A 59,929-nucleotide genomic window follows, 5' to 3' on the forward strand; every position below is an offset into this window, starting at 1 on the left:
CACTACCGCCATAGCTATAAGGAGCGCAACAATGAAAGCCATGATAAACATAGCCGACATTCAAGACACCCATCTCGTAGATTCCGCCCATTCATCAAAGACTAGCCCATAAGCCATAAGATGGAAGTACACACGGTATAAAAAAACCCCTCACCGGACGGAAAAAGAGAAAAGCAAATATTGCGAATACTACAAGAGCAAACCCATGACAATAGAGAGTGCGCGATCCTCAAAAAAGAAGTAGAAGACAAGCGACTGAGTGGAGACTTAACGGAAATCGTGAAGACTCTAAATCAAAGTTCGAAGCCGAACGGAAATACGGGAGAACCTGGAAGGAGGCGATTAAACAACCAATCAAAAAGGAGGAAATCTTCGCAATTGTAAGACCTAAGAATAGAGCCAGGCGTCGACTGCCAGTTAATGGTGTCGACGGCTTACCCGTCGATACTCTCAACATAAGTTTCTCATTGGTAGACCCACGAGCACCCAACTGGGACCCCACATACCCAATCATAATCTCCGCCCTCATATAACAACATCAGATCTGGCGAGCCCTGGTTGACGGAGGTAGCAACATTGACGTCCTCTACGAGCACTGTTTCGATGAACTCCCGCCATCCTGGAAGAGGATCCTAAGACCCCCAACCCAATCCACACTCGTTGGCTTCACAGGACATAATCTATGGCCGCTCGGGACCATAAACCTCCCGTTGACACTACTCATCCATGATGGAAAGGAAAGGGTAACAAGGATAGTCGAGTTCTTGGTAGTTAAACACAAATTAGAAGACGATATGATCCTAGGGCGACCTGCTCTCTTTTGGCTACAGGCCATACCATCAACAATACATGGTACAATAAAGTTCAGAACAACCAGCGGCTCAACAACAGTAAGAACCCTAAACACACAGGCAAAACCACTTCAGGCGATCGCCACTTGGGCTACCGCACACATCCCAAGAAAGTGGCGCACAACAATAACTAACACCCATACGGTCAAACGCAAAAAAACAAATATCCAGACCCAAAACAAGAGGAAAGGATGACAACCCCAAATGAATAGCCCCCCCCCCCCCTCCGGGGGGGGGGGGGGGCACAATAACAATAACATTACCACTCCAGAAACATCAAGGATTGTCAGTGCGAACACCAAGCAAGGTTGGACATCACTGAGCATACCCACACGCCTTCGTGCAATAAGGGCACAAAGCGTGGAAAAGAAGGAAACAAGGGAAAACATGCGCGAAGTCACGGAGCTTGACCGAAAACACAAACAAGGAACCGCCAGCACCAAAGCAGAGAGGATAGGTAATTGCCCCAAAAAAGAGGACGTGGACAGGAGAGTTTCTACAACCGTAAGAGTCCGCAACTGGAAGAGGCTTCCACCAGGACGGCACCTAGTCAATCACCTCACAAAAAACAGAACTAGCAATGAAAAAGTCACGCAGAAGGAGGTAAAACCGCCCAAATGTGGTAACCAGGCAACCAAAGCTGGAGAATGGAAGAAATTGAAATTGTCTTCCGAAAGACGACCATCCCAGAAACAACCAATCATGGCTCGTACACGAGCACGAACACTGGAAAGCTCGTAGGCACGAGCCGCCGAAGGACACAAACCAAGAAAGGCCAAGAAAAATAATTTGTCCCGACGACCTGGGGGCCCCAAAGCCCAAGTCAATAGTATTAACTTGAGGGGAATCAAGGGAAAGGGTCAAGTGATCAAATTCCTAATGGATAACCACGCACCAAATAGCCATTCCAAGAGCTAGACATAGAATAGCAAAAATTATCGGACTCCCGATACTTATCTATCGATGTAGATGTCTCCAAGACACCAAAAAATATGCAATGAAAAGACAATTTATAACGAACAAGTATCGACATACATTCGTACAAATGGAAAATAAAAACGGACTGATCACCCGTGCCATCCAACACAAAACCAGTGAGAAAAACACAATCATAGGCCTCAAGGGCTCATCATTTCTCCCTAATAAACATGTCGACGAGGTCTAGAGAGCTGCAACTCCAGATCACGAAAAGTAAGAGGCCTTAAAGAATCACAACCTTTCCCTCGAAATGCATAATACCTGAGCTCTTAGACCTCGAGGTGAGAATCTCGATCCTGCTCAGATGACTAGAGTCAGAGTACAACTCTCCTTAACCCGGGGCTTAGAGCAAAGCCCCAAAGCTAAGGCTTTTAGTTAGGAAGGACACCTTAACAGAACGAACCAGCCAGAGTTCGCACCTAAAGATTAGCTAAAGCCTCGACTCACAAAGACTGACCCGAAAGTGAGCCTCGACTCCCAAAGCTAAGGCTTTTAGTTAGAAATGACATCATGATTATTGGAAGAAGACCGAAAGTCTAGAAGTTGAGTCCTCGAGTCCTATGTAAAAATAATTTAGTCTTTGGACTTTCGATTGGAATTTAAAGTAAAACTTAGGCAGTATAAAATATAAATGTATAATTCTAAAATTTATATGGGGTGGGTTATAAATGGAACGAATCGGTGATAATCCATACCAGACCCTTTTAATAAAAGGGTTAGCGGGAACGGACTGTTAATGGGTAAATGGATCAAAAACTTTCGATTGGAATTTAAAATTTATAATCCTAAAATTTATATGGGGTGAGTTATAAATAGAGCAGACCGGTGATGATCCATACCTGACCCTTTTAATAAAAGGGTTAGCGGGAACGGGTCGTTAACGGGTAAATGGATCAAAAACTATGCTCCAAGTTTGGATCGGATCCGGATCAAAACTCGCTCCATTGCGAGACCTACTTGTGGCATGTGACACTGACCTTAAAATCAATGGCAAAGCTAAGATGGAGCGTCGGGAGTAACTATAATACCCCCAAAAAATTGTTTTATATATATTAAAAATATTGTTTGTAAACATGTTTCTTGTTATTGTATCCCCAACTAAAGAGATTATAACATGTTTTTTAATGTCCGATATTGGATAACTACATATATAATATATTGACAATGTTTGTACCTCCATATCAAAATTCCTAATTCCGCCACTGCTTAAAATACTTTAATTATCCGGGTTGCCATGAATGGGCTATATGCCCTAGTTGAAGACCCCCATCATAATGGGAAATGCCCGAACAAAAGTTTAATAGTGATTAATGGCATTAAGTAACACAAGTTACATGCATCAAGTGATTTCCTTTCCTTTTATTTTCTTTAGAAAAATACGCGATAGAATTCAAAATTGTTTTTGATTAGTCACATTGTAGTTCAATTTGATTAATATCAAGATTCCTCACTTTGCTACAAATGAGTGAGCAATAAATAATTAAAAAAAAAAAAAAAAAAAACTGCAAATAATGAGTGAGCAACAACTTGGTGCTCAATATGTGGGAATTGATTGATCAACCTTGAGTGCATATGCATGGATTCCACCCGCAATGTTGTATATTTTTCTAAACCCCTTCACAAACAAACATTCAATTGTACCATGTTTAGTTAGGTATTAAGAACTAAGGGTTAAATGCAAGAAATAACAACATACTTCTACTTATTTTTTGTGTATTTATATTTCTTTCTATTACAACATTACATTGTACTTTTGTTTTTTTTTTCTTATTAGGATATTATATTTTGAAAAAGCTCCCAATTTATCTATAACAAAGAAATAAGTTGTGTTTAAGACATGATTATAAAATATTGGAATGTACTTTTGCTATTTCTTGCATTTAACCCTAATTATTTATCTATTACCTATCACAAGTATGAATTTGACATTACAAAAGAGAAAAAAAAACATTTTTTTTGGTGTGTGTGTGTGTGTGTGTGTGTGAATAAGATCAGAACATTACCTGTGTTTGCAACCATTTGGCAACTTGCAATGAGCGCATTCCATGATGACACTAAAGAAACACACAACGTAAGTTGTAATCATAAATCGATAAAAAATAATATTTAAAAATGTGAATTATTTGTGTTTTTTTTTTTTCATAGAATAGAAGATACACATACCAGAACATAAGTATCCTTTTGAGGATCTAACTTTGTGGTGATTTCTGGGCCCCACGTCCCAAACTGCTGAAGTGGAAGAACTTGAAATCCTGATAAAGAGGCTCTCTCCCTTTTCAACAAAACAAACAGACCTTATTTAATTCTCTTCATCAAATTCCAATTTAATAATAAAATAAATTACAACTACTTAAGTTGCCATTTTACATCAACTTACACTTCATGTGGTTCTCGAACATCAATACATTGAGCATCTTCAAGGAAATCAGGATCTTGCAATTTTACATGAAAATCTTCAGGTTGAATGTCTACAAGTACAGATTCTTCCCTGAAATTGTATTATATTATATTATATAAAACCTCAAAATCATCTCTAAACTCTGATATACAAAAAAAAATTAATACCTCTCTGATAAAACTTGCAATAAATGCCATCCAAATTGAGTTTTACATTTAACCACTTTGTTTAATGGAGCATTAAATGCAGCTTCCTCAAACTCAGGCACCTGAAATAATATTAATACCACGTGTGTAAATCAATAAAACCAAAAAAATAAAAATAAGTTAAAGTTTATACCATTTGTCCCTTTCTAACCCAACCAAGCATACCACCTTCTTCCTTTGATGGACAAATTGAATATTCAACTGCCAAGTCACTTAAATCCTCCCCTGTTAATTGATAAAAATGATTTCTTTTTAGCTACATGAAGAGTAAATTACATATTTGGTCCCTGTGCTTTTCTTTATCAATAATCACAAGTTCATTTGGATTGATCTTGCCATTTTGTGTAAAGCATAGGGACCGAATTTGTAATTTACTCTAATATAAATATCAATAATCAAATAATTTAAAAATAAATAAAATTTGGATGAGGACCATGTGGATGCACATGAACACCATAACCTATCAAACTCAGTGGCATCCACATGGATTTTAACTGAGTGACTAAATTGGAACAAAATTAGAAAGTTTAGTGACATTGATAAAACAAATGGAAAAATTTGTTCCCAATTCATAACCTTAACCCTAATAATAAGTTAAATGATGACATAATAAAGAAAGAAAAAGTCATAACATAACCTCGTATAACTCTTTTCTGCAGCTCATACAAAATGTTTTGATCCTCCTCTTTAACAAGCAAGTGCTGCACCAATACTTCTCTACCAACATCATTACTCCCAGTGCTATATGATGCTGGAATTAAACAATATATTTCAAGTAAACCTTTTTATAAATTTGATTATAACAAAGGCACAAAGCAAGATTTGTAGGATTTTTAAACATGATTAACATCCTCCAAGCTTTACAATATACTATAAAGAAAAACAATTTGACTCAATTTGGCCACAAAATCCAATATGCGTCTCTAATTTAGCAATAGACAGAGTATCACGTTTCTAGGTTTCGACATTTGAGAGTAGACAAACTGAAATCCAGTTCATATGCTGCCTCTAGTTTTCTACAGAACCGTGTTAACAAGAAAACAGAATAATACCTGATGCTCTGGGAGCTGGATGATCCATCATGCGCAGAACCCTTTTCAAAGTTAGAGAAGATGTCGAATAATTAAGGGTTTGGGATACAAGGGCAGATGATGGAGCAAATGCGGTGGCGATTCTCCTGGCCGAAGATGAAGGTGTGAGATTAAAGATTGGAAAGAGAGAGAGTCTAACAGCGCATATGCTGATAGCTGGGGAAGCTATTGATGGTAGATTACAAGAAGCTCTCAGCATACTTTGGGGTTTTGTTTTACTTGGTAGGGTTTAGTTTTAGTTTTGATTTCTATTCTAAGGAGTTGGTGTTTGGGGAAGGGAGACTGACAAGGAAGACGACGGGATAAAAATTGGAGGAATCTAGCAAATATCGAGGAATATCACACCCGGGGTTATAACCTGACAGGGTCAAGATATAAAAATCATAAATTAAAAATTAAATTAATTTTATCCGGTTAGGAGGGTAACCAATTGTTGATTTTGTTTACGTTAGACTTTTATGTTTTTTATATGTAATATATCATCGAACTTGTTGTTTGTGTTCACATGTAACATTATGACCGATTATTATGAGTTTAGCTGGTCAAGTTGAATTTTCCGGTCAATATATAAATTTTCTGGTGAATATATGAATTTTCACGACAAAAATATGAATTTTTCGACGAATGTATGAATTTTTCGACGATTTTCAGATGTGTGTTCATCAGATTCGTTTAGAAATCATTGGTTCATCATATTTGTGTTCATTAGATTTGTGTTCATCAAATTCATTCCTCATATTTGTGTTCATTAGATTCGTTCCTCAGATTTGTGTCCAGAAATCAATTTCATATGTGTTCATCAGATTTCTGGAACGATTTCAGACAGTGGCGGACATAGAAAGTTTGAATAATGGTGACACCAAAAAAAATTTCGAACAAATCTAAAATAGTAATGACACTCATATTTCAAGACGTTGCACTTAAAAGAAAAAAAAAATACACTAACGACCTGGATCGAAGTAGCTGCCCAAGACCTCGAGCACCACATAAGTGTGCCACTGATTTCAGATGTGTGCTCATGGTTCGTTCTATGTATTCTTGGTTCGTTCTTGTTCTTGGAACAATATATAAACCCCACAAATCATAAACCAAAGCTGATGAACAACATGGAATGATTTGGAATTATTTGGAATGATTACCGACACACACACACACCAACTTGTTTTCTCAGATCCGACACACACTCCATGGATGAAATTTCTTTGAATGTCCAGATCTTGAAAATGGGTTTGAAGCTACATCCATGGCAGAAACCGGATATGGAAATCTATGTGTTCTAGGTCCGTGTTCTTGTTCTAGGAACGATTATTGAAACCCTAGAAATAAAAAACTAAAGCTGATGAACAACCACCAAATGATATATGGAACCCTTCATCTTCATTCGGGTTTAAACCTATGAATATGGAACCATTCAAGTTTAAACCCACGAATCTAGAACTCTTTAAACCCACGAATTTAGACCCCTTCAAACTCGTTGGTTTCTGGAGATGACGAAGTCGCCGAATAATTCATGTTTGGCCGAAGACTCGTCGGAGAAAATGATCGGAGAGTCGCCAAAGTTGTCAAAGTCTCATCTGCTCATCTAGCTGTCCGGCTCCAGAGCCGGAGCCTGATCCCTCACTAGTGCCTGAAGTATCAACTGGCCTAGTGCGTAGCGTCACCATACTAAAAATACACCATAACAAACATCAGAAAACTCATCATAAATCGAGGGATCACACACACTACAAGTTCCATGGATTCATCTCATCCTTCCTTATTTCCAATACGGATCCTTTGCTTTCAGTAGTACGGGCCCATACTACCTTCCACATTTATCCGTACTTTCCTCAAGAACTACTTTGACTTCACCAAGTCCCTTCTATTACTACTGCTTCACACGCTAATCTCATCCTAGGCTTGCCCTAGGGTAATCACCAATCCACTCTCCGCCATTAGCTACATAAGAAGTCCTTGCTATCTTCCCCTAACTAGCTCGAGAATACCATTACATATCACTAAGACTAGATAATTCTTCGAATGAGAGGTCCTACCCTACAACGGTTGGATTCAGACAAGAGCTATGAAATAGAACTAGACCTAACCTTCTGAAATTATTTAGTCCTCGTAATATGTAACGTAACGTATTAGTATACTAGTTAGTTAAAGATAACTAGGACTCCTAAAAGCACAAAGCAAGCAGCATTCGAGCATTGAGTAAACATAATCAAACATATTCTACTCAGGCTATCATATCACTGACTAATCAGTACTAGCATGCAGTTCATAAAGCTCATACACATATAACAGGCACATAAGGCATCCTTCCTATATCCTTAGCCCAAATCTAGCATGCAGTTCTCATACACATATAACAGGCATACAAGGCATCATTCCTAGATCCTTAGCCCTAATCTAGCATGTTATTCTCATAATCAAAACATAACAAACTTGTATTGGTAATTTGGGAGTACTTACTTGAGCTCGGTTGATTGCTTGCACCACACCTTTTTTCTTTTTTCAAAATCTTTTTTGTAAAAATGTTTTTTTCTTTAAAAATCTTATATTAAGTCCTCAGTTTGAGTTCAGACACACCAAATGGTGTGCCCGAATCCCTCAAACCAAGGCTTTGATACCAACTTGAAACAACCCAAAAATACGGTCCAAAAATTTCATTTTTAATTTATGAATAAAACCGTAGTAACGCAAATCATCTCATAAAAACATAAGTGATAGTATCTCAAAACATCATATCAAAACAATGTATCAAAATCACGTAACCAAACATCAGATTAAATCGTCCCAGACTAAACGTTGTGGTGTGTGTAATGCAGTCATCCTGAGCTCTTCCCCTTACTAGCAGAAGTACCTGAAACCAAAACTGAAAACTGTAAGCACGAAGCTTAGTGAGTCTCCTCAAGCTACCACATACCATACACATAATCACATAATCTCATATAACATACATTGGGCCCCGCCCGACATCAGACCGCATCTAGCATCGGGCCCCGCTCGGCATCGAGCAAAGCTCGGCATACGTATGAGCATATCTACTATTACACATAACATAAGTATAATCACATAATCATAGACATTTAACATTCCTCGGGCCCCACCGGACATCGTACCGAGATCCGGAAAGCATACAAAAAATCCTCGGGAACCGCCCCGGCATCGGACCATAGTCCGGAAACATACAGATACAAACACATGCAAGAAGCACAAAGACATCAAGCATACAAACATTCATCGGGTATCGCCCCGGCATTGGATCCAAACCCATAAAACATATAAACCTACATCGGGCCTCGCCCGGCATCAGAATTTAGTCCGGAACATACTAACATACATAAATGGGCCGGCATTGGTGCCTTCGACCCGTTCCTACAGGAGAAAACTCACCTCAAATGTTGGAGATGTACGTCTCTACTCCTGCAACTGGCTCTACTCACACCCTATACAGAAACAACCCCTTAGATACCATTCCTTTCTCAAGACCCCTTCACAGGTCAACATTGGTCAAGGTCAAAGTCAAAGTCAACTCTTGGTCAAAGTCAAAGTCAACACTCCGAGTTGACTTAACTCGTCGAGTCATCCCACTGGCTCGTTGAGTTCCCTCGCTACTCGTAGTCGTGATAAAGTGAGTCAAATCATCGAGTCCCTCCTCTGACTCGTCGAGTTCTACCCTATTCAGAATCGAGACAAATTGACTTAACTCGTCAAGTTTCTCTATGGACTTGACGAGTTCCTCAGTCTGTTTAGGCCATCTTAATGGATTAAGCCCCTACTCTTCAGATCTAAGCTTCATACTTCTCATATACACTGAAAATGTCCTTTTAAGGGTAAAGTTTCCAACTTTACCCATTAATACCTTTACTTAATGGGTTTAGCTCAAACCCTAACTCTTTAGGAACTAGATCTTGATCCTAAAGCCATCAATACTCTAAACCAAGGCCTATAAACTGAGATCTGGACCCTATACACTACATGAACATGTAAATCTTCCAGCTTTCCCTCCATGCATGGCCTTTTGGAGCTTAAAAGGCCAAAATGACATCTTATAGCTTGCATGGGGCTTCAATGGCCATAAAGTTTGCACCTTTATGCCATGAAATCCCTCCATGGTTCCAGATCTGATGGTATACTCACTTGGGACGTCCATATCCCAAAGATCATGCTTCTTGGACCAAAAACCCAATAAAATGATAATAAAGAGATCTAAGAAGTTACTAAGCAAGTTTGAGACTCGCTTACCAGAAAATAAAGAGAAAGAAATGGAGTCTCTGGATCTACTAGCTTCTTCTTGAATCCCCAAGCTTCTCCTTCCTTCAGAAGCTTCAACACACACAAGGTTTCACTCAAAAATGGCTTACAAGCTCACAAATGCATTAGGGTTTAATCTAGGGTTTGGGACTTGGAGGCTGGAAATGAGGCAAGCATGTGGGGATTAAGATGCTTAAATAGGGTGCAAAACCCCGAAATTAGGGTTTCATTCTGGCAGCCCTACTCTTCGAGTAGGTTACTTAAAACTTGCGTCACTTCTGGTCTCTACTCAATGAGTTTGGGGCTCCCAACTCGTCGAGTTGCTCTACAAAAATGAATAATTTATAATTTAAATGCGGTCCAGGAATCAGGCGTTACATAACCACATTATCATTAGTAGGCCGTAGAACAAGTACCCAAGTTCCGTTAGAAATAAGTGCATTATATTCATCTTTCATAGCATTTAACTAGTTAGGATCTCAAAAGGCTTGAGAATTGTGACAGCTCGAAATTTCTATTATGTACAAAATATATCAAGTCAACAGAAGTTAGAACAGTTGCAGTAAATTTTCAGACTTTTGGTATAAGTTTGAGTATTTCAGGATTTACACTTAAAGAGATATCAGGAAAGAGGATGCACTAGGGTTTTGTGCAACTCTGTTATTCCAAAGCTTCATAATATTAGAATTCAATGTCTGAATAAAAATATTTTCTGCCAAAAACCCTAGGGGTATATATATGGTTCTAAGCCATATTTATTCATTTGTTACATTTCCAACTAGAGAAAAGTCGAATTCTCTCTCAAGGATCTTCGGACTTTCGTCCCAAAACGTGAGTACCTCTATCTAGTTGTATTATAAAGCTTATTATGTGCTTAATAACCTAGAAATCATATCAAAACCACAAGATTAAAGAGTTTACGGCCCAAGAACATCTTGGATTGTAAACCCTTCTTTAAGGGGCAAAGAGTGCCCTAGTCCCTTCCTCTTGCCATGAAACTAGCTTAGACTCGTATCCTAATGTATTTAGGACTAGAAAACACCCCTAGAACACCAAGATTAAGGTGTTCACGGCCCAAGGAGTTCTTGGACCGTGAACTCCAAACAAAAGGGCTAAAGTGTGCTTTAAACTCTCCTTAAGCCTTGGACACTAGCCTAGATTCGTTCCTAGTTAAGTTAGGGGCTTGAAAACACCAAAAGCACCCTTTCTATGGAAGATTACGGCCGTAATCTCCAAGGGGTTTGGCCCCAGGGCCATGAACTCCTCAAAGGAGTTAAAGGATGCCCTAAACTCTTCCAAAGACCTTGCCATTAAGTAGAAATGCTTCTTAGGGTCTTATAGAGCCTCAAACATCAAATGGTCATGTAAGTATGAGCTTACGGCTGTAAACTCATGAGTTTACGACCGTAAACTCATTTTTTGGTGACATTAGGGCCGTGAACTCCATTAGGGAGTTTTCCTTGAACCCTACAGACACTAGCTTGTCCCTACAACACTTAGATGCAATCCTAGAGGCTAATAACACTTGATAAAGGTGTTTAGCATGTCCTAGGGTGTCTTGACTTTGTTTATTAGTTATTTAAAGACTAATTTGATACATATATGTGATATTATATGTTAACTAGGATCATAGAGTGTGTTCAAGACTTCACTTGACACCTAGCAATCCTACATCTTCAATTCATCCGTACCACTCACAACAGGTGAGTTCATACCCCTTAATCAATGTTTTAAATGTTTTTAAATGTTTTATGAGGGGATACAAGTAGAATCATGCTAGTTATTATATCAATCACATGTGATTAATAAGCAGCATTCAAATGATTTACTACTCATTAGCTGTTTTACCAAAAAGTTTTCTTCACATGATTTTCATAAAAGTTTTATATGTTTAAAACTCCTTATTAAACTGTTCATTTTACACTGTATGTTTCATTTCAAACTCATTTACAATTATGTTTCAAACAAATGTTTCTTTATACTTAAACTGTTTTATCAAACAAGTACTTTCAACCCGTTTTATAGGCTGACATCAAGTCGACCTTTTCTTATATAATAATCATGTTCAAAGGTTTTACAAAACTTATTTTATGCCTTTATATTGTCAATTGCATGTCTATATATGTATAGTTATATAAGTAATGTTTAAAGGACTTAGGAAGGCTATCCGCCTTATTTCCTTTTCACCGTTGAGATGTGGTCTGGTGGGGTACCGGGTATCCGTCCGAAGGTCGTTTAAATATTAGTTATATATCATGTGTACATATATAGTCATAAAGGTTCTTCCAGTTCATTCAATACCCTTGGGTAGCAAGGGTATACTTCCATGTTCATACGTACCAGTTATATTACTAGTAAGCTACCATATGGGTAGTTTAGGAAGATACTATTATGTTTACTTAGGGGTGGCAATTGATGACACGACACGAAAAAAATACACGACACGAAACGAAATTGGGATGAAACTGAAATTTGAATTCGTGTTCGTGTCTAGTGTAAAAAACACGATGTCGTGTCGTGTCGTGTTCGTGTTCAAAATTCGACACGAAATTGACACGATTAAGCATTTGTCTGTCATGTTTTCGTGTTTTCGTGTTTGTCGTGTTATATATGATTAAGTATTAATTAGATAAACTAATTTTTCTTTTATGTTATCATTGTCGTGTTTGTCGTTTTTTAATCGGTTCGTTTTCGTGCCAGTTAAAAAAAAACACAACATCGTATCGTGTCGTGTTCGAGTTACAGAAAACCTTGTCGTGTCGTGTCGTGTCAGACAAAAACACGACACGATGGCCCGATTTGCCACCCCTACGTTTACTAGAATGCGGAATCATACCACGAGTCAGTTCATTCATGAGTCAATACTTGCTAGATAGAGAGAACACACAATACAACTAGTACACACAGAACATTACAATACTTGCTAGATAGAGAGAACACACAATACAGCTAGTACACACAGAACATTACAATACTTGCTAGATAGAGAGAACACACAATACAGCTAGTACATACAATACATTACAATACTATACAGAGAGAACATACAGGCTAGACAGAGGGGGAACATACAATACAGCTAGCATACATTACATATACATTACTTTCAGTTATGTGAGCTATTAAACGGGTCATGGCACTACCTGCCATGACCGTTTTTGTATCCATAATCTCCTTAATTGGGGAGCGTATGAGTTTGCATATAGATCTATACTGGACTGACTATCCTACACCTTGCTGCTCGCTACAGTGGGACTTGCAAGTCTACGGGTGCCAAATGTCATTTCTTACGGCGTCTTACATCGTCGTTTTACTATTGAGTCGGTAGCAGGATACAGGCCGATCACATGTTACTTTAAATTTCATTTGGTTTAAGGTAGTAAGTACAGCAGTAGTCACTTATTATAAAACTACAGTACTTTGTTATTTCCCCATTACATTCACTTCGTGAACATTCACATGATGCACGGTAATGTAAATACTATATTTTTGGTTAATGATAGTTAGATTCGGGAAAATACACACTCTTACAATAGACACAGATAGATACTAGATGCCTTGGTAGAAGGATACTTTTAGTAGGAAACATATGGTTTTCTAGGATGTTCAAAACGTTTTCATATTTACAGTTCATATACATACAAATACTTACATTTCAAATACATACAAATACTTACATACAAATTAAGACACTAAAATACTTATGATCTCACCAGCTTTAAAGTTGATACTCTCTTTCAAAATAACTTGTATCCTCAGGTCAACAGTAGACAGGTACAGATGCAAGGTTTAGAGAAGATGGAGCTCGTTCAAGACTCATCTTTCATTTTGTTTTATACCTTAGTGTCTATTATAATTTGACAGAACACACTTGTATTAAAATTATATTATTAATACAATGGATGATGTTGTTGCTTGTTTACTACTTTTCATTGTTGTGATACTGTACATGACGTCCTCCGCCCCAGAACGTTTCCGCCGTTCATGGTTTTGGGGTGTGACAAGAATACATGCGAGGAAGAGAGGAAGTGATGTTGGTGTCAATATGAAGGTTGAGACGGTCAATAGGTTTGTGGATGCCATGTCAAGCTCGGGTTTCCATGGCATGAGTGTGAGTGGAGATAGAAGGAGTGAAGGTAGGAGGTTGAAAGGGAGGAGTCGGCTCACCGATAGAACTAGTGGGATCGATGGATGGGGTTGAGGAAGAAGCGTCGACTGCCGAGGATTCAAGTCATTAAAGTAATTTCGGGGAGCATCAATGTCAAAAAACCCATAGTCGAGAGAGTGATTTAGAGTCATAGACCCAAATGGGAAGATGGTTTCATCGAAAACGACATGACGGGAAATGATTATTTGTTTGGTGTGGAGATCAAGACAACGAAAACCTTTGTGATTTGATGGGTAGCCTAATAAAACAATTACAATACAATATAACCTAATAATAAATATACGATTACCATTGAGAAATTTATCTTAGGTTGTGGGGAGTGGTCACAGCCAAGCCACTGAAAAAGCGTTGTCAACTCAGCGTCACGTCAGCTCCACCACCAACTCACTAGACATTGTAAATGGTTATCATTCCACAATATTTTTTTATATTTAAATTAAATAAAAAAACACTCTTCTTCCTTCTTCGTTTTCTGTCAAGAGGGCATCAACCCTCTCACGTTTCTATGTGCTTTTCTTCAGCTCCAAAGTAGCAAACACCCCCCCCCCCCCCAACCGTCGCCGATTTGTCTTGTTTCTTCCTCTTTCATGATGTGCTCGTCGATCGACCACAGTCGATGTCCTCATCAATGTTCCCGTTCATCTTCTTCTCTAATCAGACGAGAAACAAAGATCCCATGCCTCTCTCCCTTCCTCGCAATTTCTCAGCCACCACCGGAGGTGCTTCCCACTTTTGCGTTCGATCCCTTCAAACGGCTACAACAAATGAAACTCGAATGTCAAACGGCTACAATAACGGTCAAAAAATGAAACTATAATGTAATTGGTCGTCATGGGCCGTCTTTACAACCACATCACAGCCAAGCCACCAGATATCAGGGCGGTGTTCACGTATGACTTGCATATCCATGTTAGCGTCACCCCTCTTCTTCTACCCCCACTCCGGATAGCCTTATTATAGCTTAGTGAAATTGAAAAGTTAACTGAAAAACTTAATTTTTGGGTCCCAATACCACAACGCACGCAAATTTTTTGACAACAATCACAAACCATAGCAAAAAAAAAAACTTAAAGTTAATTGTCTTAAATAAAAACATATTGAAATGTTTTACCTTACATTAGTCTTTTATTATGGGCTAATATCATAAAAACCCTCAAGTTTTCAGGGTTTTGTCGGTTTTGCCCAAAGTTGAATTTTATGTCCGTTTTTACCCTAACATTTTCCAAAAAAATGTTCGGTTTTACCCTTTTACCGGTGATAATAGATTACCATTATATTAACTTCGCAAAAAAAACCCTTAAGTTTACAGTTTTTTTACGTTTTTACCCTTAAGTTTATAATTTTTTAACACTTTTACCCTATGTATTTTTTTTCCATATTATATGTATTCAAGCAGAAAAATCATATTTATAAATGAAAAAAATTTAATTAAATATTGTATTTACATTTTTTACTGTTAATTCTTTATATATATATATATATATATATATATATATATATATATATATATATATGTGTGTGTGTGTGTGTGTGTGTGTGTGTGTGTGTGGTTTTTTTTTTCTTGGATAAACCATTTAAGATGTAAAAAAACAAATTAATATGTTTTTAGAACTACAAATACGTATTTTTATGTATTTAAAAATATACATATCAATAAAAAAAACTTGTTCATTCATAAACATGTTTATACAAGTATATACATATATTTTTAGAAGTGTAAATATGTATTTTGATATATGTTTTTTTTAAGTATAAATATATTTTTAGAAGTATAGATACATATTAATATATAAAAATGTAAAAATATGTATTTATACTTCTAAAAACTATATCTATAAAACATATATTCATAATTTTAAAAATATTATTTATCTTTTTAAATGGTATAACCATACAAAAACACAAATACACACAAACATATATATATATATATATATATATATATATATATATATATATATATATATATATATATATATATATATATATATATATATATATATATATATAACATTAAAAAAATATAATACAATATTTAATTAAATATTTTTTTGTATATAAATATGATTTTTTTGCATGAATATGTATATTATGAAAAAAAATATACTTAGGGTAAAAATATAAAAAAATTTATAAACTTAAGGGTAAAAACGCAAAAAAAAATAAATAATAATAAACTTAAGGGTTTTTTTTTGCGAATTAAATATAATAGTAATATGAAAAACCTGTTATCACCGGTAAAAGGGTAAAACCGAACATTTTTTCGAAAATGTTTGGGTAAAAACGAACATAAATTTCAACTTTTGGCAAAACCAACAAAACCCTAAATCGAAATTGTATACATATAATATGAGAAAAAAATCCATAGGGTAAAAGTGTTAAAACAAAGCCAAATCAAATTTATCTAAATCGAAAATCCTGCTTCACATATGTAAGACTAACAACCATATGAAAGTATTCTGATTCTTACGGACAGTTGGAGGCCTTTGTAAGGCTTTATGTTGTTTCATTATGCGAGAGCTTAACTTCTACACAAAATCTTGAAATTTGGTTAAAAGAGTCATATACCAAACCAACAGGAGGTTAAATACAAATCCCATAAAACATCAACATACAAAGTGATTGTGTCACAAAATGCACAACAATCATTACATCCTCGAATAGAAAATTACCGATTACATCACATACTAATAATATTTATAATAATACTTTATGATAAACAGATATACTAGGATACCCGCTACACCTCTGACAAAACAACTCATTTTTTGTAGTGTACTTTTTTTTCTGGACACCAAATAATAACAAAACAGAATTACAAAAAACGGAAATTCCAAAATGAGACTACAGAAGTATCTACACTCCACAAACAAAAAAACCCAAGGAATATACAAATGGAGAAATGCCAGCTCAGCATGCCAGCTCAGCGAGGGGAGGATTGTTTATACATAAAATCTTGGGAGGAAGTCCCGTAATTTAAATCGAGGTTGTGAAGTTGTTCCATAAGTTGAGAGCGCCGTTCTTTGAAGAAATCAAGGCGGGTTGTTAATTCCACCAAAGTCGAAGAGGCGGCTGATTGGTGTCTAGGATACTCAACCACCTACGAAAAAAAAAACATTTTTTTAAGTTTTACAAAAAAGCAGACATACTTTCACCATTTTACCAATTTGGTCCCTGAACAATTTTTTTTTTTTTTTTTTTTTTTTTTTTATCAATCATAAGTAAAAAGTGAAACCTCAGGTGGTCTGGATGAAGATGGAATCATGGTGGCAGAATCAACGGCTCCAAAATCATCGACAGATAGACTTGTAGAAGCCTCTGTACTTTTAGAGTCACTCAAGCTTGTGGAGTCTATCAACTGCTTTCTTGAAGGTTGCCTATTATTACCATTATTACTGTTTCCAGATGTTAATTGTTGTCCTTTGATGTTTCTCATCTCTAATGAATTTTCCTGCATCAAAAAAGATATCAACTTTAATTTCTTTCTATTATTCAAATAAAAAATCATTTTTTCAAAGCACAATGCGTTGAGAAGAAGATAGCTTCTTAGGTACCTCTGTTCTTTGTTTTCTTTCATGGTTGATATAAGCAAGTGTAGTATCAAAATCTTGTTGAAAAAATCTCCTGCCAAAAAAGACAAAATTTACATTTCATTCCAATGTTATACAAGAAAAGCAGTTATTATTAAAAGAAGAACTTACTGTGGAGGATTATGATTATGGTTATGGTTATGGGGATGTTGGAATTGGTGAGAATTATCTGAGAGAGAGCCATAGTGATGCTGGCGTTGCTGATTCAGCTGATGATGTAATTCAGCAACTTTTTGCTTCAATCTTGCCACGTCAGCTTCAGCAAGAGCAATCTCCTCAAGTTCAGCTCGTGTCTTCATTTAAAAGAAAGTGACCTTTAAAATCTTGATAATTTTATTTGATATGAAAAAGCAAGAAGATGAAGAGTAGAAGAAACCTTTGAATCCATAGGGCGGGATCCTGACACCTGTCCAGAAGACATGCTTAACCCCACTTCTAATGCAGCCCTTAAATCCCTTTCAGCTTGAAGTTGTTCCTGAAGCCTTGAAACCTGTGGAGATGGAGAGGGGTATTTAGGGAATATCATGATAAGATAAAATATTCCCAATTAAAAACAAGAAGAGAGCATACATCTTGTTCAAGTGCTAATCGACGTTCATGAAGTGCTTGTTTCCTTCTTTCAAGGCTAGCTTGAAGTATTGCATTCCCTCTAGCCTAATAATATCCATCAAATTTTAAAAAAAAAAATATATATTACCCAATCATTGCACAATATTTTGAAAACATAAAATTTAATATGAATATTAATTATTACCTCCTTTGCGATTCTTTGGCGCAAGTCGTTTTTTGTAAGCTCAAGCCTTTGAATAGCAAGTCTAGAAACATTTATAATATCCCATTCATTAATATAAAATTCAAAAAATTACTAATAACAAACTGAACTTAAGAAACCCATCTTTAAAAATGTGTTGTATTGTTTAATGTTTATAGTTTTACACCCATTGATTAAACACTAGATTGCATATGTTTCAACTTCAAACAATTAAGAAATTTCTCAATGTTGAACCTTTATATCAGTAGCATGAAAGTAAGTAAATAGAAAGCAACATATAAATATAAATGTAAAATAAACCATAGTCTTACTCTTCTTCTCCTGAAGAATCAACCGATTCCATTGATGGAGTCTTTCTTCCCTATGAAATAAAAAATAAGAAAAACAATCATCAGGCCCTTAAGACTCCAACATCCAGTTTCTTGTAAAATGTGGACATAACATAATTCTATATTATTTGTCCATTTCTTTCTATTGTACTTTCAAAAACTTTCTTCATTAGAACATTATACTTTGAAATATCTAACAAATTGCTGTGTATTTGGATAATAAACAAAATGAATGAAAGCACATTACTATTTCTGCATTTTAGTAAACCAAACAAGACTTACATTATTATTCCTTCCCCAAAATGTGGAACGCTTGGCATTACTATTACTATTACTATTAGATCCTGAAAATTTGCTAATTGGGGTCTCATTGCATGATTTGGGACCCACAAAAGGCTGAGATACTCCTTGATCTATAGCAGAAAGCATTGTTCCAACTGACCGATGAGACTCACTTCTTGACAACATGCCAGGTGTCTCCATTTCATTATGTTTCTTATTACAACCTTCAACACGTTCAGAGTCCAATAAATTAGAATTTGGTGGTGGCTTAACATTAACATTGCTTCTTGGGGATACAACATCCGATTCATCAGCTCCATATACCTATATATATATATATATATATATATATATGTTCACAAAACAAAACCTCAATCACCAATGGAATGACGAATTCCATTCCATCGTTTTCAAAACACTAATTACCTTAAAGTCATAGAGATCACTGCAAGCATAACCACTGCTTTCACTCAACTTTCCACTGAGAACACGTTCAGCATCGGTTTCTTGATCAGCTTCATTTTCTGCATCATGGTAACCATTGCTTTTGGATTCCATGTTTTCATCATCCATTGAATCTTCACTTGCACTATTGTCCATTCGAGAATCTGCTGACATTGAACATTTCAGCATAGTGTCATCCTGAAAAAACAACAATAAAGTGACCCAATAAATTAAACCTTAACAGTTACTTACAGTAAAAAAATGGTAAAAAAAAAAAAGCAACTTACATCAAAGATATTGTCATACTCCTCAAGTAGAGTTGTAATTATAGCTTGAGCATTATTAGCAGCATTTGCAGCAGCAAGAAGCTGTGCAGAATTGTCACCATTATTATTATTATTATTGTTATTATTGTTATCAAAATCATCATCCTCCAATTCACATTCACCAGCTAAAAGAGGGCGTAACAGTAATGGTGCCATACAAGCAGCAACTGCTGAAGGAGTCATTCGGTTTTCAAAAGTATGCAGAGAAACAGTGTGCATCATCTTCAAGATTCTGCAAATCAATATCAACTATCAAGTAAAAACTATAAATCAAAATCTTCTTCATTTTTTTTTTTTTTTTTTGTGAGTGTTTTGTAAAATAACAGAACAGATAATAAACAAAGAGAAAAAGGTGACCTTTGTAACAAACGTCTGTTTGGTTCAGGGAATGTTTCCAAGATTGCTGCACGCATGGCATTTACTCGAGCTTCCTTCCGGTCAATTCCTTGGTCAGCAGAGGGAAAACATTATCAGTATACAATGTTTAATACTACAACTTAATTAATTGGTACCTTATAGTAATAGCATGATAGTGAGCTTCAAAAGCATCATGCTATTCAAAAGAATAAAGATGTATGTATGTATATATATATATATATATATATATATATATATATATATATATATATATATATAGTAGAAGACTTTAATTCCAGTTCGGAAAGTTAATAATATAGCCTTAGAATCAAACATGAACAACACATCAACAACTTACAAATAAGGATAAAAAAAGGGAGATGAACTTACTATGAGCTTCCAGTAAAGCAGTGCAGCAGGATGCAGGAACAGGGGATGAGGGTAGCTCTCGAAGAACATGCTGCAGAAAAAAAAAAAAAAAAAAAAAAAAAAAAGAGTTATGAGTCAAATCATTGACCAAAGCAATGAAAAAGATCCCAGATACAACAAGAATATAACCTCCTTCTGTTTTCCCCTTTTGTCAAGATGTTTTACTGTTTCTTATCAGTGTTTGGACATATAGAAACCTACTTATCATCATCTAAATGGTACTTATATTATGTATTTGAGAAAAAGAAGAAACATTTGAGGACAAATTTGTAAAAAGTTAAGACGTAATGGGGAAACTCTTTTTTCTGTATTAAGTTGTTCTTTCTGCATCAAGTCTAAAAAAAACACTCATGTATATAGAAGAAAACACGTAATAGTAAGGTATACATAACATAATAGCATGTTTTATAATATATTGATTCATTAGCAAAGATATCCATTGCCATTGATCTTGATTTATATCAGGTATGCACCTTGACACAATCACCAACAACATGAGCATCTTCATCAGAACCAAATTCAGTCTTGCCTGAAACAAATATAGAAAAAATCTTAGGATTCTTCATTCTTAATACAGACAATTGGAGTGCAAATGCAAGACAAGTTTTCAACCTGTTTCATACTCCTGAACTCTCTTATCAACTTCCTCAACATCTGCAGCTTGTCTCAAGATTCCTTCTACTTTGGTTCCTTTAACATAAAATCATAAGGCTCAAGTTAGCACATAAAAAACTGAAACCATGAGATAGGACTTTACTACATTCAGATTTCAGAAAGAAAGCTACCATGTTTCTCAAGAAATCTAAGAGCTTTTTCAAGAAAAGATGGGCCTCCATCTATGTCTTCCAAAGCTAACAATATTGGACGCCCAACAACCAAAGATTTGATTGGTCGTTTGTCCCTCCCTATAAAAAAATATTCAAAATGAAATCAATAACTTTTGAACCTAAAAAGTTGAATTACATTGCATTTAGCCGTTTTGAGTATGCATTGTTTTCAATTCATAGAAAGAAAACAATCTCTGAAAGTGGCTATAAATGCAGTGAAAACAAAAGATTAGGGTTTACAAACATTGATGAAAGGGTCCTTCAATTGAATCAGTAGTATCATTGCGAAAGATCCCATTATTTCCCATTACAAGAGCTGCACTTGGTGCTTGAGCAAGAGCATGTTCCAAAGCTGTCTTCCATTCAAACAAATCCTCTGATGTCTCAGCCTGAAAATTTATATTCAACATTGTAATAATACAAAATCAGATTCCAAATCACATAAATAGTAAAACCCATACAAGGGAAAAGCAGATTAAAAAGTAAGAGACAAATAACAATCAATTAAAATTCATAAGGTAACGAAAATGCCAATCAAAACATGCCACATCAGCATTTGTGACAAGTCAATAAAGATACTCCTATGATATAAAAATGTATCAATGATCTGTCATGAAAAAAGATAAAAAAAAAAAAAAAAAAAAAAAAAAACCTTGAGAGTAAATGCACGTCCATCACGTCCATCAGGAAACAAAACAGTTAACAGCTTTTTGTCTTCTCTAACAACAACACTGCAAAATACAATAAATCACATTGTAAACTAATACTTCCTCAAAAACAACATTAAACACACACACACACACCAGTACCTTCCAGAATTGTTCAAGTCAATCCCCCCCAAAGTCAGATTGACTTCACCACCTCTCTGAGGAATTGCACTCTGCATAGTTACATAAGTACAAATTTAGCAATTGGAGAAGGAATTATATATTTAATGAGAGAGAAAAGAGAATAAATATTTCACAAAAGAAATAAAGTGAAGAAGATAACTCACGGGATCATTTTTAAAGAACACTAAAGAAGTGCGTGTGAGAATAAACCAACGCTTCTTCCATGATTTCCAACCTAACCCTGAGGAAGCAAAAGAGTTGTTATGTAAGGAGACAACAGAACCAAGTGAGTAAAATCAAAAAAAAAAAAAAAAAAAAAAAAAAGACAGAAGAGTAAAAGTTGCAAAAGACATAAATGCCCTCCTCATCCTCATTATTAGAACTTTATGTTTTACAGAATACAATACCAAACAACACCCAAAACTAGCTTAATTTTATGGATATGACACATGCACCCTTGTGCAACGATAATTTTATGCATACAAATACAATTCGATTCTACAAATGTTTTATACTCTTTTAATAAACTTAATAAAAGGAAATCAACCAGAAAGAACAGATAAATGGAAGCTACAATCCTTCACCATGGATTATAAGATAATTGAGTTAGTATATGAACTTTCCCACTTAGTACTACCAATTTTCACAAAATATCATTTATCCAAACAAAACTTATTGAGGGAAAAAGAAATACTACCTTAGTTAATTCATATGGGCCCCTGTTGTATCTCATGTTATGACCCATAGGGTATAGATTGTATGCCATGTTTCTTATCTACTACCACTTGTATCTTTTTCATCAAATGACTTCTTCTAAAACCGTTGTATACCTCGGCATTAATTGCTAAAGGTAGATTTGAAAATCAAACAAAAAAACGGTGTTTCTTAGGCTTAATGTGATCCAATCCGTTTTTCAATGATGAAATGGACATTTGTGCTTAGCAGCCTGTCAATGAACTTGAGTTTATCCATTGATTTTTGTCCAAATGCTATGCTTTCTAACTCCACAAACTCCCAGTTAACCTGAGTGCCTGAATCCTAAGCTTTATAAAAGCCACTATAACCTAAAATTCACTTGATACCATATTCTACAGCTCAAACAAATAGCAAGACCCCATTTGTTACTCAAGACACAACGCAGCAAAACAGTATATGATGAAAATCAATATCAAATTGTTATGGTTTTTGGTTAAAAGAAAGTTCATATGGGCTCAACCTTAAATGAATTGATAACTCATACTCAACCCTAATCCATACTTTCTTATATATCAGAGCACACCGAATTCATAGCCAGATTACAAAGATAGCAAGATTTTTGAATGACAAAGCTTTACACAGTGTTTAAACTAAATAGAAAGACGAACAGGAACTTATGATAACAATTTCAGATGAAAGGAATAATTTTTACTAACCTTTTGAAGATATGAACAACGGCCCGCTTTTAAAAACCTGTTAATAATTTCCACAGATCTTCAAAAAGTTAGAAACTTTACTACTACTACTACAATATACCCATCAATGCGTCATAGACTGACTACATCATAGAAGAGATGGGAAACATGCAGCTATAAAATGACTTTTTCTTCAGATACATACACTACATTTTCCATTTTACTCCCACATAACTTGCGGTTCCAATTGGGTTTCAAACAGATGCCATTTCACTTCACAATCCGTATGAATTTGAAAGTTTTCTTAGAAGAAATTAAGCCTACATTGAACTTTATGAAGTGGATTGGTACCGATAACAAATATTTAGGTCCCAAAATTGCGACTAAAAATCAAAACCCTTGTCAATTTGGAGTGAGGGATACAGTAGAGAAGAATGGGAATTGAATAGATTATGGAAAAGTACCGTGTTTGTAGCTCCAATTCGGGGACGCTCGAACGCCGCCAATGAAGCAGACATTCTTAAAAAACATTGATGGTAAAAGAATCAAACATTTGACAAGTGGGTATCGATAAGCATCCCGCAGAGTAGAGAGTCGAGACCCAGATCGAGGGAAAGGTCGGCAAGATCTAATCGAGTAGAAGCGTTTCAAATTGAAGAGATTGTTGATGATATTGATGATAATGATGAAGAAGAAAAACCCACAAAAAAGCAACAAACATCTGTTACCATCTTTATTTTCTCTCTCTATAAATGTAAGATTAGGTAATAGTGGTTGCTTTTCACCTACTTTTGGCTGTGTAATAAGATTTGTGTTTAAGAAATGGTTCTTGTTTGGCAAGCTTTGCTTTTGGATGAGATAGTAATTAGCAAAGGGAAAGAGAAAGCCAACTCAAGTACCAGTGGCATTTGGTTTTTTATGGGGAGCCTCTATTTCAGCCCGTGATTCCTGGGCACCCAAGAAGCCAGATAGATTTACTACTAATTTGCATTTGCAAGGAGTAAAAATGTAAATGTAAATGTAAATCATTCTACTTTTGTGTGTGTGTCTTTCTTTCATTTGTGTGTGTGTCTTTCTTTTATTTTAATAATTTTGAAAAGTTATTTAAAGCAGCCGTTGTAAAGTGGGTAAAAGTCGAATAAATGTTAAATTGGGTCCTTAATTTGGCTCATTCAATAAAATATTATTATTTTTATTTAAGTTATATTTCATATTTGAATTTGCTAGAAAAAAAAAAATAGGAAAGAGTTTGGTAAACGTTTTTTAAAGTGTTTTTAGGAGAATATAAAATATCCCTCTTTATAATTTCATCAAGAGAAAATGATTTCAAAGGTAATATAATTCAAAAAATGTACATGTCTAATCTTTAATGTTTTTTTATGTTAGATATGTCTTTATACTTGTTTTTTATACTCATGTAGCCCTTTTGACCGGCTACACCCGGTTTAGCCGGTTATATTTGAATTTATGTTTATTTTGGTGAAATATATTGTAAATGTGGCGTCCAAATGGCAACATACGTGAATAAACCATCTATTACACCCCAAAATAAGAGGATAACGGACAAGTAGGGTTCATTTAGTGAGCCTCCATCCTCCCTTACACCACACTACTTGCAACGTCCTAAAATCATGACCTAAAAATTTTATTTTTAATTTAATAAAACAGTATTCCAAAATATTATCTATACAACCCAAAAGAAAATAAAAGTATCAAAAATCATATCAATCAGAGTAATATCTCAAAAGCGGAATTCATATAGTGTGTGCGATGCAGTCATCTATAGTTATTCCCCTTGGAACCAGAAGTACCTGAAACATAAACCGAAAACCGTGTCATCGGTATTAGAGAAGTAGTGGTTCTCTCAATCATGGTATCATAACAGTAGTTTAAGTGAGTAAATACCACATATTGGTATTTAGACTTAAACCGCCAGAAGTTCAATATATGAACGGATTCATTGTAAGTATATGGATACAAACCATAGGAAAGACTTAAGTAAAGTATTAGGTAATGATAAATCCTAATATTCTAAAATACTATATTAGTCCAAATTTTCAGAACAATGGTTGAACAGGTGAGTAGCCATACACCAGATGTGGGTGGAGATCCTCATCCTGATGAAGTAAATACTCCAGTATCCCTTCGTGAGGAGCGACTTGTGGATAAACTCACTAGTGTTATTCAACAGACTCTCGAAGAACACAAAAAGAATAGTGATAAAGGTAAAGAGAAAGCCACCAAAGAATCTTCAAAAGGGGAGGTGAAATGTCCCTCATTCAAAACTTTCAAGAGTAATGGTGCTACGAAGTTTTCAGGTGTTCTTAATCCCATTGTCGTTCTTACATGGATCCAAGACACAAAAAAAGTATTTTGTATCCCTCATGTGGTTAATGAAGACAAAGCTAATTATGCTTTTGCAATGCTCATCGGAGAAGCCTTGGTCTGGTGGGAAGCAACATTTGAAGCTTTCAACGAGTATGACCAGGAAAATTTGTCTTGGGAAATGTTCAAAACTCACTTGCTAGGAAATTATTGTCCTCTAAACACGAGGAGAAGATTTGAGAAAGAATTCCTCAAGCTTAAACAGGGAGAAATGACTGTGAATGATTATGAAACACAATTCAATCAAAAAGCACGGTTTGCTGCAAAGTATATTCCAACTGGAGACGATAAAATTCAGTTATTCATGGAAGGACTACGGTATGAAATCCACGATTTCGTGGTTAATCGGGATGTTCTGTCATTTGATAAAGCGATTGAGTATGCTCGAAGGCACGAGCATGACTTAGAGATACGTGGTGCCACTCTTTCTGTTCCGAAGCATCCACGTATTGATCGAACTGTTCCTGTTTCCTCTATTCCACCAGCTCAATCTATTCGAACTGATCCTGGTAAACAAGTTCAATCTCATAATACATCCCATGGTTGCGGTAGGTCACAATCTTTTTCTCTTCAGTCACCATCATGTCAAAATTGTGGAAAGAATCATCAGGGCGAATGCAGATTAGAAAAAGGATCAGTGGTCTGTTATGGATGTGGAGAAATAGGCCACATGAAGTCCGTTTGCCCGATGAAGAAAGTTACATGCTTTGCTTGTGGTGTTACTAGCCACATGAAGTGTTTCTGCCCTACTCTTACTAGTCAAATGGCAGGAAGTCAAGCTTCCATACAACAACCAGAAAGTACTCCAACTAAAAAGGAGGAGGTGCCAAAAGCTAAAGGTCGTGCATTCCAAATTAGCACGGAGGAGGCACATGAAGACTCGAATGTTGTGACTGGTACATTTCTCATCAACTCTAGACATGCTCATATCTTATTTGATTATGGTGCCTCAAATTCTTTTTTGTCTCATGAATTTGCGCATTCCTTTCAAATTGCTTGCTATGCACTCGTGCAACTATTTCATGTAGATACTGCAGGAAGTATATCTTTATTTGCTGATAAAGTCTATAGGGATTGTGTCATAGAAATTGAAGGTTATAATTTTCTTGCTAACCTAATTCCTATCTTCTTGCCCAACTTTGATATTATTCTCAGCATGGATTGGTTGTCAAAGAACCGTGCAGAACTCTTGTGCTATGAAAAGATAGAACGCATTCCTATTGAAGGAGAGAATCCTATTTATATCTACAGTGAACAAAGAGTTAAAATCTTTAAAATAATCTATTTCCTAAAAGCTCGTAATTTTATATCAAATGGGTGTTCTACTTATTTGGCCTATACAGTTGATATCTCAAAATAGGGGAAGAAAACTGTAAAAGATGTTCTCGTTGTTAATGAATATCCTGATGTTTTCACTGATGATTTGCCTGGACTACCTCCGGATAGGCAAGTAGAATTCCGAATTGATCTTGTACCTGGTGTTGCTCTAATTTCAAAGACTCCTTATCATCTTGCGCCAGCTGAGATGAAGGAAATGATGATCCAACTACAGGAATTACTTGACAAAGGCTTTATTCGACCGAGTACCTCTCATTGGGGTGCTCCAGTACTGTTTGTCAAGAAGAAGTACGGTTCGATGCGAATGTGTATTGATTACCGTGAGCTAAATAAGGTAACTATCAAGAACAAGTACCCATTACCTCACATTGACGATTTGTTTGATCAACTTCAGGGTGTTAGCTATTTCTCGAATATTGATTTGAGATTGTAACACCCCAAGTTCAGAAGCAAGAGTTTAGGGGTGTAAAGTGTTATTAGAAAGATGGACTCGGCGATTTGGAGCTATGACTCGTCGATTCGGAGCGTGTGAAGAGCACATGATAAGTGGTCTGACTCGCCGAGTCGGTGGCTGGACTCAACGAGTCACTGCTGGAAGAGGAAAACCCTAATCTTAGGGTTTGCACCCTATTTAAAGGACTTAATGTCCTCCCCTCAGCCCCCTTACTCCCCTTTAAGATCTAGACACCCTGAAACCGTGAGTGAGAGTCCTTGGAAGACTTTTGGAGCTTAGATAAGTGATTTTGTGAAGAAATCTTGAAGATCAAGGAGCTTGGATCAAGGAGATTTGTGGAGATTCGGCTTATTATTCAGTGGGAGGTCGTTTTGGAGGTAATGAATTGTTATCCTTGGCTTTCTCCTTTATAGATCCATCTTTCATGGAGTTTTAGGGTTTGTTTGGAGATAATATGATGAGATCTTGGTGCATGAGTTAGATTTGGAGCTTAAACTCTAGATCTGAGTTCTATTTGGATCAAATATGTAGAAAGCCCTTCTAATTGCTATGCAAAAGCCATTCCCCATGAGTTAAGTTCCTTTCTAGCTTGGTTTTTTGAGTTATGGGGCATGAAGCACGTAAAGGTAGCAACTTTATGTTGCTAATGCACTCTAGGGGCTCAGATCTATTGTTTGGAGCAAAGGAGTAGATATGTATCTTTCGATTATAAGAATACCCGTATCAACTCGGCGAGTCTGGGAGATGACTCGGCGAGTTGGGTTAGGGCTTCAGGCTTTGAGTCGCATAGTGACTCGGCGAGTCGCATGGGTGAACTCGGCGAGTCATATGATGATGAGCTTGGACTCGACGAGTGGAAGAACAACTCGGAGAATCTGATGAAGATTGTCGTGGACCCGACGAGTCTGTTCTTGGACTCGGCGAGTCAGAGTGCAAAACCCCTAACCTCTTCTGGTTAGACTTAGAGCGGTGAGTTGAGTGGTGACTCAGTGAGTTGGACATGATAGGACTTGGAGATTGTGGAACTCAACGAGTCATGGGGTGACTCGGCGAGTTGAGTCGTGTTATGAGAGTTTCCTGTGTTTAGGAACTCGGCGAGTCAATGGGTTGACTCGACGAGTAGGGTCAATCGGGAAGGTGGACTTTGACCAGTTTGACCTTCAGGGGTATTATGGTAATTTTGGATATTTATGTCATTGGGTCATTGATGATTATAGGTGTTGGAGTTGGAGACAGTGCTTTGGGTTTTTGCTTTCGTGTTTCGGTTCGGCAGTTGCAAGGTGAGTTATCCTCACTATATCAATAGGGTCTAAGGCACCAAGGTCGGCCCTTTATCGGATGGGAATCCGGGTATTTGTTTGATATGTTTTTGAGTTGCTAGATCTGCACCCTGGTTTTAGGATGGTGTTATGTTAGTGACTTGGTTAAGGTCAGTATCTTGGTATGTAGGGTAATGTTATGTTAGTGACCAGTTAGGTCGGTATCCTGGTTGGGATGTTGTTATGTTGCATGATCTGATCGATTCGTTGTATAGCTGAGGATTGTTATGTGATTAACTATTTTATGTGCACATGGTTGTTTGACTAGGGTTGGGTTAAGGCGGGTCCTGCTTTGTGCTATAGGCCAACATACCCAGGGCGGACCGGATAGACCGAAGGCCCAGCGAGCGGTCCGCATAGGCTGAAGGCCCCAAGAGGGCGGTCCAGACGTGCCGAGGCTCGGAGAGTAGACCAGGCCGACTGAAGGTCCGGTGCGGGCGGACCAGTCATACTGTAGACTCGATATACATGGCTAGAATCGAAGAGTGGACCAGGTGGACTGAAGGCCCAGTGCAGGCGGACCAATCACCGTGTAGACTCGATATGCATGGTTGTTCTGTATTGTGATATGATATGAGTATGGTTATATGTGGTTGGTATTTTGGGGGTAACTCACTAAGCTTTCGGGCTTACAGTTGTAGTGTTTTGGTTTCAGGTACTTCAGGAGATCGTGGCAAGGCGAAGGCGTGATCGTACTACTCCTCATACTTTTTGATTTTGTGATTTGGTTATAGGGATACTCTGATGTTTAAACTCTTTTGAAAACAAGTTGTAACAACTTAATGGATTTTGAATGAATTAAAATGTTTTAAATTGGTGCAAATTTTTATGAGTGTTACAAGTTGGTATCAGAGCCTTGGTTTGAGTGAATTAGAGGAACATTCGTGTGAATCCAGTCTCAAATAAAGGAGGGATTTTCAAAATGGTTTTAAAAAGGTTTTCGAAATAAGTAAAGGAGGATGCCGAGGGTACGATCAGCCAGAGCCAGTAAGTAGACCCCAAAATACCATACTAGTTAATTGATTATGTGATATGTTAGAACAACATGCTAGTACTAGGCTAGGGATCTTCAGGAATTGCATGGTAGAATTGCCTGATTATGTGATGCCTACTAGCCTAGGGTTTTCCTTATATGAGATATTCAATTTTCCTTTAGGAGTGAGGATTGAGCGCTCGTCGTGTGTGTGTATATGGTTAGGGTGTTGTGGTGATACTTGAGACAAATATGGGTAGGTGTGGAAGGTAGTATGGGCCTGTACTACTGAAAGCACAGGACCCATATGCGTATCAAGGAAGTCACAACTCTGTAGGGTATCGGTTATGAGATAGTTCCCCGGGCGGGTATGTGATTTGTCTAAGGGTATTGTTGATGTATTGCAGTATGGCGATTACGAGGCATTTCGGGGCAGGATCCGGTTCGGGATCGGGATCAGGAGAGGGTGGTTAGGATGGGCCAGTACCACCCAAGGTCATTGGTCAGATGAGTACGGATGAGTTGGATGCCAGGATTCGTGAAATTCTGCATGATGAGGTTGTTGCCATGTTCCGGGCTGAGTTGTTGGAGATGTTTGGGTCGATCAAGACTACCATGGTTGAGTACTTTGATGAGCGCTATGCAGCTCTTGCGGAGACAGCTGTCGCAGCAACTACAGCGGCTATAGCAGCGGCAGGGGGAGGAACCGGTCGAGGTTTTCAATATCGGGACTTCGATAATATGAATCCCCCTACCTTTGATGGAGTTCAGGATCCTATCGTTGCTATGAGGTGGTTCTCATGCGTAGATGATTGTTTCTTCATGTGTTCATGCCTTGCAGATCAGAGGGTGAGGTGTGCTATGAACCTTTTGAGGCTAGAAGCGAAGGATTGGTGGAGGTTGACTATGGGATCTTATTCTGATGCGCAGCGGGCTGCGGTTACGTGGGATCAGTTCCAGGAAATGTTCAGTACTCATTATGTTCCACGGGTTGAGAGAGAGAGGTTGGCTCAGGAGTTCCTGGAGCTGAAGCGGGATTCATAGTCGTTGACGGAAATCACCAGGATGTTCACTGAGAGGGCGATGTTTTGCCTGGAGTTTGCTTCGAAGCAGGCTCAGATGTCCAGATATCTGAGTATGCTCAAGAGGGATATCCGACATTTTGTGTCCACACAGAGATGTGATACCTTGTTAGAGTTGCAGGAGGCCACCAGGCGGCGTGAGTTGGAGATTGAGTTGCAGTTGCGAGAGCAGAGTCAGGCCCCGGTGCAGTCGTAGCCGGCGCTGAAACGGTCCAAAACCGTTGACTCTAGGACTGGGGGTCAGAGCAGCCACACTTGTGAGAAGTGTGTGAAGAGTCATGTCGGAGTTTGCAGATCCGGTGGTGCGTGTTGCAAGTGCAGGAGAGAGGGGCATTATGCGAGGGATTGCCGTCAGTCGGCCCCGGTTCAGGATATGAGGATTTGTTATCATTGCCATCAGGTTGAGCACTTGAGGGCCAACTGTCCATAGCTTGTTGCAAGACCGGTGCAGGCTCTAGCACCGGCCAATTTGAGGATTACAGGCGGGGGTCAGGGTGGAGCGGAGCCTCCGAGGGCCCAGGGACGCGTTTTCCAACTTATAGCAGAGGAAGTCAGGGCAGAGCCAGATGCAGCTGCAGGTATGTTTCCATTTTGATATCTTGTTATTTGTGTGGTATTGTTAATCTGTCTACTTTTTTTCTGCATGATTCGTAGTATGATTGAGGATCTTAGTAATTAGGAGTGGTAGTCGGTTAGTGTCCAGGAGGATTGATGATAGAAAGATAAGATATATGATCTCGCTGCAAGGAATAGCAGCTGCGACATGAGAAGTGTTTAGTTGAGATTCGAACTTCCTTTGAGTTCGGGATGTGCGATGACGGGAAAGTTGTTCTGTGGAGGTTGCTCTCTCCAGAGGGAATCGGTTCATGGAGAAAGGGTCGATACCAAGTGGGGTCGATCGAGTCATGCCGGTTTTGCCATCGGTAGTTAGTAGTTGGTGCACTAAGTGGGGAGAATTGGAAAATTCTCAGATGAAACAGCAAGCATCCAAGGTTGGTTAGCTATTTGGATTCAGCAATGTCATTAAATGAGAGTGTGGTATGGTTAGAGCAGGTGATAGACACATGGGGCAGGGAACAGACCATGGTTCCAGGTAAGGTAGTGGATCGACATGAGGCCTGGGATTAGGCCGGGGTAAAAAAAATTCATAGAACGGATCTAGAGTTCGGAACCCCTAGAGGGCTAGAACAGACTGTATGGGAGAGATTCCCGAAAAGAATGGTTCAGGGTGATGTGCAACAGTTTTTGAGTGGTCCGGATAGACTAAAGGCCGGTGAGCGTACCAGTCAGGGCGAAGGCTCGAAGAACGGTCCAGACAGGCTGAAGGCCCAAGAAGGGCGGTCCAGACATGCTGAAGGTTCTGAGAGTGGTCCAGATAGGCTGTAGGCCTAGTAAGGCGGTCCATTCATGCTGAAGACTCTGTATGTGTTAGTAGACCTGTATGCGGGGAATGAGTGAGTATGTCGCTGTGAAATAGCAATCGATAAGATCTGGCCCCAAGTATTGATCATGATGATGGAGTTAGCTAAAGGCCGTGTATGGGCTACGTTAGCTGTGTGATCAGATTCAGAGTATATGGGAGTTAGGGAGTAGCAGTTGCTCTCCATGGGTGGTGTAAAGTGGAGTTTTAGCACCGTGGCACTTGTTGATGTGGTAAGGGTCATTGAGTAGAATTTCTTGAAGAATGGAAGGGAAATGTATGTGCCTCCGGGAAGGAGTTTTGTGTTGGAATAGTGTCTAAGGCTGCAACTATATTAGACAAGTATTTGACCCGATTGTGCATGGTCCTTTTGGGTTGCCTTCACCATAGCAACTTAGTAGGATGATTTATTATGAGAGAATAAATATTATTAATATATTATGAGAATAATATAAGGAATAATAATATTGGTATTTGATTAATATAAGTCATAAATTAATTAGTATTAATTTGGTGACTTAAAAGATTAATTAAATAAGAGGGTACAAACTGTCAATTGTTTGATAGTTACACTTTAGACTGTAAATCCTTAAGAGATAAGGATTGGACGGATTCTAGAGCTTGGGATAGCTCAAAATCGTCCAAGGCTTATCTATGGTAAGGATTTGGATTGCTTTAAGGAAAGGATTATCCAACTAGGGTTTAAGATGAAACCCTTAAGGAGTCTACAAGTATAAATAGACCCTATGGCAAAGGGAAATCGGCATCTCTTCTCAAGTAAGAAAACCCTAACCGATTTCCTCCTCCCCTCTCTCTCTCAAATCATCTTCTTTGCTTATTGGTGTTTGTAAGCCATTAGAGGAGTGACAATTGTGACTCTAGAAGCTCCAAGACAACAAGATCAAACAAGAGATTCAAAGGTAAACTTCTAGATCTGATTTTGTATTGTTTTATACCTAATTAGTCATTAGAAGTCTTGGATTCAAAGCATGTTTAATTAGAAAACCTAGATCCAAGCATTAGGGTTTTGCATGCGCACATAGGAAAGTTGTAACGACCCAAAAATCACAACTAAAAATTTCTTTAAAAACATTACTAAAATCATATTTAGAAAAAATTGTATCATAAGTCATAACATAATTTCTCGAGTATTAATTCAAAACATATTATCATTATCAGAGTCAAACTTCCCCAGGTTAACTGACTATGGTGTGTGCACTACAATCTTCCCGAGCTCCTCCTTTGAAAACTGAGTACCTGAAACCAAACTGAAAAACCGTAAGCACGAAGCTTAGTGGGCTCCCCCAATCTACCACATACCACACAAACATATAAAACACATACTGGGCCTTGCCCACTGCATTAGACCGAAGTCCGGGTTAACTGGGGCCTTGCCCCCTACATCGGACCGAAGTCCGAAGCTGACTGGGACCTCCGTCCCCTACATCGAACCGAAGTCCGAAGCTGACTGGGACCTCCGTCCCCTACATCGGACCGAAGTCCGAAGCTGACTGAACATAGCATAAACATATCCACTAGCATGAACCCACATATACTACATCAGACCGTAGCCCGGATCACATAACACATAAATCCTGTCTGAGCCACGAAGGCATCAAACATGCTAACTACTGCATCGGATCAAATATGGAAACTACTACTAGCTAAACGGGCCGGCATTGTGGCCTTAGACCCTTTCCTACTGGAAGGAAACTCACCTGAGACTGCTAAACTGATGCCGCTAATCCTCTTGACTGCTACTCGACCTCTGACTCCGAACTGCTGCTCCACTAGCTCCTCGAGCTACCAATGTCAATATAACACTTACTCCAACTGACCTCCAAAGGTCAACTAGGTCAACTCTAGACAAGGTCAAAGTCAACCTTTCAGGTCAACCCTACTCGCCGAGTCCACCTAATAACTCGCCGAGCTCATATGCTCAGGGTCTTTCTATTCGCGACTCGACTCGCCGAGTCAGTCCATGACTCGCCGGGTCAACTATTCCCGAGTCCTGACCTGTCCAACTCGATGAGTCTCCATCCGACTCACTGATTCGAGTTTCAACTCGAAGGGTTTGGGGGTTTTGCGACCTGACTCGCCGAGTCCGAAAATAGACTCGCCGAGCCCAAGGCAATCATCAACGAACTCGTCGAGTTGTTCTTCCAACTCGTCGAGTTCATGCCTAAATTCATCCGACTCGACGAGCTGTTCATCCCACTCGTCGAGTTCCTCCTCATCTTCAAGCTACTCGCCGAGTCCACTCGAAGGACTCGCCGAGTCTATTCAGTCCTTAATCCATGCAGTGGCTTTTCGAGCCAAACAGGGCTTCCAACTCATAGATCCATACTTCTAAGGCCTATCCCCCATGTAAAGTGGCAAACTTTACGTGTAGATCAAGAGATCTAGGCTTAAAACAATCCAAACTAGGGTTTAAGACAAAGAGGCTTCACTATCAACCCAAGAGCAGATGCTTTATGACTTTCTGGGCCAAGATACACTCAGATCTGAAGTAGCAACTTCAGATCTAGGCTTCTAACTCGAAATAGTTCTTAAGCATGGCATAAAATCCCCAAATCACATAGCCAAGGTTGATCTATTAAACAAAAGAGGGAAGGTAACGATTTATTACCTTTAAATGCTCAGAAATGTTCCACCAACTCTGGATCCAAGGCCCCTTCTTGCTCCACAAAGACCAACTACTCTTACAAGCTCCAAAAGCTTCACTAAGGGTAGATCTTGCTCCAAAACGATTATGGCGGCTAGGGTTTAGTGTTATGTGCTAGAGAGGTAATAAAGGAACCCTAGGGGAGAGAATGAGATGTTTAAATAAGCTCCAAGTCTCGGATTTAGGGTTTTCCTTGCTCAGACCAGACTCGCCGAGTCACCTTGGCCGACTCGCCGAGTCGGTCGCTTATACCTCAACCCGGATCCCGTTCGGACTCGTCGAGTCCCTCTTTGGACTCGCCGAGTCTCCCCCTAAAATTGGGGTTTTCTTCATTTTCTTGGCTTTCCAAACTTTGGGTGTTACAAAAGTTCTTATGGCTAAAACCCATAAGTGGTATCGGAGCCTAGATTGGTTTCTATTAAATTGTTGCTTGTTTGTTTGAATCTTGTGTGCAAAATTCGAATTTTGTGTTTCTGAGTCGTAAACTCGACGAGTCCCATGGTGGACTCGACGAGTCCCATGGTGGACTCGACGAGTTGGCCTAACTCGACGAGTCCAGTTGGGAACTCGACGAGTTCAAGCGTCAGGAAAGGCCAGATTCGGGATTTTTCCATACTTATCTTATGGAAACTTACCTTTATCATATTAGATCAATCTTAATCCGATTTTCTGATATCTATGACTATAATCTTGATCTAATTAAAGATATTTATCAACTAATAAAATATTTAATTTCCTTATGTGATAATTAATTAATTATTTTGATTAAATTGGTAATTATCTTGCAAGAAATAATTAAATAAATCAAATATAGATAATTATGGAATTAATTGTTAATTAAAATTATTTTTTATTTGATCCTCCATGTTTTAAATGTTTAAAACTTGTCCTCAAGTTTTGAAATTTATGTTTTGTGATTAAAAGTTTTAATTTAGACAATTTAAATTTCAAACCCTAGATTTTTAAAAGTTTAAAATACAACCCTATACTAATATAATATTACAAGATTAATATATATATATATATATATATATATATATATATATATATATATATATATATATATATATATATATATATATGTATAACTAAATGCTAGTCTTACCGTTAGTAGGCCTCATTCACGAAGCCGATCTAAAAGGTGGGTATAAGGTTGCGGCCTATAAAATGGCGCTTAATGGGTGTACACTCACACTCACTGCTTGCTTGATCGGTGGAGGGTCGTTAGCCGAACGGGTAGGATAGGGCAACCTCATCCTCTCATTAAAAGTATAATATGAAATACAAAGTACCTACACATTTTTTTAAAAATTTCCCAATCTTAGTTACTTTAGGAAAAGTGAATTGATGCAATCCCATGAAATTACACTTTGCACCCTTGCTAAGAAGTTAGTGGAGCGTGTGTGGTTTAGCGGCACACAAATTGGTTCTAAGCAAAGGTGGCAAAGGGTGATTCATTGTTTATCATAGTTCGATGGAGCGTGTGTGGTTTACCGGCACATCGAATAGGTGATTGTTACAATGAAGGCACCATGTGAATTTGCATGGTAATTCACACCCACTTTGTGATCCTCGGTATCCCAGTCACAAACAAGAGGGGCATATCGTGATTTAAACATGTCATTGAATAGTTTCAATGAATCTCATCCGAATCTAGGAATTCTTAATACATTTAGGACTTAAAGTTATGTTTTTATGGTGGAGAATTAGTGAATCGTCATTCACTTACCTTCATATTATTTGCATGTTGGATTACGACATCCCTTTTCTAATATGTAAATATTGTTGTTGGATCCTAACCCTAATTTTTCTTATTGGGTGATAATTAGGGATTCATATTCTAATCTATCTTTGTCCTTTCTATTTGTAGATGTCGAACGCAAACAACACTGCTGCTAGTTCTTTCACATTGATGAGCCTTTGTCAAAAGGTCACCTTCGATGGAACGAACTTTAGCGAATGGATAAGGTACATTCGCACCATTGCTCCCTATGAGGATAAGGAGTATGTCCTCGATGAGAAGCTCGAGAAAATTAACCCTGAAATCGCTACTCCGGCTGAAATGAACGCTTTTGAAACTCATGAGCGAGATGCAACGAAGGTACATTGCATCATGATAGCCACCATGAACTCCGAATTCCAAAAGTCCTATGAGGACATGTACCCGTACGAGATGCATCAAGACTTATTGGAGAGATACCACCAAAACGCGAGATAAGAGCGTTATGAGATTTTCACTAACATGATTTCCGCTAAGATGGGTCATGGAGAGTCTCTTACCGTGCACCTGCAAAAGATGCAAAGGTATGTCGACCGCCTTCGCAAGTTAAATGTTGACTTTGGGGAAGACTTGACGATCGACATGGTGCTTCAATCTTTGCCTCCGAGCTACAATCAATTTAGGATGACCTACCACATGAACAAAGAGGAGGTCACCCTAAGCAAACTCCAAGGTCTTTTGAGGGTCGCTGAGAGCAACTTCAAGGACAAGTCTGTTGCACCAACTCCCAATCCGCCTGCTGCTCCTGTCTTGGCTATTGGACAAGGAAAGGGAAAGAAGAGGAAGGCTTAGTCTAAGAACTATCGTAAGGTTAAAGCCCGAGATGGTGCCTCTTCTAGTGGGACCAAAGTTGATCCTGCTAAGCCCTGCCCTAACCCAAAGGAGGCAGAGTGCCACCACTGCCACAAGATAGGACATTGGAAGAGAAGCTGCCCAGAGTACTTGCAAGCCATCAAGGAAGGAAAGATCAAGCCATCTTTCGCAGGTATATACACAATTAAATCTAACGATTCTAATCATGCTATTTCTTGGGTTTTTGATATCGGTTGTGGTTACCACATTTTCTCTAATGTGCATGGACTAAGAAGAAGTAGGGATGTGGAGCAAGGAAGGATCAATCTAATCATGGGGAACAGAAGATTGTCGCCTGTGACCAAGATTGGAGTGTATTCTTTAGTGCTTAGGAATAGTTTATGTTTAGATTTGAACAATTGTTGCTATTCGCCAGAAATGGCTAGAAACATCATTTCATTTCATGGTTTGTTTGGACAAGGTTTTAGATTTTTTTTTTAATGAGAATGGTTCTATTTTAGCTTATCTAAATGGTGTCTTTTATTTTGAAGCTATACCATGTAATGGAATATATTAAACTATTATGATTGTTGACAACTTAGGAAATGATGTTTTAAACATAGATTCTTCCAATAGTATGGATAGAGCATCCTTGTGGCATTGTCGTCTTGGACATGTCAACAAGAAACGCATAGCCCAACTCCAAAAGGATGGAGTGTTGGAGTCATTCGACCTTAGGGAAGATGACACGTGCGAGTCTTGTTTACTTGGAAAGATGACTAAGTCACCCTTCACAAGTACGTGTGAAAGGGGTGAGGGTCTATTGGACCTAATACATACCGATGTATGTGGACCGTTTAGATTAACCACGAAGGATGGGAACCGCTTCTACGTGACTTTTACCGATGACTATAGTAGATATGGGTATATCTATTTGATCAAGCAAAAGTCAGAAACTTTTGAAAAGTTCAAAGAGTTCAAGAATGAAGTGGAGAATCAATTGGGCAGGAAAATCAAGATACTTCGATCCGATCGAGGAGGAGAGTACCTAAGTCTTGAATTCCACGATTATCTCAAGGAGTGTGGAATAGTTTCACAATTGACGCCACCTATGACACCAAAATTGAATGGTGTGGCAGAAAGGCATAATCGAACCTTATTGGATATGGTTCGCTCTATGATGAGTCATCCTTCACTATCAATCTCTTTTTGGGGGTATGCCTTAGAGACTGCCGCACATATCCTTAACCGAGTCCCTACTAAGAAGGTTGCCAAAACACCTCACGAGATGTGGACAGGGAAAGCTCCCTCGTTGGCACATATCAAGGTTTGGGGTTGCGAGGCTTTTGTAAGACGAGATACTCACGACAAGCTTGAACCTCGAAGTGAGCGATGTATTTTCATCGGCTACCCGTAGAAATCCTTTGGATATCTCTTCTATAGACTAAAGGACAATGTTGTCTTCGTTGCGAGGAGAGGAGTTTTCCGAGAGCGAGAACTCATAAGCCAAGGAGACAGTGGGAGGAAAATCGAGCTTGAAGAGATTCAAGAGTCGATAGATGAAGGAACCTATAACACTGGCACTCAACCCGAGGAGGAAACTCCGGTTGAACCGATTGACGATTCCTTACCTCTTAGACGTTCCGATAGAGTTAGAGTTCAACCCCAGTTTTATGGTTTTCATATTACAACCGAAGGGGACACGTATATTAGTGATGGTACACTAATAAACCTTGATGAACCTAATAACTATAAGGAAGCCATGGCAGGCCCGGAGTCTGCGAAATGGAAAGAGGCAATGGATAGCGAGATCCAATCCATGTATGATAACCAAGTTTGGAATTTGGTTGATAATGTGCCCGGACGTAAGACCGTTGGGTGCAAATGGATCTTCAAGAAGAAGACCGACGTGGATGGAAACGTACACACATATAAAGCGCGATTGGTCGCGAAGGGCTTTACTCAAACTCCCGGAGTTGACTATGATGAGACCTTCTCACTAGTTGCGAAGATAAAATCTATTAGAGTGATGCTAGCGATTGCCACATTTCATGATTATGAGATTTGGCAAATGGATGTCAAGACCGCTTTCCTTAATGGGAAGTTGGCTGAGGATGTTTACATGGCTCAGCCAGAGGGGTTTGTGGATCCGAAGCATCCAAATAGAGTGTGCAAGCTTGAGAAGTCCATTTATGGACTTAAGCAAGCGTCTCGCAGACGGAATCTTTGCTTCGATGAGAAAGTCAAAGAGTTTGGATTTGTACGAAGCGAAGATGAATCGTGTGTATATGTCAAAGCCAGTGGGAGTATAGTAAGCTCCCTCGTTCTATATGTCGATGACATATTACTCATAGGAAACGACATCCCGACTCTACAGGAGGTTAAGTCCTGGCTCGGGAAGTGCTTCGCTATGAAGGACCTCGGAGACGCTTCTTACATTTTGGGAATAAGGATAGTAAGAGAGAGAAGTAAGAGACTAATAGGACTTAGTCAGAACACTTACTTAGAGAAGGTACTAAAACGTTTGAGTATGGAAAACTCGAAGAAGGGAGAATTACCGATACAAAGTAATGCCAAGTTGAGTAAAACTCAAAGTCCGAGTACCGAAGCTGAAATAGCAGAAATGAGCCGAGTACCATACGCTTCCGCAGTTCGCTCAATCATGTACGCTATGACTTGTACTCGCCCTGATGTAGCCTTTGCTTTGAGCATGGTCAGTAGATATCAAGGGAATCCTGGCAGAGCCCATTGGATTGCGGTGAAGAATATCCTTAAGTACCTTCGGAGGATGAAGGAATGGTTCTTAGTCCTCGAAGGGAGTGATGACTTGAAGGTGCGAGGGTATAGTGACGCCAGCTTTCAGACCGACAGGGACAACTACCGTTCGCAGTCGGGCTGGGTCTTTACCCTGAGTGGAGGAGCAGTGACTTGGAAAAGTACCAAATAGGAAACCGTAGCTGATTCAACGTGCGAATCAGAGTACATTGCAGTGAGCGAAGCGTCGAAGGAGGCAATATGGCTGAAGAACTCCATCGGTGATCTTAGAGTCGTACCCGCCATAAAGGAGCCCATGGAGATTTTCTGTGATAATGAAGGAGCGGTTGCCTTGACCAAGGAACCGAGAGATCATGGTAGATCTAGACATATCGACAGAAAATATCACTTTATTAGACATCATGTGGAAGAAGGACAACTCGTAGTGAAGAGGATATCATCAGAAGATAACCCAGCAGATCCGCTTACGAAGGGACTGAGCAGGGTTAAGCACTTGCAGCATGCTAGGAGTATTGGGCTAAAGGATGATATTAGCATAGATTAGATAGATAGTAGTAGAAACGTGTAATAGATAAATGTAATTAACATTTGATGATTAAATAAAGGAGTTTTATTTATGAGTAATGTTACTGTCTTATGTTAATTGTTTAACTATTGTTTCATTTTGTATGTTTTGACTTCCAAAATAATTAAGTTTATTAAGAATAACCGAATTATTCAAATTGTCCACAATCGTTCATATGTTGGAAGTAGATATGAATGAAGATTGTCGTGAATTGGTGCGTAGATTGTCTAAATGGTTTTAGACATAGCAAGAGATTGTTGCGACGTTCATGAGTGCTTATGAACTGGTTTTGAGCATTGGAACAAACCCGTGCTTGCTGGAATCACCTTATGGAATATGATATAAAAGGGTGATTGCAAGACGATAATATCATATAGTCTTAAAACCTAGATATATGGTTTGTTATTTGTTAATTGGTTGTACATTGATAATGCGAAAACGCATCAGTAACTCGATGTTATAAAACGCATTGTTGTGTATAGTTGATTAATGAATAAGTAAATGCATATAAGTCGAAGTTTATCTATAACTTTTATCCTAAGTAGGTAAAAGCGATATCTCGGCCGCTCGATGATTTGATTTGACTTATGTGTCGGGCCCGGTCATAACTGAATTGATGTGTTCGATTAAGTTCTATGTCAAATAAATCGGAGATCGAGAAACCTAAATGCTTGACTAATCATTCCATATAATTGTCAGCATGATATCTAACAGAGGACTGTACGATCCCTTATCTGAAGGACAAGATTGATTAGATCAGAGTTAGACAGCGTCTTTGAGAGCTATGATTGCAAATCGAATTGTACTTGTGCATATAGTTACTAGACTTATCCAAGTGGGAAACTGTTGGAATAGTGTCTAAGGATGCAACTATATTAGGCAAGTATTTGACCCGATTGTGCATGGTCCTTTTGGGTTGCCTTCACCATAGCAACTTAGTAGGATGATTTATTATGAGAGAATAAATATTATTAATATATTATGAGAATAATATAAGGAATAATAATATTGGTATTTGATTAATATAAGTCATAAATTAATTAGTATTAATTTGGTGACTTAAAGAGATTAATTAAATAAGAGGGTATAAACTGTCAATTGTTTGATAGTTACACTTTAGACTGTAAATCCTTAAGAGATAAGGATTGGACGAATTCTAGAGCTTGGGATAGCTCAAAATCGTCCAAGGCTTATCTATGGTAAGGATTTGGATTGCTTTAAGGAAAGGATTATCCAGCTAGGGTTTAAGGTGAAACCCTTAAGGAGTCTACAAGTATAAATAGACCCTATGGCAAAGGGAAATCGGCATCTCTTCTCAAGTAAGAAAACCCTGGCCGATTTCCTCCTCCCCTCTCTCTCTCAAATCATCTTCTTTGCTTATTGGTGTTTGTAAGCCATTAGAGGAGTGACAATTGTGACTCTAGAAGCTCCAAGACAACAAGATCAAACAAGAGATTCAAAGGTAAACTTCTAGATCTGATTTTGTATTGTTTTATACCTAATTAGTCATTAGAAGTCTTGGATTCGAAGCATGTTTAATTAGAAAACCTAGATCCAAGCATTAGGGTTTTGTATGCGCACATAGGAAAGTTCTTATGGCTAAAACCCATCATTTTGGTCATCTGAAGGGAAAGTAGTAGTGTAAATGGATGATCGAAAGTATTTCAGTTATTGATAGTGAGCACTGAGATTGTACCAGTTGTATGGAAGCACATCCGGGTTGGGTGTCCGTTGAGGTTGTGAAATGATTAGCGCTGATGTCAAATCAGAGGAGTTCAGAAGTGATGCAAGGATAGATCCTTGGGATCTATGTATGGTTGTAGTCATTAGTTATGTATGTGGTATCCGAGGGATGGCTGGACCTGTCGTAGATGTACCTGGAATTCCAGCCCGAGGCTGTTTAGGCTAGGTATGAGTGTTTATATGATTTAGCTGGTTGTCCATGAGAGTTGTTTGGACGCTGAAGGATGTGTTATCTTAACACAGAAAAGGGATTAGTTTCGGGAGGAGAACTGGTTGAGTTCCAATATTGCGTGCACTCGGGTTGTCGTTAGTTTTGACACAAGGATGATATCTTAGAGCTATGGTAGAGTCCGATGGTTTATTATGGTATCCGGATTTCGCAAGCTGCGGAAGTGGGTGCAAGTCAGGAATATGGTAGTATCATCAGGTGGCACTTAGTTGATGAGTGTTGTCATAAAGAAAAGAAGTCGGTGGCCGGCTTAAAGCAGTTGTCAGGACCCTGCAGGGGAAGAGATGGATTTTATATGGATTCGATAGTAGTGGTTGAAGGAATCTGGAACGGTGTCAGATCAGTGGATGCATTGTAGGAGTAACATCCGAAATTGTGTGTTGCAGCAGGCTTCGAGGACGAAGCCTAATTTAAGTGGGGGAGAATTGTAACACCCCAAGTTTAGAAGCAAGAGTTCAGGGGTGTAAAGTGTTATTAGAAAGATGGACTCGGCGAGTTGGAGCTATGACTCATTGATTCGGAGTGTGTGAAGAGCATGTGATAAGTGGCCTGACTCGCCGAGTCGGCGGCTGGACTCGACGAGTTAGTGCTGGAAGAGGAAAACCCTAATCTTAGGGTTTGCACCCTATTTAAAGGACTTAATGTCCTCCCCTCAGCCCCCTTACTCCCCTTTAAGATCTAGACACCCTGAAACCGTGAGTGAGAGTCCTTGGAAGACTTTTGGAGCTTAGATAAGTGATTTTGTGAAGAGATCTTGAAGATCAAGGAGCTTGGATCAAGGAGATTTGTGGAGATTCGGCTTATTATTCAGTGGGAGGTCGTTTTGGAGGTAATGAATCGTTATCCTTGGCTTTCTCCTTTATAGATCCATCTTTCATGGAGTTTTAGGGTTTGTTTGGAGATAATATGATGAGATCTTGGTGCATGAGTTAGATTTGGAGCTGAAACTCCAGATTTGAGTTCTATTTGGATCAAATATGCAGAAATACCTTCTAATTGCTATGCAAAAGCCATTCCCCATGAGTTAAGTTCCTTTCTAGCTTGGTTTTTGGAGTTATGGGGCATGAAGCACGTAAAGGTAGCAACTTTATGTTGCTAATGCACTCTAGGGGCCCATATCTATTGTTTGGAGCGAAGGAGTAGATCTGTATCTTTCGATTATAGGAATACCCGTATCAACTCGGCGAGTTTGGGAGATGACTCAGCGAGTCTGGGAGATGACTCGGCGAGTTGGGCTAAGGCTTCAGGCTTTGAGTCGCGTAGGGACTCGGCGAGTCGCATGGGTGAACTCGGCGAGTCATATGATGATGCGCTTGGACTCGACGAGTGGAAGAACAACTCGGAGAGTCTGATAAAGATTGTTGTAGACCCGACGAGTCTGTTCTTGGAATCGGCGAGTAAGAGTGCAAAACCCCCAACCTCTTTTGGTTAGAATCAGAGCAATGAGTTTAGTGGTGACTCAGTGAGTTGGACAGGATAGGACTTGGAGATTGTGGAACTCGACGAGTCATGGGGTGACTCGGCGAGTTGAGTCGTGTTATGAGAGTTTCCTATGTTTAGGAACTCAGCGAGTCAATGGGTTGACTCGGCGAGTAGGGTCAATCAGGAAGGTGGACTTTGACCAGTTTGACCTTCAGGGGTATTTTGGTAATTTTTGGATATTTATGTCATTGGGTCATTGATGATTATATGTGTTGGAGTTGGAGATAGTGCTTCGGGTTTATGCTTTCGTGTTTCGGTTCGGCAGTTGCAAGGTGAGTTATCCTCACTATATCAACAGGGTCTAAGGCACCAAGGCCGGCCCTTTATCGGATGGGAATCCGGGTATTTGTTTGATATGTTTTTGAGTTGCTAGATCTGCATCCTGGTATTAGGATGGTGTTATGTTAGTGACCTGGTTAACGTTGGTATCCTGGTATGTAGGGTAATGTTATGTTAGTGACCAATTAGGTCGGTATCCTGGTTGGGATGTTGTTATGCTGCATGATCTGATAGATTCGTTTTATGGCTGAGGATTTTTATGTGATTAACTGTTTTATGTGCACATGGTTGTTTGACTGGGGTTGGGTTGAGGCGGGTCCTGCTTTGTGCTGTAGGACAACATACCCAGGGCGGACTGGATAGACCGAAGGCCCAGCGAGCGGCCCGGATAGGCTAAAGGCCCCAAGAGGGTGGTCCAGACGTGCCGAGGCTCGGAGAGTGGACCAGGCCGACTGAAGGTCCAGTGCGGGCGGACCAATCATATTGTAGACTCGATATACATGGCTAGACTCAGAGAGTGGACTAGGTGGACTGAAGGCCCGGTGCGGGCGGACCAGTCTCACTGTAGACTCGATATGCATGGTTGTTCTGTATTGTGATATGATATGAGTATGGTTATATTGTTGGATTAGTGTCTAAGTCCATAACTATTTTGGTATGTACTTGACCCGATTATGAGGATGGTCCTTTTGGGTTGCCTTCACCATAGCAATATGTAGGATGAATTAAGGAGAGAAAGGTTTAAATATGATTTATTAATATATTATGAGAATAATATATTAAAAGAGAAATCATATTGTTTAATTAATATTAGTCAAGAGTTAATAAAGAATTAATTTTGAGGCTAAAAGAGATTAATTAAACTTGGGGGGCTGGAGTTGTAATTATAAGATAATTACTATTGGGCTATGGATCACCTAATAATATATAGGTTGGACAAATTCTATGGGAAGCCCATAAGGAATTCGTCCAAGGGATATGTTAAAGGAGTCCATGGGCTGCTTAGGGCTTAGGCAATCAGATTAGGGTTTCCTAGTTGTAAACCCTAATAGCCTACATGTATATAAAGGACCCCTATGCACCAAAAATGTGGCTAACACTTGGATTAGGGTTTCCAGCCAGTTTTGGTGCCTCCCCTCTCTTCTCTTCTTCAGTTTGTTGCTTAGTGGTGTTTGTGACTCCATTAGAGGTGCAACACTTGAGGTACTAAGCTTTCTGAAGCCAATCAAAGCAAGGAATTGACTATTATTGCTATATAACAATCAAAGGTCAGATCTAAACCCTATTTTATGTTAATATGATTAATTGTATGCTAGATCTAGGGTTTATAGCTCTGGATATTCAATTGCATGTTCATTAGACAAACTAGATCCAAACACTATTAGGGTTTGAATGTACACCATAGGAATGATGTTTTGCTGAAAACCCATCATATATGTGGTTGGTATTTTGGGGGTAACACACTAAGCTTTCAGGCTTACAATTGTAGTGTTTTGGTTTCAGGTACTTCAGGAGACCGTGGCAAGGCGAAGGCGTGATCGTACTGCTCCTGATACTTTTTGATTTTGTGATTTGGTTGTGGGGATACTCTGATGTTTAAACTCTTTTGAAAACAATTTGTAACAACTTAATGGCTTTTGAATGAATTAAAATATTTTAAATTGGTGCAAATTTTTATGAGTGTTACAGAGATCTAGATATCATCAGTTGAAAGTACACGAACAGGATGTACTGAAGACTGCTTTTCGTACTCGATATGGGCATTTTGAATTCCTTGTTATGCCATTCTGTTTTACAAATTCTCCTACCGTATTCATGGATATGATGAATCGGGTATGTTGTCAAATGCTCGATAAATCTGTCATCATATTCATTGATGATATTCTAATCCATTCCAAGTCGGAAGCTTATCATGTCATTCATATTCGTGAAATATTATAACTTCTTCGAAAGGAGGAACTATATGTTAAATTCTCCAAATGTGAATTAGGGATGTGGAGCATGGGAAGATGAACCTGATAATGGGGAATAGGAAATCGTCGCCTGTCACCAAGATCGAGATTTATTCTTTAATGCTTAGTAATGAGTTAGGTTTAGAGTTGAATGATTATTGCTACTCGTCAAAAATGACGAGGAATATTATTTCTTTTCATGGTTTGTACAAACAAGGTTTTATATTTTCATTCAATAATGAAATTGATTCTATTAATGCTTTCTATAATGGCACTTTATATTTTGAAGTATTTCCTTGTAATGGTGTATATGAAACTGTGATGGTTGTAGACAACTTAGGGAATAATGTGTTGCATATCAATTCGTCTAATGGGTTAGACAAGGCATGCTTGTGTCATTGTCGTCTTGGACATGTCCACAAGAAGCGCATAGCCCAACTCTAAAAGGATGAAGTGTTGGAGTCATTTGACCTAAAGTCGGATGACACGTACGAATCTTGTTTGCTTAGAAAGATGACTAAATCACCTTTCACTGGTACTTGTAAAAGAGGTGAGGGATTGTTGAATCTCATACACACCAATGTGTGTGGGCCCTTCAGATCAAACACAAGGGATGCTAACCGCTTCTATGTTACGTTCACCGACGATTATAAAAGATATGGCTATATTTACTTAATCAAGCACAAGTCGGAAACCTTTGAAAAGCTCAAAGAGTTTAAATAAGAAGTGGAGAATCAATTGGGCAGGAAGATAAAGATGCTCAAATCCGATAGGGGTGGTGAGTATCTTAGTATCGAGTTCCACGACTATCTTAAGGAATGTGAAATTGTTTCACAATTGATGCCGCCTAGGACACCGCAACTCAATGGTGTGGCTGAGAGGCGCAATCGAACCTTGTTGGACATTATTCGTTCCATGATGAGTCGAGCTTCATTACCTATCTTATTTTGGGGGTATGCCTTAGAGACTGCCACCCATATCCTTAATCTAGTCCCAACTAAGAAGGTTGCCAAAACACCTCACGAGATGTGGACAGTGAAGGTTCCCTCGTTGTCACATATCAAGATTTGGGGTTGCAAGGCTTTCGTAAGACGAGAGACGCACAACAAGCTTGAACCTTGCAGTGAGCTGTGTATTTTCATCGGCTACCCACATAAGTGTACTCGCCCTGGTGTGGCTTTTTCATTGTTCATGGTTAGCCGATATCAAGGGAACCCGGGTAGAGCTCACCGGACAGCAGTGAAGAACATTCTTAAGTACCTGCGAAGGACTAAGGACTGGGTCCTTACCCTTGGTGGGAGTGATGACTTGAGAGTAACATCGGGTAGAAGAGGGACTCCTCGTCATCAAGAGGGTATCGTCAGAGGAAAACCCAGCAGATCCCCTCACAAAGGGTCTAAGCAGGGTTAAGCACTTACATTGATAACGCGTAAACGCATCAGTAACTTGATGTTATCAAACGTGTTGTTGTGTATGTTTTGATGAGTAAATAGTACAAGCATATAAGTCAAAGTTTATCTGTTCCTTTTATCCTAGGAAGGTAAAAGCGATATCTTGGGCCCCTCAATGATTTTTTGTTGACTTATGTGTCGGGCCCGGTCAGGACTAAATTGATGTGTTCAATTAAGTTTTATGTCAAACGAATCAAAAGTCGGGAAACAAACTGTTGGACATTGAGAATAAGGTTGGAAGAATTCTATGGGCAACCCATAGAGAATTCGTCCAAAGGAGCATTCTAGAAGGAGTCCATGGGTTGTTTCAGGATTAAGCAGTCAAATTAGGGTTTCACCTAAAACCCTAGCAGCCACAAGTATAAATAGACCCCTTGGCATGAGGATTTCGGCCACTTGATCTCAAGAAGAAACCCTAGCCAAAAATCATAGCCTCTCTCCCTTTCTTTTGTGTTTATCCAATTGCTAGTGGTGTTTGTGACTAAATTATAGGTTCATTATAACGATATTGAACTTAAACATAAGTTATATTTAAAGCAGGGTATGCATAACTCACTTACTAGGAGGTTTGGCTAGGAACCGAGATCTGCGGTGGTAGAACTTCCGAGCCGGAAGCTCTTCTTCTCGGAGCCTTATGGTGCTCCGGGACTCGCCTCGTAGCACTTGGGAAGTACTAGGGATTGGAAGGGGTTTAGAGAGATGTTTGAGAGAGAAAGAAAGGTTGAGGTGTGAAGAAATGCGAAGAACCTCACATCTTATTTATAGTGGTTGGCTTCGGACTACGATGGGCGTACTCCTCGGGGTACGCTGCGCGTACAAGGCTATGTTGCGCGTACAAGGGGGCAACTGTCAGAATTCGAAGCGAAGACCGTGGGAAGGAAGCAAGGGCCGAGATTAAGCCACGTCACCCTCCTTCGCATCAGCCTATTTCCAACTTCTAAATTCCATAACTTTCACATACGAGCTCCGTTTTTGATGTTCTTTATATCCACGTGTAGGTGGAGATGTAATATACAACTTTCGTTGAGACTATGTCGACTAATTTTGACTTTATTTTTAAAGTTATATTTTAACAGGCTTAGACAGGTAAAGTCTAAATTTCATAACTTTGTCATCCGACATCCGTTTTCTCTTGTCTTTATATCGTTGAGCTCCTATTAACGAGATCTCCAATTCTCGTTTAGATTGTGTCGGCTAAAAATTGATCGATCTAAAATTTGAATTTCGGGTTGTGCACTGCTATGCTAAATCTTAGAAAAATCATAAATTCTTCATATGAAGTCAGATTTAGACGTTTTTTTACGCACGTTCTCGGTTTAACGTATACTAGGAATTTTGTTTAGATCGCTAAGGCTAAAAAATATTTTATCACAAACTCACTTTTTACGATTACCGGTGTCGTGCCGGTTTTGCCGTTAAACTTCGACAAGTCATAACTTCTTCGTGATAACTCATATTTCATCGTTCTTTATATGTACGGAACCCTTTTGACATATAATATAACTTAGTTAAGATTATTTATTCTAAATATTATTCTATTAAAAAGTAATTTTGACACTTATTGTCTCTAAATTAACTAGCCCGAATCCGCGGGCGTTACAGTATCCCATACTGTTTAAGTTGCAACGTGTCATCCCTTGTGTATGTGTCGCGTACTTGCTACCCCCAATTCAACGTCATGCTTTCAGAAATGCTATATAATACCCTTTTACACATTGTGTTTAACATAGTATAATACCCATTCCTGTTATAGAAATGTACACAATTATTTACATAAAAATGTCTGTTATGTGTCGCGTAACCCAAAATTACGTGTCGCTTTCTCGTCATCCTAGTCTAGCATCTTACTCTCAAACGTATCATGTAATACCCCCTGTTTCTGTTGTAGATTACCTATTGTCTATAATAGAAACATACATCGCCATTCTACATCAAAAAGAGCCTCTATGCAACGCAAAATTCCATATTAGATGCCGCGTACCCTAGTCTGTAGTCTTTGTGATTAACCAAATTTACATCTTTACCCATACAATTCATATTACACAATTAAATGAGTCAAATCCAAATATAATAATCATAATAATAGTTGTAAGGAATCATTTCATCACAAAATAAAAGGTATTAACCAAATTGGGTGCTTACATTTTGTTTTGATATGCCTTCGAGCTTAACACCGTCTGTGGTGGTATCTCCTGAGTTAAGCCTGAGAATCACAACAAATAAAGAGCCGACATTAGTCGTCGTCCGGGATGGGGTCCCGGAACGAGACCCGACGATCTGGTCAGTAGTTATATGAGGGAATTAGGGTTTTTGATTGAGATAGCGAGAGAGGCGATCCTTTATTATGGAGAAAAAGGGCCCTTTTATACATGTCTTCGTGGGAGCATGTCCCCGACAATACTTTTCATCTTATCTGGGCCGACAGGATGTAGAGGCGTCTTATTGGCAAATCGTGCATCACTAGCGGTTATCTGCTATTGGTGCATAACCACCAAAGAGCAACGCTATGAGCGATACACTTGTCGCTTTGGGGAGTGGTTGGTACTGTTATGGCATGTTATAGACCAGAGCCTTATATCCTGAGTTGTACCTTGGCGCTAGAGCACCAGGGTTTAAGTGTGAGGTCACGAGGGCGAGGGCCCGGACCTAGTACTTACGTTGGGTAACAACCGTTAACTAGTTCATCCTTTAGATAACTGTCACCTTATCTTTGGCGTATTCTTAAAGGGATACATTAACACATTCCATTAGGAATTAGCAGGAGTACTGAGATAACCAGAATTGACACAGATTGGACCAGAGTTACTGTAATGGTTCGACTAGCGGTTCCTTTAATTGTCAATATTCGGTCCCGGTTCTACGATAAATGCGGTCCATCAAACCCAGTTAAAATATCGGAACCAGACTGTTGTTTTTCTTTTTCTATTTCAACAACTTATATATTTTGACTTGTTTTTTAAAATATGCATAACTCACTCTTATGAAGTCATAATTACTTGATTTTTTTCCAGCATTGAATTTGGTGTTTGTAGTTCATTTTAGAGTATAAAAACACATTTTTTGGTTGCATATTGAATTAGATACATGTCCCAAAAGATTGCATATTAATGTTGCACTTTTTTGTTTAAACAATTTTTATATTCTGTCCCGCTTTTTAAAATACGCATATCTCTCTCGCATGAAGTTAGAATTACTTGACTTTTTCTAGCATGTAATTTGATGTTTGTAATTCATTTCAAACTATAAAAACACCTATTTTTGTTACGTATTAAATCAAATACATGCCCTAGAAGACACCATATCCATGCTGCTGTTATTCTGTTTCAACAACTTTTATATTTTGTCCAACTTTTTAAAATACACACAACTCATTCGTATAAAGTCGAAATTACTTGATTTTTTTACAACATATAATTTTGTGTTTGTAGTTCATATTAGATTGTAAAAACATATATTTTCATTGCAAATCACCAAACCGGTTCCATTATGAAAAAATAATCGAAAAACCGACACCGGCCCCAACACTTGCTGTCCGGTTCTCGGTATATACAATTTTACAAATTCGATTACGGTTCCAAACCGTTTTGGTTTTGGTTTGGTTCATAAGCTCATCCCTACATTTCACAACTTTTGTCATTTTGTACCAAATTACCCTTTTATATAAAAATTCACATACACAACCCATCTCTTAAACTTTTGGGATGTACAACGTTGTTCCCGTTGGGTTTGTTTGAAGGTATGTTGCTAAAGAGTATATAACTTCTATGAAAAAGAAAGACAAGTGAGTTAATGAGTATTATCAGCAGAGTTCCTAGTAATACTCTATGATGCCTGAGTTAGAACAATCGAGTCATAATATTAGTATGAGAAATGAGTTGGAGTAAATATATTTCCTTGCTTAATTTGGCATCTTCTTCTTTTATAACCTTACACAAATATTTAAGGTAAGTCATGTTGTACCGGTGCTATTTTTATGGGGTTTGTTTTACCATGGTAGAAGCTTTTTATTAATAATGTTACTTTTGGTAATTGTGATGGATTTAAGGGATTTGATTAGCCTTGTTATGATTTGCTTCTGATTAGGCTAGCACTAGTTTTGCTTCATGTCCGTCTGTCTTTATCCGACTTTCATTAAACTATGATATCTGGTATTAATTATCAGGTCGTGCTTGATATGTTCTATCCTGGATTCTTAGGTGGGGTCGCGCATTAAGTCTCCTAGTCTGGATAACAATGATACATCTTGATGATATTCAAACTTAAACTCTCGTAACGTGTACGTGCTTGTTATGTCATTTGGGTTTTTAGTCGTTATTCATTTTGTTGCCATGTCTTGTCGAGGATTATAACTGTCGATATAGTTACCTGGGTTATAAGTGCTTATACCCCCCTACACACACACATTTTTCTTCTTCATTATGTGTAACACCCATAAAAATCCAGTCAATTTAAAACTTTTTCAAACATCCAAAAGCCATTAGTTATTACAAAATGTTTTCAACATAGTTTCATATTATAGTATCCCAGAAACCATAAGTCCAAAACACATGGATGTGTACGGTCACGCCTTCTCTTTGCCGAGACATCTGAAGCACTTGAAAAAATAAACTGAAATTAGCACAAAGCTTAGTGATTTTTGCCCAAAATACCCATACATACAACAATAAACATATAATCACAAACAACATACTATGGGTCCAATCAACCATCGGGTTGGAATACCCCATGCCTGTTGACTGACGCACGAAGTAGCCCACTCTCACCGAATACAATGACAAAATAATGGTCGGGTCCAATCAACCATCGGGATGGAATACCCCAGGTTGGAATGACAATATATATATATATATATATATATATATATATATATATATATATATATATATATAACGGGTCCGGTCATCCTCGCGATGGAATACCCTCGGCCTTTCACATAAAGCAGATAAGCCTTAACCACCAATCAAACATGTGCACATATAACAGATAATCACAAAACAATATATAGACAGACAAACCGATCTAACGGATCATAACAACATAATAACATCCTATCTACCAGGATACTGATCTGACAGATCATAATAGTATAATACCATCCTATCTACCAGGATACTTATCTAATAGAACATACTAGTATAACATATCAGGATAACAATCCAAAAGGGCCAACCTTGGTGCCTTAGACCCTTGAGTATAGTGAGGAAAACTCACCTCACACTACTGAAGTCCTACGGATAAAACTCCAACTGTTGGTTGACAGATTCCCGATGTAACGACGTGAAAATTTAAAACAACTTTTTCATTTTTAAAATGCATACTTTTCATAACACTTGTAAAACAATCTCATTTGTTTACTTTTCAAAACATAACTCCATATTTGAATAATTAATAATCCAGGATCCTCAAAACATAACTCTTCCTCTGGTGTGTACAATCAAGCCGGTGCCGTCCTGAAAACCTGAAACACATATCACATAACACTGTAAGGACCCAACTTGCCCTAACTTCCAAGATATATTAGCTTCTTTGATATATCTTCAGATTCCAAAGATCCTCATTTCTACGGACAGGTGATGAGATGCCCTACGCTTTGGCAACTCGCTGCAACCCGAGACCTCCACATGCCCGACTTGTGGCTCGCAAACCCTAATTACGGACAATCCGAAAAAGGATGTTACACCCGAGCTGTCAACATCAAAACAACACCCAAATAATAATTGGGTTCCAAGCCCAAGGTCCAACCCACATTCCAAAGGCCTAATAGAAAGGCCCAAGTGAAATTAGGGTTTTCACATGAAATGACGATTAGGGTTAAGTGTTCCTACTTAACTGTAATGCCTGTGTCTTTGAGCTTGTCATTAATGTTGATATAATAGTCTCATTTAACCTTTGTAACCCGTTTCGAAATAATAGAAGTGTATTATTTGAGTATTATGTGTTGTGTGCTTCGTTGTGTGACTTAAATGAATTAAGGATAAAAATAAGCGTCAAAATGAAATGTTAGATAAAGCCGATATATATATGGATAATGTTGTAGTAGTTGAAACGAGGTTTCCGTACATATAAATAATGTTGAAATCCGAGTTATGACCTGTCGAAGTTTCGCGACAGAACCGGCACGACACTGAATGACGTAAAATGCGAAATTAAGATAGAACAATATTTAGCCCTAGTAATCTAAACGAATGTTGTAGAGTTCATTAAACCAAGAGCATGCATAAAAATAATGCCCAAATCTGACTTTATATGAGGAAGTTATGATTTTCCGAAGTTTCGACTTAGCAGTAGACAACCCGAATACTTAATTTGAGATCGAGCGGTTTTTAGCCGAAACAATCTAAACGAGAATCGAATATCTCTTCAATGGTAGTGCATCAGTAAAAAGGCAGACGAAAACAGACGTCATATGAAGAAGTTATGAATTTATAACGAAGTTTTCCTGTCCCGGCCTACTAAAAATAATATAATAAAAATAAAGTCAAAATTAGCCAACGGAGTCTAAACGAGAGTTGTAGAGCATAATCTCACCTATGCGTGGATATAAAGAACGTCGAAAACGGAGCTCGTATGCGAAAGTTATGAATTTCTAAAGTTCGGGGCGTGAACCCCAAGGTTGTGTTAGAGCTCACTAGGTGAATATTAGAAATTCACGAGGTGAGTCAGTTCACGAGGTGAGCATTAGTGACTCACGAGGTGAACAGACGATGGACGTCTTCTAGGGCAAGTGGACATGACGAACGCAATGACGTATCAAGCTTACGAGGTGAATATTAGAAACTCATGAGGTGAGCCTAGCTCACGAGGTGAATATTAAAAACTCACGAGGTGAACTCAGAAAATTCACCCTATAAATAGAAATCAAGGGTCAACCGATTTAGGTTGCTCATCTCTTACTTTCCCACTCTCGATACTCACTCTATGCCCTATTTTAACCCCCCGAAACCCCGGTATCATTCCCGAGACCCGAAGCGAGTCCCGAAGCCTGAAGATCCTGAGAAGAAAAGAGTTCCCTAGCCGAAGCTCTGCCCGCGAGAAGCCCGGTTCTTGTGAAGATCTTCCAGATCTACCGAAGAATACTACTTCTACAAGTCGTAGTGCTGTCCGATCATCTTCTGATCAAGTGAGTGTGTAGTTACTTTCTTCTAACGCATAACTATGAAGTATTTTATACGAAATACGTGTTATGTGTATATTTTGTTGTTATATGTGTGAACGTATATTCACTTTCTTCTATCTCATAGATATGATTTATTCTCTATGAAATACGTGTTATGTGTATGTGTCTCATCTGTTGTTTGGAATATGTATTGAATGAGAATGGTATACAGGTTTTAAACTATGTATAAAAATATATATTTTTATCTACTAATATGTTGGGTATAACATGGGTAGATAGTTGACGTGTGATAAACAGATGAGAGGCCTCGATGTTGTTGTTGTTGATCTAGTTATTCAACGGAGTATGGATAACGACCACATACTCTTTCTAGACAGTCCTGTGGAATGCTAGCAGGTTCATACCTTTGTAGGTGTTGTGAACGATGTGTTCACCGGTGTACTCTATCCCCCTCATGGTTGCCTTTAGGACATCTATTGTTGAGGAAACCCCTTAGCAGTAATGTCCGTCCTGATGAAAATCCTAGATTAGGTCCCTTTAGATAGATGTTGTTTTAGGGACGTAAAGTGAGGATAACGGGAATGGGTAATCGGGTTATTGTTGGTTAGTGAAATTAAATATTATTATTTATTGTAGGTTGAAAACCCTATATGCTCACCAGGCTCCCAAGCCCGACCCACTCAGTTTTGTTGTATTACAGGTAGTGGCGCGAGAGCATAAGTTGGATGACTTATCAAGATATTTTGATATTAAACCAGTTGTTATATGTAACTGTTGTGTTGTCTATCTTTTGTTGTTTATGCTTTTGATCTGTTTATCGGAACATGACATCCCGAATATTGTTATATAATGAAAATGCATCTCTTGATGAAATGCTTTGATAAACTTTATTTTATCATATTTTGTTTTGAGAACAAATTCCACAACTCTTTTAAATCAAAAGGATTTACTCTGAAATTATTTTAAAAACATAAATGAAACCGGTCTTTTCTGGCCGTGATTTTGGGGATGTCACATTAACCCATTAATGACTTAATCTAATATTGCCTTAGGTTAATTTGCCAATGGTTATTAATTAACATTATGTCACAACTAGGAATTTTATACCATGTAACAACAACAATGATAACAATTGTGAACCAAAAATGTGAAAGCATGTATGATGCTTATTCAATAACAACAAAACTTCCATCAAACACCTTATACAAGCAATGCAAAATAGTCAACAAAGAATTGGAAACCCTAGAAATCCCGGTTTAAGTCCATTTTGGACTAGGACTTCCTTATTGGGCCTAATGGGCCAATAAACTTCCAATTTGACGATTTTAGGCTTAGAACTCTTAAATGTGCTCTAATTGGACCCACTTCCATTTATTTTAATAATTTGGTCCATAATGGGCCTAGAATGAAATAAAATACCCTAATGGACCTTATTGGGCCATAACTAACCTAATTAGCCCTAATGAGCCATAAAAATCATTCCTTGATTTATTTTGGGTCGTGAACCCTCTCCAGAGACCAATTGGGCCAAAAATCATCTAATTGGATCATAAATATGGGCTTTAGCATAAAAAGGCCCAATCTCTTTTCTTTCTTCTCCCTCTTTCGGCCCAAACCACAAAACATGGGGAGGAAGAGTTGACTTTTAAGATTGCCACCTCATTAATACACCACATACTTCCATGCATGGACCAACATGCATCTATGATGGTCACCTCAACTCTCTCTCTTCTTCTTCTTAATTCTCGGCCGAGAGGACACACACACACTCACAAAATTCATTCCAACTCTTTCCAAATATTCTCAAGAACATTTGCACTCATTCTTCAAAAAATTCGAGATTAAGAGCTTTTCAAGGAGTTTCTTCCACGAAAATCATCATTCAAGGTAAGTTGATGCTTAAATCCACGACGGCTGGTGGCGGCAGCCACCACCTCACGGTGGTGGTTATGAGTTTTTCTTTTGATTATTCCTTTACCGATTACAACATACAACACAAAAAGTCAATTAAACACACACACATACTAAGATAAACACACACAACCACCCTTGTGGTGGCCGACAGTGGTAGATGGTGGCAGCCACCACCTCATAGTGGTGGAGGTGACTTTTTCGGCCAAATAAACACCCAAACATCACTTCACTATAATAAACACACACACAAGTCTTCTGTTCATAAAAGGTGTCCAACCACCTACCTGGTGGCATAAGGCGGCCATGATGCCATGAAATGGCAGCAACAACGATGTTGATGACGACAACCACTATGGTTAGCCGCCATGGTGGCTTTCTTGGGTTGTTAGTCCAACGAGCAACCACGTTACGATCAACAACCCAAACTCACACAAACTTGCGACACACTGGCTGAACACATGCACAACAGCCACCCTTGGGGTGGCAGATGTTGACCGGAGTAGAAAAGAATCGCACAGGTGGCGGCGACAGACGACGGGCATCGGTAAGAGCTGAAACAACATAGAAGAAGAAGCCATTGGAGCTGCCATGACCTCTTTGGAACAGTCCAGCAGCGACAGCAACAGGCGGTGGTCGCTCGTCGGCGACTCCGTCTTCAACAATTGGGCACAACGGCGGCGCAAACAAGCCCGGTAGTGGCAACGGCGAACAACAAGAAGAAGGGATGGAGAAGGAAAAGGTTAACGACTTCGTCAGCAGGGGTGGGTAGCGGTGTTCTTCGGCTGTCTTGTCGGCCGGAGAACGAAAGTGAAAGGGTGGTGACGGTTTGAGGGATGTGAGGTGAAGTTGGCGGCTGAAGTATAAAGTGGCTAGGATTAGGGTTTGAGAAGGTATCGAGTTTATATACCCCGACTCCCTTAGAACATGATTCCCATAATAACGAAATCAACCCCTCCGACTTCTTTTTCTTTCAAATCTAATCCAAATGTTACCAAACGACCCTTCCTATACAAAACCCTTTTCAGTTTAGGTCCAGAATTTGCCATTTGGTCCCTGCCCCAAGAATCTATTCAATATAAGTCCAAATGATACCAAACACGCCCCTGACTACTGAAAATCTTTACAAAATAAGTCCCAAAATTACACTTTAACCCCCCGAAACTCCAAATCATGTCATTTGGCTTCCCGAAACCAGCACATCACTAATTATTATTTGATTTTGGACTATAATATAAAATAATAATAAAAATTACTTCTCGGGGTTTCCAAATTTATTATTTAATTACTCTATTTTAAACGGGGTGTTACATTATGCATGTTTATTGTCTTGGTAATCTTTCTATATACTTTTTTTTTTGTTATCGTCGTTGTTATTCATCAATATCTTTCAATTTTCCCCTTAAATAGGAGTTTTGCAATCTTTCAGAAGATACTACAACGTTCAGAGGTACCTCTTAAGGAATCAAATGATATAGCTTCATCCAAACTATTGTAAACAATCTTTTCGGATGAAATCATGTCCCACATGTCTTACATTCTTGGATGCAACAAAAAAAAAAAACAACTTCAGGTAAACAAGCATATGTTATCTTTTTCTTTATTATTTTTATTTTTTTTAACGAAACAAACATACGTTATCTTATTCTACCGTCTAAAAATATCCCATGTTTTTCATAAAAACACTCATATTTAAAAGCAATCGTTTCCAGTAACATGCAAACATGCAACTCCGTGAGCTTAATATTGTAACACAAGTTATTGTCATCCCTGATACTACTAGAGTAATTATATGACATGTCTTAAACATATTTTAATTTGTTAGAAAATGACAATTTTTTTTTTTTGTATCTATAAGAAGGATAGATACACATTGCAAAGATAACTACGTACATGGACATGGTCTAAGTAGGCATAGGGTTTTAAATATACCTGAGGGGTGAAATACTACCAAAAACCATGATAACATAGTCTATATCGATCCCACCATAACATAAAAAAAACAAATCATTTATTACACATCGGTAAACAAGATACCTAGCAAACAAGATGGTCAACTAAACTTAAGACATCTCTAATCCTACACTAAAAAACCATTTATACATTATAAATTACATTATAATGCTCTAACCTTATACTATACCAAACACTATATATAATGTTGGATTTTAGTGTAACATTATATATAACGTTGGATTTTCTACTCTAATAAATGAATGTTTTTTTGCACTTGTCACACCCTTATTTAATTTGCCAAATGTTATTTTGTTGTTATTATGAATTAATTTTTATTCAACATGTCATTTTATGAGTTTTCTATTTTATTAAATTCCATATAATATTTAAATGCAATAATAAATGCATATTAGTTTCCATAATGAACTTTCTTTTTAATTTTAAAATTACTAAATTAAAAACTTTCTTTTTAATTTTAAAATTATTATATTAAAGCTTCATTAATTTCTTTTATTTATTTATCTAAATTATTTGTTTAAATTTAGAGAAAAAACACTTTAATTTTTATAACTCAATATTTTTCTCATTTTTCTTTTAAATTCAAACTTCTCAAATGTTTAGAATTTTATATTTAGTTTTTTCTTTGAAATAAACCCATGTAATATATGAGTCTCATACCTAATACGTAATGTTGAATAAAAAACAATATACCTGCAATAACTTTTTAAGTGTTAAATATAATGTAATGGA

The 59,929-nt window shown here is 38.2% G+C and overlaps 3 protein-coding genes across 4 annotated transcripts; 1 reads left to right on the forward strand and 2 right to left on the reverse strand.

Annotated features, from left to right (window-relative positions):
• Positions 1-3,164: 3,164 nt before the first annotated feature.
• LOC111877019 (rhodanese-like/PpiC domain-containing protein 12, chloroplastic) lies at positions 3,165-5,855 on the reverse strand. Its single transcript, XM_023873570.3, has 8 exons — positions 5,486-5,855; positions 5,071-5,184; positions 4,567-4,658; positions 4,395-4,495; positions 4,207-4,317; positions 3,993-4,101; positions 3,833-3,883; positions 3,165-3,444 (listed from the first exon to the last, which is right to left on the reverse strand). Exons 1-8 carry the CDS (start codon positions 5,721-5,723, stop codon positions 3,364-3,366), a joined length of 897 nt encoding a protein of 298 aa, XP_023729338.1. The 5' UTR covers positions 5,724-5,855; the 3' UTR covers positions 3,165-3,363.
• Positions 5,856-16,517: 10,662 nt separating this feature from the next.
• LOC111877020 (rho GTPase-activating protein 7) lies at positions 16,518-24,403 on the reverse strand. Of its 2 annotated transcripts, none has more exons than XM_023873571.3 (22): positions 23,976-24,403; positions 23,533-23,569; positions 22,285-22,361; positions 22,100-22,170; positions 21,943-22,021; positions 21,535-21,679; positions 21,249-21,368; positions 21,076-21,153; positions 20,937-20,992; positions 20,425-20,494; positions 20,035-20,128; positions 19,639-19,909; positions 19,334-19,549; positions 18,908-19,231; positions 18,608-18,657; positions 18,279-18,339; positions 18,095-18,178; positions 17,901-18,014; positions 17,636-17,817; positions 17,489-17,558; positions 17,170-17,385; positions 16,518-17,034 (listed from the first exon to the last, which is right to left on the reverse strand). In XM_023873571.3, the coding sequence occupies exons 1-22, from the start codon at positions 24,027-24,029 to the stop codon at positions 16,858-16,860; spliced, it is 2,646 nt and encodes an 881-aa protein (XP_023729339.1). In that variant the 5' UTR covers positions 24,030-24,403; the 3' UTR covers positions 16,518-16,857. The 2 variants fall into 2 exon arrangements, with proteins under 2 accessions (XP_023729339.1, XP_023729340.1); XM_023873572.3 differs by having other exon boundaries at positions 20,035-20,122; positions 23,976-24,402.
• Positions 24,404-25,576: 1,173 nt separating this feature from the next.
• Positions 25,577-27,667, forward strand: LOC128134251 (uncharacterized). The gene is made up of 3 exons (XM_052771776.1): positions 25,577-26,959; positions 27,257-27,367; positions 27,629-27,667. Exons 1-3 carry the CDS (start codon positions 25,577-25,579, stop codon positions 27,665-27,667), a joined length of 1,533 nt encoding a protein of 510 aa, XP_052627736.1.
• Positions 27,668-59,929: the final 32,262 nt, after the last annotated feature.

Source organism: Lactuca sativa, chromosome 5 (genome assembly GCF_002870075.4).
Source record: "Lactuca sativa cultivar Salinas chromosome 5, Lsat_Salinas_v11, whole genome shotgun sequence".
Classification (NCBI taxonomy): Eukaryota; Viridiplantae; Streptophyta; class Magnoliopsida; order Asterales; family Asteraceae; genus Lactuca; species Lactuca sativa.

What these genes read in the sequence shown, in the direction of transcription:
- LOC111877019 (XM_023873570.3), bottom strand. Translation starts at nt 5,723, where the DNA reads ATGCTGAGAGCTTCTTGTAATCTACCATCAATAGCTTCCCCAGCTATC. An exon ending in GGGTTAGAAAGGGACAAATG is followed by an intron (nt 4,496 to 4,566) that starts GTATAAACTTTA and finishes ATATTATTTCAG; the next exon opens with GTGCCTGAGTTTGAGGAAGC. An exon ending in GTTCGAGAACCACATGAAGT is followed by an intron (nt 4,102 to 4,206) that starts GTAAGTTGATGT and finishes TTTGTTGAAAAG; the next exon opens with GGAGAGAGCCTCTTTATCAG.
- LOC111877020 (XM_023873571.3), bottom strand. Translation starts at nt 24,029, where the DNA reads ATGTCTGCTTCATTGGCGGCGTTCGAGCGTCCCCGAATTGGAGCTACA. An exon ending in GATTCTTCAGGAGAAGAAGA is followed by an intron (nt 18,340 to 18,607) that starts GTAAGACTATGG and finishes AAATGTTTCTAG; the next exon opens with ACTTGCTATTCAAAGGCTTG. An exon ending in CCCGCCCTATGGATTCAAAG is followed by an intron (nt 17,818 to 17,900) that starts GTTTCTTCTACT and finishes TTTTAAATGAAG; the next exon opens with ACACGAGCTGAACTTGAGGA.
- LOC128134251 (XM_052771776.1), top strand. Translation starts at nt 25,577, where the DNA reads ATGGTTGAACAGGTGAGTAGCCATACACCAGATGTGGGTGGAGATCCT. An exon ending in TATCTTTATTTGCTGATAAA is followed by an intron (nt 26,960 to 27,256) that starts GTCTATAGGGAT and finishes ATCTCAAAATAG; the next exon opens with GGGAAGAAAACTGTAAAAGA. An exon ending in TAGAATTCCGAATTGATCTT is followed by an intron (nt 27,368 to 27,628) that starts GTACCTGGTGTT and finishes GATCAACTTCAG; the next exon opens with GGTGTTAGCTATTTCTCGAA.